The 72,089-nt window shown below is 45.3% G+C and overlaps 1 protein-coding gene and 2 long non-coding RNA genes across 3 annotated transcripts; 1 reads left to right on the top strand and 2 right to left on the bottom strand.

Moving 5' to 3' along the window:
* The first annotated feature begins 22,233 nt into the window (after positions 1-22,233).
* Positions 22,234-23,153, top strand: LOC143179977 (uncharacterized). Its single transcript, XR_013002052.1, has 2 exons — positions 22,234-22,256; positions 22,346-23,153. It is a non-coding gene; the product is annotated as an uncharacterized LOC143179977 (long non-coding RNA).
* Positions 23,154-30,784: 7,631 nt separating this feature from the next.
* On the bottom strand, positions 30,785-33,098 carry LOC143183359 (uncharacterized). The gene is made up of 2 exons (XR_013002589.1): positions 32,336-33,098; positions 30,785-32,169 (listed from the first exon to the last, which is right to left on the bottom strand). It is a non-coding gene; the product is annotated as an uncharacterized LOC143183359 (long non-coding RNA).
* A 5-nt stretch (positions 33,099-33,103) lies between these two features.
* Dfd (homeotic protein deformed) lies at positions 33,104-37,955 on the bottom strand. Its single transcript, XM_076384869.1, has 2 exons — positions 36,928-37,955; positions 33,104-33,832 (listed from the first exon to the last, which is right to left on the bottom strand). The coding sequence occupies exons 1-2, from the start codon at positions 37,832-37,834 to the stop codon at positions 33,150-33,152; spliced, it is 1,590 nt and encodes a 529-aa protein (XP_076240984.1). The 5' UTR covers positions 37,835-37,955; the 3' UTR covers positions 33,104-33,149.
* Positions 37,956-72,089: the final 34,134 nt, after the last annotated feature.

Below are 72,089 nucleotides of genomic sequence, written 5' to 3'. Positions count from 1 at the left end.
TCGCGTAAACGTTACAGTTAACGTGGACAGTTGAGAGAAAGCGAGAAAGGGTCGAGGACGCGTGTCCCCAAAAGCCGTGGAGCTCAACGTTGAGTGATGGCCGCTCAGTCGACCTCGTAACCGGCGCCATACATCATTCAAGATGGCTGGCTTCTCACGCTGCTCGGGGAGAGACAAGGGTGACAACCCTCCCGTCTCTGCTTGCTACTTTTGACTGGCTACGTCTACGCCTTTGCTGATAATCGTGTTAGGGAGATATCAATCTTGGAACGTTCACTCCTCTCGTTGTAAACTGTATTAAAGATCCGTATGGAGCGGCTTGGACGCTGGAAATTTCATTGGTGAGTTTGATTCTTCTTTCTCCTTTTTTCTTTAAATTTAAATAAGCGATCGAATTTGAGTTGAACATTTTTTTCTATTTCTTTTATTATTCTGTGGTGTGTTCGAAGCTTCAACTTTCGTTGTTTTTTGTGGCTTTGAATGGAGAGATTTTGATAATTTGTTATTGTCGTATAAAATATTTCAAGTTGAATAACCCCTTCGAGGTACCATAATACTATTGATCGAATAATGTACGAGCTGCAGAGGGGTATCGAGGACCAATTAATTTGCAATTGCGCATTAATCACACGCGTGACGAATTATTAAACTATTCCGCTATCTTTCGATATCATTTGCAGAACTAATAGCATTCGATTTAGAAATTATTTTTTCCCCTAGAAAGATCGGTTTTTTAATTCGTCAGACATCTGAGTCAAATTATACTCTGCGATAAAACGATTATCGATTTGTTTTTCGATGGAAGAAACGTCGTGAAGGAAACGTTTGCAGGATGCCATCTAGTGATTTTATTCTTGCACTAAGCTAACATGTTTGTCGACTGAAAAGTAAGCCACTCAAGGAATCTACCTTACCATTGTTGGATGCATAAGGAAACGATAAGTTTTCCCCTAGACTTCTCTATTCTCCCTAGACCAGACGGACGATATCGAGCTTTCGTTGCCAGACTTTTTATCGAGAGCCAGGAAGAGTGACAGGGTAGACGACAGACGATATAAAATGCAGAATTTAATTAAAGTGTCGCGGGGGTGTCGCGTCCGTTTAAAGTAGAAAGGCAAGGTATTATTAATATAATCCCAGTTTCAGCGTTTATATTTTCACTCTGTCGCGTGAACATTTTGCACCTTTCATTTCACTTTCCCCTTTTCGTCGAAAATCTCCATCAAATCGTAGGCATTTGTCCCTCGAAGGACAATTTCCTGTTGCATTCGTAATTCCCGCGATTTCTTGGAATTTTAGAGAAGAAAAATTCTCATTGAATTTAATTTTAATTTTCTGGGACTCACTAGAATTTTTTAGTGAAATGAAAGAAGCGAAATGCAACTCCTCCCCGCCAGCATTATTGTGGATCTCTAAAATAAATGGTTATGTTTTTCTAAAGACAATAACGCCCGCCTATCTATCATGCGTCCGAGCAATATTGGCGTACCCATCCGATGTAATATTGAAATTGTATTCGTTCGTAATATGAGAGTTATTTATGAAACGTAGCAGGCAATATAGCGCAGCGAGCGGGGATGACGACGGCGAGATCTGATGGTAGCGTCACGATATGATACGATATGATGTGAAGAGGATCGAGGATACTTGAAATGCAGACCTGCTTCCCTTTACATGCAATATATTTTCGGGAGGATCAAAATATTAGAAAACTTCAATCCTCCTTTTCATTCTAGGAAATCAATCATCCTTCTAAGTCTTCCTCATATTAGAATCTAATTTTCAACATTACTCTTCTCTGGTTTATAAAGTCGAATACTTAATCATTTTTGAGTCGAATTCCTCATTTACCTCAGATTCGTCTTTAACCATGTCAAGATCGATTTCGAACGCAGGTCGCGATTAACGCATTTCACGGTAGACGACGAAGAAAACCGCGCTGCAGGGCAGCAATTTTTTCTCGATCCAAGCAGAGTTTTCAGAAAACACGGTGGCAACGTGTAACGTGTACGGTTCGGGCTGAAACGAAGCGACAGCTGTTCGCCGGTTGGCTGCGCTATTCGATTGTCTCGCCCTTGATGATTGATGATCGTTCGGGGTAGCTACTGCTGCTGCCGCCGCCTTGACACCGCGTCCGCCTTTTCCCTCATTTCCCGCCAGCCTTTTTTTCGTTTCCTCGGCGATTTCCAGTGCAGCGCAGCCGATACACGAGCCAGGAATGCCTAGTCTCCTTCGGAATTCGCTCGACCACGATTTTACAGCGTGGATCGAAACAGAAAATGCCACAGGAAATTGTTGTCGACTGAGCGAACGTCTCCTTATTCAGACCGTAGCAATGTTTCTGTCCGATTCGAGGAAAATACAGCGTTTGAGACGTTGATTAATTAGAAACTGAAAGGTCAACGACTAAGAACTTGGAAGATGAAGAATAGGAAAATATATTTAATAGAAAAGTGGAATGAGAATTGCAATAATAGGAAAATTGTAAGTTCGACTTCACAGGGAATATGAAATGCAATAAAGAAAAAGACCAAAGCATAAAAATATGACAATAACTCAAGAGTATAAAATTCCAAAAGAAAGAAGAAAAAGCTACCTGCCAAGGGAGAATTAGCCTCCAGGAATCAGCTGCGTAGGATACTTAATGCAGGGGTAGGTGCATGAATTTATGTAACTTAATTTGTAACACGCGACGTCCGACTATCTGGACTGTCCGAGAATGGGTCGACGAGGGAGAGGAGGGCCCAGAGACCATCATAAAGGTTACTTGCTCGCGAAGCAGCGTGCACCGCGGTAATAATGGTCAACCCGATGGGCAACTTCTTCGCTTTGCATGTAATAACAGCGGCTCCAGGAACGAGATGCCTTCTGCACTGAGCTGTGTTTTAATAAAATTTCTCATACGGAAGAGCCAGAGGAAAGGAGAGAAAAACTGGAGAGCAAAAGCTGGGAGAGGATTAGACACAGCTCGAGGTGCCTATTGAGATGAAATATTTGTTAAACAATTTTTATCTGTATATAATATCTTCCCATTAAAGACACGGAACTTGTTGGAGGGTTTATAAAGGAGGATACGGTTTTAAAATCAATTTCTGGTAGTATATTTAGGTTTTACCCATGCTATTGTTATTTTCTGCTGTTGCGTTATTCTAGAAAATGCAACGATTGCTCATATAAAAATATTTTCTACAATGTCACAACGTACCCCAGAACCAGAAGCGACCGTCCTCAGGTATCCACCCTTAAGTGACTTCAAGCCAAGTCCCTCTAAGAAGCCAACCACATAACACCAACCTAAATCGATAATAACGCGTGTATCGACAGCGAATCGGCCGAGAGGCCCTCATATTTTGATCAGAGAAAACACGAGGCAGATCTTGCACGTATCGCGCAAATGGTCCAACTGAAAACGCATTGACAGGAGAGAAGTCAGCCGGTCGTAGAAGGGAGAATAGGAGAGAGAGGAAGAAGAGAGCGAGCCTGGTGGTGAATGCCGCCCTACCTGGTCCCCAGGCTCATAAATCATTTCCCCGTGATACTACCCCTAAAGGCGTTCTCCTGCAGCACAACCCCGGCGATCGGCGACTGGCCAACATCACCTGGACCGTAGCCTGAGTCTCGGTTCTCGAACGTAACCCGAAGAAAACTGCGCGATTCCTCTGTGAAGTGATCTCGATCTCGCTGAGGGTGCACGCGTGCGCGACTTGCTTCAATTTTGAACGAGGTCACGATGTATTCGGTGGTGATTTATTAAGTACTCGAGGACTTTGAAGACTCTGAAGATCTTGTGAATTTAAGGAAATTGTGGGTTGAGTACCTCGGGGAGTATATTTTACTAGTTTATGCAGCTTTGAAGAACGTGATACCTGAAGCCTGCATGATTTGTTCTCGACGCGGAGTTTCTTAGGCACGAATGGTTCACCAGGGCCACCGTAGAATTGATAGCCCTCCTTTACTGTGCGACTCCATAGTTGAGTCACGGTTAGTGGGGGACTATAAATTTCAGTACACGGATTCAAAATGATCCCCTTTATTGCACGAAACCCGGGTTAGTTGTGCTTTGACCTGGTCCTCGTACAGTTGAACCATCGACTTGCACCTTTTGGCCTGAATTTCTGGTTTAATCTGTAGTCTGTAAGTTTTTGTTTGAAATTTTGTGCGAGGTTGCGTGTGGCTAGCAAACACGAGAGTGCGTGGGTGAATGAGTTGAGAAACTCCATATCATTTCTCTAGTTGATGTGCTTTATGTGAAATCGACGTTAATGACTGTGTGTTTCCTAGTTCTCTGAATAGAAATTTTGTTGAACTTCAATGGAGGCTTCTGTGTTTGTAGTTGTGCGTTTATTGATTTGTGTTGAAGGTTTGTATAGTATTTTTTAAGTTTACAAAGTAGTTGATTAGTAAAATTAGTGTTACTCTTTCGTTTAAGGAACTTTCTATTCCACGCCTTAAGACTCTATGCATAGAGTGATATTTGATTAAAGTAGTCAAAAGTTCTTCGAAAAGAATAGGTTACAAACTATAGTAACAGAAAATATTACAGCCTTAAATGCGAATTTTCTTCAGTTTTCTTCAGAATAGTAGAATCAGTAGTGCAAAGTGAATTTCGTTTGAAGGAAATCATCGTGAATTTTTATTCCTCTAAAGTTGTGAAGTGGAAGAAGCGATGACATGGCAAACACCACCTACTGGCAACCGTCCGAACGATGTTAAGTCAGCGAAAACCTCCCAGGTGGAGCCACAGTGACAACTTGCGCGTGTATTTCCTTTTTCTTACATCCTTTCGTAACACAGAAGTGTGAAGATGTAAACCCTCCTTTTTCTGTCGTTTAGCGTTACGTTCGAATCGCTTTCACACCCATTTCTCATGACACTCAGGTACTTACTTCTTTCACTTTAAAATTCCCACTTTGTCTGGAAATTAGAATAATTCTACTATCTTTAATCTCCGCAAAGACGTAAATCCTGGAACTCATTAAAAATTAAATAACATTTACTTGCAATAGCTGAACATTTTTAACTTTTTAATATGTGAGTTTGAAGAATTCACTTTTCAACAGCGTATTAAATAAATTTTAAAATACACATACCAGTAATTAAATTCCTAAGACACTAAATGTCAACTCAAACCAAATTCAATATTCGAACCATGTACTAAAAATAATTGAGAAAAAGAATTCTTCGTTTTTAAGCTTCCAAATAGCTTATAAAATCAATTTAAACAAGTACCTAAAACTTCTTCCATCTTTAATACAACCATAGGGCGCTAAAAAAAATTGGAAACGTCAGCAGAAAAAAGCTGTCGACACGTTAGCCCGCGTGTTCTCCGTGGAAAAAGCTCAAGAGAGATCCGCACGAGCCGTCTGGCATCGGTTTTCGTTTCCAGGCCGGCGGAACGCGCGTTTTATTCACGACGCTCCAGATACTGCAGCCATTTTATATAGATTGCAATGTATTGATCGTCTCCGCCAACAGCCGACATTCTACGTAGTATCAGAATGACAGGCTGGCAGATGGAATCGCAACTTCCCCTGCCCCTTTTTCCACCAACTGCCACCACGTTCCAACCCCCTTCGATGCTTCGGACTGCCTGCCAACCCCTCGTCTCCGCCTATACCTATGTACACTTTCCTGCTTAGCTACTTACAGACCTACCTACGCTGCCTGCGCTTGTGTGGAACCACTGTGTGTGTGCAGAGGCGCGCGTTGCGCTACGTGGATCGCATATACTTGTATCCGGATATGTAAAGAATATGTAAATAACCGGGGAGTGGTTAGGTATGTACGAGATATATCGCGGTTTTTACTTATCTCTTTTTTCACCCGCCGCCAGGATAAATGAATTTGTTGGTGACAGAGAGCGGCGGTCGTGGGAGGGGGGTGGTTGAAAATCGAACACCCACGATACGATCGACGGAATTTTAGTGTTTTTCGGCGAGTGAGAAAATTATTCACGGTTTTGTTGCTCCTCCCACCCGATCGATTATTTTTCGCCAGCTTTTTGGAGCAATCCGAATATTCGTTTGATGAAGTTATTTTTGAAGAGCGGAGATGGGCGAAATTTTCGATTGAATAAATTTGCATTCTAAAGGACCTGTTTGTTCGTTTGTCGCGATCGGATCTCGATCCTCGAAAACTAAAATTTGACCCTATCTTTTCTGTCCCATATATATTCATAAAAAAGTTCCAGCAGCAGTATGAAAACGTTGGTCGAAATATTTCGAGGTTTTCATGCGGCAACGGCGTGGTAAAACGGACATTTCCGCTTTCGTCTGCTCCCCTCTTGTATCCGGATCCCAAGCATCCACTTTTTTAATTAAAATCGCGCCTCCCACGCTGCGAACTTTCCGCGTGAATAGGCATTATTAAATTAGTTTCGAACCGGGGATAAACAAGCCTTGAACGTTCACGTTGCATGTCAATTGTGTCGCAATCCTAAACAAATGCATTGAAAATTTGTCACCTGGAAATTAACCGATTTTCAATGGAGAAAGGAAGCAGTTGCCAAGGCTTTCAATCCATGACATGACGAATCGCGAAGGGAACTTGGACGGAGAGATGCCCGATCAAAAATTCATCGTACCTCGACAGCCTTTCTACGGTAGCACGAATTCGTATTGTGAGTCTCTCGTTTCTTCTCGGCAGAAATCTCTTTCTGTTAAAGGACACGCGATAGATTACCCCAGGAAAGCCGCGATAACGTGTTCGCGTTCGCGTCCACTTCACCCTGACAAATGATCGTCTTCTTCCGTCACACTCCCGCGCTTCCCGTTCCGTATTACATCGCCGCTCAATATTGTTGCTCTCCATCTGTGTCTCTGTGTTACAGAAAACTTCCCGCCGACGGAAGCGTTCGCGGAGAAGAGTACGATTCAATCCGCGCTTCTCTCGGCTCTATTATGTCTCTGTCACTGAACGATCAATTCTTCAGTTACTGGTAGTCTTTTAGTTGCCCCTGTATGATTAATTTCATAATAATAGAGCTAATTGGGACTGTATTAAACTTTCGGTGTCCTTTGAAATTAAATGAGAGATTATTTGTCACGTTTGAGATACTATGGCGCTATGAGTGGACTCTAGAATTGTACGTCTTGCTATGAACTGGTCAATGAGCCTACGCCGAAAAAGCATTATAATTTCTTTGCTTAATTATCGAACACTTTCTTCGTGTCTTGCTCGACCTGTTTCTAACAAACTTTAGTAGGAACCAAGACTCAAGTATCCTAATTATCACCGAAAGGAATACCTAGGGCTCTAGATTTTCTAAAATCCTCGCAAATTTTCCTCACTCTCGAGCTGAAGGAAACATCAAGATTCCCAACCGCCCCCACAACAGTCGCTATCTCAAGAACCTCGAATGCCTGTCGCTTGATATTAGTTTCTCGATTCGAGAGACCGGCCACGAAATAAGGGAGCGAAAAAACAGGGGAGGGTGATAATACGGTAGCAGGGGGGGACGGAGGAGATTGGGGCTAGAGGGTGGGGAGGAGGGAAATGAAAGGGGGCGGGCAGGGAGAGAAGGAAGGAAAGCGGAATCTCCTGTTACATCGAGTTTAAGATAGGGCGGACCTTTCATCCGCAAAAATGCCCCGCGGGACCCGCGTCAACGTCCTGCGAGAGAACTACCATCCAGTTCGTTCTTCAGCCCTCCTTTTCCCAGCCATCCCGAAGCTCGCTCACGAATACTCCCTGTTCGGACAGGGCCGCCGCGACAAGGAGCTCTCTGACTAGACGTCACTCAGATTCCAACTTCCCTCCATTCTTCTGCTCGACCATGATTTATGGTCGCTTTAATGCAACCCGACCCGCAAGAATTCGTCTCGCGAATGTAACGCGGTTCTGTTCGGATTAAACGCTCGATTACGGTATTATCAAATGTTCTTAATATTGGAAACTATTGTTTCCTGTGGCTGGCGTGGATATTTGAGAGTGTAGTACATAGCTTAAGCAGACAGACCTTTGGCTGGAAATTGCATTAACTTTAAGTTAGGCTAATCCTAACATTCTTCTTTGTAAGGAAATTGAAAGAAAAAAATATGATCTTTATAAATTCTTCTTCCATGAAGTGATGTCTTGCAGTAGGACATAATTTTTTAGGATTATAAGCAATAATTAATATCTTATTTCTGTAAGAATTAAAGATAATTTATTTAATATTTCATTTTTTGTCTTTGCTCAATTTCTCAATTTTCAATTGTATTCAGTTTTATGGTTATGTCAATTGCATCGACAGTTCCTCGGTTAAAGATTATTGAAGCAATCACTGAATATAAAGATATCTTCAGGAGCGTACTTTATCAGGGGCGTAGTTAGTATATCCCGAGGCATCGCGCGGCATAAATAGAATTGAATTTGCGGGAGGGCATTTTTCAAAGAGAAGAAACGAAAGGAAGGTAAATTTCGTCGAAGTGGGCGGCATTGCAATTCCTTGTCGGGCTTTCCTAGCCCGCCCATCCGGCTTTCGGCTTCATCTCAATAACATTAGCTCAGTCGTTTAAGCTTCTATTGCACCGTCTTGTATTTATTCCGAACGCAATTTGTTCGGTTACGGTGTAGCCACGCTAACTTATCGTCTTCTTTAACAAATCTTTCTCCCACGGGATTCCACGCTTCCCTCTTTATTTCGATTCCCCGACGATCCTGCAGTTGAAAATATGCTTTCAAGGAAAAGCTCTTCGCGAAAGGTATAGAAATTGAAATAGAAGATAGTTCTACGGTCTGCAAGGTAAAACGTAAAAAGTTCCCTCCATGTCACTAACTTTGGTCCATAGATTCGGAGACGGTCCACTAAATCTTCTCTCCTTCCAGGAAAAGGAAAAACAGAGAAGCAGAAAACTGATATAAATAGGGGCTACGGGTATATATCGAATTTTTCGTTCTTTCAGATCACATTTTTCAAACTTCAGTTCTTATACTTGCTCTTTTTTTATCTCTAGAAATTATTTCCCACGTTTATTACCTTATTTATATAATTTTCCTTTCCATTAATAACCACCATAATTTCAGGTTCCTCCAAAAGCGTCTCTTGCGTCATATACAGCGTGTCCAGAAATGTTCACAGTTGAAATGGGTACATTAAGGAAGAGGCCATGGAAAATTTGTGCACCGGAAGATAATAACTGCGCTCGAATTCGTCCGATGACATAATCCACTGACAAATTCGCCGATGGCGGATAACCGTTCGGGACGGGAAGCACGGCGACTCTTTTATGGCGTGCACGAGCCGAGATTCGAAAGCCCAGCGAGTTACGAATGCGAATCGGTGGCATCGGGGTATGGAAAAGGAAATCGACTGGCGATCGAATTATTATTCGAGACACGGGGCCCGGACGTTCCTTCCTTCTGAAGCATTCCACGATACGATAGGTGATGCCAGTCGAAGACGTCGCCTCTTCCCAGTCGCGCGTGTGACGAGAGCGAACGAAATAGCCGCGGTCGCCGGAAGTCGACTCCGATGTGCCGTCCACGCTTTCGCTTAGTCATCGATGAAATTCGAGAGGCAGAATTTTCTACGTGGAAACAAAAATTCGATGGCAGAGAGAGATGTCGAAGTTTGGAGTGCTTAAATATTTTGGAGTGGAGACGTTCAGAGGTAAACTTAAATCACAGTATTCACTCTTTATGCACTTCATTTCTTGAAATTATTCTGATGTTTTATTTCACGATTTTCTTTTAATAAGAGTTACTAGTGCACGAACTGTTCTTGAAGAGATCGTATTCTCTATAAACTCGTTGCTGAATCACGAAGTGTGAGATTATACCACGTAGGAATAATTTCTGTGTTTCTTGTTTTAGTATTTCTCTCTATATTTCTTCCATTTTTTATAGAACTTTTCTCTATTCACTTCATTTACAATTGTCTCTATATTAGTGACGTCTTATGTATCAACTAGGGACAAATTGCACCCACGCATCTGCGCGAATTAATCAATAAACACGTAACCTGTGTGTTAACTGTGGATACAGAACGCTTGTAAAGGACGTCTGCCAACGCAGTCGCGCTTTAGCGCATTTTCCCTACTCTGCGCACTAAATTCGTACCACGCGTGTCCATTGACCATAAACTAATCATAATTTCAGCAAAAGCTTGCTGATGTATAATGCATCCACCTCAGTGCGTCGTTAGCGTTCTTTCCTTTTGGCAGCGCGAGAGTAAAAGAAATTAGTGACTCCCGTGAGGAAATTTCGCCTATCAAAAATGTAGGGAGAAGCGGCGTGCTTTTATCATAGACAATAATTATCCTAGTCGATATTTAGCTACCTATTAGACAGTAAATCCTTTGAATTTCAAACTTGGATATAAATTCCAAGTAGAATTCTTCTTAGAAGGAATCATGGAGGTCGAAAATTTTTAAAATATTAATTCTCTCTTTTCAGTAAAAAGAACGTTCTTCACCTACCAAAAGAACAGCAAGTCGCAACTCTGAGTTCTATACATCATTGAGACAACCTACAGATCGCTCCACTGCAGGAAAATTCCCAAGAGAAAGAAAAGATCGCGCTGATACAGCGAGAGGTTAAAAAATGAGTCTTCGAAGTTTGCAAACGTTCCGAAGGTAGGACAACTCGAAGAAAACTTGAGGAACCTGTGGCCGCAGGTGAGTTGAGAGGAGAGACAAAATGTTTGTTGAGTGGCGTATGACACCAGGATACTGTTACCTCGTCCCAACGACGCACCGTCGATTTATCCAGTTAACCTGTCGTCCCACAGCTTATCAGTCCTCTGCTGGCCGCTCTTCGGCCCTCTTCACCCAGCTACCGTGTGACAGTCGAGATATTTGTAGCGATTAACGCGAGCTGTTCGAATCGAGATTAAATTTCTGTTCCAGCTTCGGAAATTGGCAACTTACTATACTCTGAGAGAAAATTAAGGACGTATATTTTTCCTTCTAATCATTTTCCCAGATATATTGAAAAATGGATTTCCCGCTATTAGAAGTCTCAATTAATTACTTCTGAAAGAATATAAATTTATGTGTACTGATTATCTAAATACTCATTTTTGAAGAATACTTTTTGAATAGTTTTGGTATGATAGAAATGGCTTTCTTCTTTCTTACTTTGTATATCGAATTAATCCCAATTATAATTCCAAGTTCCTACGAACCAGAAGCTACCCCAAACATCGCAGAGGCTAAAAAAACAGAAGCCAATCGGAGAAAGCATCCGATTCCATCGGTCCTTCAACTTTCCCTCCGCCTTGCTGCCCCAGTGTTCCTCGAATCCACTCTTTTTGCTCGCCATCGACTCCGTCTCGATTCCCCTCGTTCTCTATTTTCGCCGACGGCAGTTTCAGCGAAGACACCCTGATACAACCCCCAGCCTCCGTCACTCTCGGTAGACACGTTTTCTCTCCATTCTTCGTTTCCCTCCGCGGCGTCAGGCTCCTCCGCGGCTTCAGGAGAGCGGAGAGGCGATCAATACGTCGCTCCAGAACGGAGAAGGAACGGAAGCTACGTCATTGGGAGAGTCGGGTGGTCGTGGGCGCGGGGGTGGGATGGTGGACGAGGAGAGGTTGGCGAGGGAGGACGTAGGTGTTCCAGGCGACTCCTCGAGGAGAGGAGAGCGGAGGTCTGGCTCCGAGCAGATATGCCCCTGAGTATGAGCGCGAAAAGATGATGAGACGAAGGGTGACCCCTGGCTTTTGCCCACCCCTCTCGCCCCCTCCGCCTCCGCTAGCCGGTTGACAGTGATTCCAGGCCGAGGCCGCACGATTCTGGCCGAATGGAAACGATTCCAGGGCTGTATCCACCAGCGGCGGACGTCTCATCTGAGCGTCCGTCGAATTTAAACTCGCTCCTCAAGTCCGTGTTCGTCGTTTTCCTCTGCCACTTTGTTGCTCCCCCGACTCGTAACTTCGTATTCGACGCGGTCTACCCGGGCTTCCTGGCCGCCTCTGCCTCCGTAATCTTCGACTACGCGGTCTGTGCTTGAATCTCGTATTTGCATACGACGGGGATCCACGGGGTGAACGGGGATCCTTGGCTTGTGGACGGTCGGCGAATTTGTTTGTCTCGTCTGGCGAGTGTACGCCTTCGCATGGACCAAGTTCCACCTCGTGCCGCCGCGGGGACGTTAATAATGCATGAATTCGCGCGACAGGATTTCGTATTGGAGACTTCCTTGGTACGTAATCGCTAGTATTTAACCCCTCGTGTACTGTGTTCGTGGGAATGCGACGGTAGATTTCAGGGATGATGGAAGTTGAATTTGATTCGGTGTTTGGTGATGCTCGGAGGGTGAATTGAAGTGTGAGAGATGATCCTTAGGTGCATGATTTTTGTGAACGTAACGATAGTGGAGGAATGGTAATGTCTGAATAGTGTACATCTGTGAACTGACAGTTCTTCCCATGATACAATTTTTATTCTTAATAACTTTTACTATAAATTTATTTTAATTTGTTCTCCTGCGTATGCACTAATGATGAACATCCTTCCCTACTTGATATTTTCCTTGCAGATCATACAATCTCATGTTTCATAATGCAGCGTGCTTCCTCAATATAAGTGCATGGTTATCACTATCATTAGATCTCACTTATTCTTCATCTATCTCAAAATGCAATATTACTCAGGGTCTCTTACTCAGAAAGTCCCACTCCCTCAAAAGTATCTCACATCCACACTCAATTCTACTCAGCCATCTCTAATTATGAATCCTACAAACCCTCTTCCTCCTTCTCCTTAAAGCCACTCACCATGAAATCAGAGCTGAAAAACTGAAGCCAACAACCAGCATCGAAATCCATCACCTCCATACATCATCGCCCCATCCGCAATCCTCAGCCCTCAAACATCATCCAACCAAAGCGTCTTCGCGTGTCGCGAGGACGCGTGCGTCGCCGCGTCGAGAGTAATGCGTTATCAATACCGATTTAAAGAGGGGGAGCGTCTTGTCAGTGCCGCGTGGCCCAGGAGCACAGGGACACGGCCCTGAACCGTAGCATCCCCCGTCGTCGTGCGTGTAGTGGGGCGCGAGGGGGGTGCGCGCGGTCCAATCATCGCAGAATCCGGGGGATGCTCGTGGGTTCGGCCGGGCACTGTCGTGGGAGAGACGCCCCGCGTCGCGGCGCGCCACGACGCCGAGGATTCGCGGCTTGGCCCGCGCGGGGCCGAAAAGGACAGTCGGCCCGTGGGTTTCGTTTGGAAGGGCGTTGGCCCGCGCTTTCCGCGAGCTCCTCCGCGTGCCTCGTCCTGCTTCCGTCTCGGACGCGCGCGAATCGAGTGGCCGCCGACAGTGGAGACCAGTGAGCGGACCAGGGCCTCTGCGTGAAGCTGTAGCACGCGCATGCATGCACGCATAGGGTGAGAAGCATGTGCACGAGGACGCAACCCTCGAGTTGGATGCCACTGGGGATATGTGAGTTGACGCACGATTTCTTTTACATTTTTCACGCTGCGAGTCTCATCCTCTCTGAGTGCTGTGGATGAGGGGGGAGGAGTGTCGTGAGACGACTGTGGAGTAGCTTCGAACGTGGCTGACAGGTATGAGTACCATAGGGGTGAAGCCTGTTCAGGTGGAGGCAAGAATGTGACTCCTTGCGCTGTGAGAGGGATGCCAGTTGGACCGAGAATGGTAGGGCTGATCTTATGATTGGGGTGTACTACTATGTAACGCTGATATTTAGTAGTAGCGTGTGTATAAAAGTAGTATAATGTGTATGGTATTTTTTGCTATGCTGTATGATAGTAATTGTGACTGAAAAGAGGGTGAAAACTGTAGCAGCATGAAAATGATCTTAGAAGCATGAAATTAGAGCATGTGAAGAAACCACTCTCGAGAGATCTCTTCTCTGGTAAAAAAAATGTCACGTTTTAAGTATCTTATTTATTATAGCTTCCACACTAGTTGTTGTACTCTAATTTTTTTCTTATAATACTCTTTTCGATTCTCCTCAGATTCCTGTTCAAATATGATATTTCTATAGCAATGGCGGTAAACCAAAAGCGTGAGATTTTGCGACCTCTCGCGGGTCCAGCTCGTAGATATCAATGCTCTCTAGTTTCTCTTTCAATGTAGTCCCTAGACACTTTTGCACGTGCATGAATGCCAAAATCAAACTTCCAGACGTTCCGAATCGTATTCTCGTTACCTGGTTTGGTTTCACTTGTCTAATTGTATGCTCCGCGTGTCGATACCTCGACCCCGATTCTGTGAACGTAGAAGACGCGCGCGCGCACGCTCGCCCGCCATCGTCGTCTGTGGAATGTCGTGAAATCGAGTCGCTGGAGGCTCGTGCAGTTTCACGTTTGGATCGTGGGTTGCACGCGATTTGCCTGTTGCGCGATTGCCACGCTGTGTTTGCGCACGTTTCGTCACCTTTGGGCACTTTTAGACAGAATCAAGTTTATACGTACTTCAAAATTTGCTGGCGAACTGCAAATTCTTTTTTATCTTTTTTATTTCTACTTTCATTTTTATAATTTGACTACAATTTGACTGACTCTCTCGATTGAATCATTCCCGTGTTATTATCACGATCGATGCAAGAGGACACAAGACTACTAGCCCTCTGGTATGGCGCGAGAACTCCCTGAGAAATTAAATAATTAACGAGTATTATTATCGAGGCGTGATATAGCTGGTCGAATCAGCCATTAAAATCGCAGAAGCGCAATCGTATCGTGCGCAGGACGTCTCATTAATTCACGACTTCCTTCGACCGTATTCCGGATGTGCATGCAGGGTCACGTCCGGTTTTAGCGGAGCTTTTCCGCCGTCACGTACGGTTCACCGTCCACCGGAACGAAATTTCTAATCCGCCCTGGCTTTATATAGTCATGCTCGTTATTCATACGTGTCGCTGCCTGCTTCGTCACTTTGCAATCGGTGTCCACCGAGCAATTACTGCTCTCGTCGCTTCGCTCTTGAGAAACCTGGCCCATTAAATTCACACACATTGCGTGTACCTCGTCCCCCATTACCCACCAATACTTGAAATAATTTAAAAAGCTATTTACCATTAAAGAATTGAAACTCTCTAACCTGGTCGAGACTCTGGACAAGCTTGTATCTTCAGCTATAACGCAGTCTCTCAGGACACGTCATTTTCCAGGAATCGGTCGCATAAAGCCAGGAATGGCTCAGCTGTATCATCGATATCAACAAAATTGGTAATCCCAATATTCCCTGTATAGTGTACCAAGGACTTAAAGACTATCCAGATTAAAAGAGTGACTCGATCCTTTTTGCTGCAATTTCCATCATCCCACAGCTTCGCAGTCATGTCCCATTCTAAATTAAAAGTGACCCATGTGTGTTATCCCTCGCCTAGCTCCTGATTCAACTAAACCCTGAGCTTCTGTGTTGCAGATATCGCTACCGAAGAAGCGGGCCGAGAGAGCGCGAGCATAAGATAGGCACATTCGTGATCTACCCTGTAGATCCGGGCTTTTGTAGAATTGTAAATATCAGAAGCTCGTCTCTACAGGTATCTTACGGATGACATGCCACGCGACTCTAGATTGCAATGCATGGCGGGCGCATTCGTTTCGATCACCCTGTCGCCGGGCTTTTCGAACTGGCCCACGGGAAGCAGTTGTTTAGTTTAGAGCCGAGCCATCAGCCATTCCTGCCAAGCAATAAATAGAGCGTGCTGGAACGAAACGCCCAAAACCGTTCGTTCTCGTGGCTTATTGGACATTAGAGTTGACATAGTGTAGATTTGAGTGTATTGCGAACGCAGTAAGGTAAACGTGAGATTGTGATACATTTGATGTTAGAGTAGGCCGCGATGTTCGTGTTTTTTATCTTTAATACGCTCATAGTCCACAGAAAGAGGCATGGACTTGCGAAAAATGGTACAGAAAATGTCACTGTTAACAAAATTTATACAGGTTTTATCAGAAATTAGTTAAGAGTCTTTAGAATACATTGTTAAAATTGCTCTGACCCGTGTTTGGGTCATAAGACTGTAAGCGTGTTAATGGAACGAAGGTTTTTGTTAGTGGCGAGTTCACATTTTGGGGACTGGGGAAAAAATTGATAAATAAATGAATTTAGTGTGATATAGACTATGCTTTAATAGATGTACATGGAATATAAAAATTAATGTATGATATGATACTTTGTAATATAAAAGAAACTTTGAAAACAATTGTTATTAATAGTTCATTTTGTACCATAGTTTGTAAAAAAGTATTCTTATAATGAAATAAAAAATTAAAAGAACCACTATCTGTTTGTCAATCCTAGTCAACCGTAGGGAATTTCTCGATTCTAATATAGGGGAAACCACTGATGTTTTTCAAACCTTTCTTCCCCAGCTCCCTTCTCGAATATTTGTCGAACTACTTTGGTCATTTCTACTCTGTCGGTACGAAAGGAACCTGTATCTGATATCCAACAGCAGATCTCTGCATCATCGACGCAGTAAAATCTTAGAAAAGCTACATCTGTTCCTTTCTAATGACACTACAGAAATTCTTTTATATAAACACAGTTTTCCTACAAATATACAGTAGTCTGTTTTCTGCAAATTCACAGACCCTATACCATACCAAAGCGATTACTACATTATCGACATCTACTGCAACTGTACGATACCAGATGGCAGCACAGTTTAAAATCGAGTCCCCTCAAGAATACCACCCAAGCTTCACTGAAGCATTAAAACCCCCAAAGTCAATCGTACAGTGGCTATCAACATCGATCAAAACTAGCACATTCTAAATCTAATCGCTCTAACTGCTTCACTGGCAGCACTTTACAAATTCCCAGACCTACTTAAACTACAGCAACTCCCACCTCCACACCATTTTTCCTAATACCTGTACGCATTTGCATTCAACAAATGAGCTGACCTACTTTTACGCTATTGTCCACGTGCCAGCTTACCGCGACACAAGCCAGGAACTTCCTCGGCTCTGGACTGTCGTCAATCGACGGCAAAGCGTTCATGGTCATCCTGGAACGAAAAAAGCACGAAGCACGTTCACGAAAAGGCAAACGATAAGCTGATTGGTGTACATGAAAACCAGCCAGAGCGTTTGATGGCGCGATAGCATGGTGGTACCCGGGGCGACGAGGTATTATGTTATTGATCGTCCCTCGAGCTCTGTCCCCATCAGCTGTCGTGATCCCTGGCGTTCTCCTGGTACTACCGGGTTGCACGTTAACCTTTGTACTGGCGGCGGAAAAAAACGTTTACAAGCTGGATGCATATCTACCAGGGCCCAGCCCGCCTTCAGGGTTCGCGTTTTTCTTCACCTAACAGCGTGGTCAACGTTGCAGCACGGCCACCAGGACTGCGCCAATATGTGTCAACTACTATACACATTAAGAGACTACTCCCAATCGTCGTTATTTTGGAGCTTCATGTCATATAAATGTTAGTTTATATTTCTGAAAGAATTACAGGTTACGATTAAGTATATTTCATTTCTGATATGCAGGATATTATTCCCCGCGAAAATTTTGCAGCTTTTAGGCAGCTTTCTAGTCCATTCGTAAACTTATAGATTGATAGCTTTTTTCCTTACTTATCCACAGAGCTTTTCTTTTCGAAGGACCTCGCCTTCTCACCTCCCATCGAGTTCTCTGCTCCCGACGACCGCATTCAAGGATGCTCGAGAGTACGCGAAAGCTCGGTAACGTCTTCGGGTATTAATCGCGCGATAATGACCGACAGATGAAGAAATATCGTTCTCCGATGACGCGTCAGTGGGTTAAGGCGAATCCCCGCCATTATGACGTGTCAGCATCCGGGGTAATCCGCGATAACCATTTATTTCAGATCCACGGGACGGGGCGAAAGGGGTGGCTGGAGTGGAGGACAGCGCGCTGGAAGGCAGAAGGGGGCGGGCACAAGGGAAAGAGAAGAGCCGCACAAATCTTCCTTCCGTGGACAACTTGAAGAGTCTCTTCGAGCACCTCCAACCCCCCTTGTCCCGTTCCTTTGCTCTTCTTCCGCTCGGTCTGCCAGCCTGCGAACGTAATATCCTGCCCCGGGATAGCTCGAACCTTCTAACGCGAATCTCTTCGCGTCTCCTTCCCACGAGTCGGGCTCCTCCAGTTCCGTTCGTCGAGCTGCGCCGTTCCATCCTCTACCCTCGCTCCCCTCGGCCCTTCACGGTGTCACTAATACCGTGAGGATTAATGTTACGCGGCGGGGCTTACAGTCCACTATTAATTTCATCGGGAGAACAATATCTTACGTGCAGCACGGTGTTGGAGTATCGGGTGCACGGGCCCGTGTATGTACCTGCCGCGCCCCCTGACGATCTAATGCGCGGTTAGAACTGGGAAACGGATCGTATCTACTTGCTGGGAACTGTGAAGGTTGCGCTAGGGAGTGGGATGTTGTTGGTTTTTCTGTGTGATTCGAAATACTGATGGAACGCGGATGTTGGTTGTCCTGTCAGGCAGAGGGCGAGGTCAGGGAGTGATTGCTGAATGTATTAGTACTTGGGCTTCATCGGGAATGTTATTTTATATGGGATTAGAAGACGAGGCAGAGGTTCAAAAGATATTCATATAACTGTAACATCATGCACTAAGATATAAATGTTTGTTAACGCGTAAAAATGTACACCTACCAATTTACAGATTACATTACCTCCACTCAATTGCTTCCACAGTTTCAACAACCGCACCTATCCAAACCTCGTCGGTGGAACGAACTGACGATCCAGATCATATTTCTTTCGCCCTGATGTTTCGAGAGCATCATAGTTCGCGGTAAGTGTAATACAAAGGTTATTACAGCGCACGATAACATCCGGGGATAGCTGACGGGCTTGACTGACGAGCTCTCAGACGTCGCTGCAGGAGCACGCCATTTGCGAGGGTCTTCTGATACTTATCTCAAAGTAATTAGAAGTTGGGCTGGAATTTTGTATACGGTTTTCGCTATTCGTCCAGCGTTATTAGCACCCTCCAATTCTACTTAAAACAATTACGCCTTCCCCTTTCTTTATCTAAGAACAAAATTTACTGACACTGTCAATCTACGGAATACTTAAACCTCTATGCTCTTCCAAACGAACAGACACTTTACACTCTTTATACTCTCAAAGTTCTCGGTAGTCTTACCCATCGCAGCAGGTCCCATCGAGGCAGAAAGCGTGAGATGGCCGTGGAAATGCTACTGGACACCTTTTCCCGTTAATAGAGTACGAGACAACTTCTTCCATTAACTTTCCCGTCCCGTCACGGCAATTTGCAAAGTAGCTGCACATGCGAATAAATCCTCCCGCGGCGGGAGCACGACGCTGACTTATTTATGATCGTCCTTTCCTTCGGAGGCCACGGGTAAAGGGTTAAAAGCGAAACAATGCCCTGGTCGATGGTGTTTTCATGCGGTCAGGACTGAGGAGGATCGGTGAAAGGACTCCGAAACCCTTTGACGTGTGCCAGTTTCCCTACAGGCAAAATGTTAACGGGAAATCTGCGTAGTGGCACTTTCTCTTTCCCACTAAATTGCCTATCGAATGATTCGACAAATGAACTCGGGCTGAGATGAGGGTAGTGTCGAGCTGACTTTTAAGAACCTCAGTAGAGATCCTTAAAACTAGATTAAGATTGCCAAACCTGGAGCATTCACTTGATAGCTAATTTTATTCTCAGTAGACTACCATTAAATAATAATTTCAGGCTCATAGTTCCATTACCCTCTTCTATAAAATTCAATAATAAGATGAAGTAGCAAAGAAACTATGTAGTTCCCTTTCGAAAACACTAAATATACTAAATATACTACCTTTTCCTCCTCTAGTCAAAGCTAGAAGGAACGACGCAGCTCTCCATCACAGGCCGAAGGTCTGCGAGACAAAAGGTGGCGATGGGGGGAGTCGATAGGCATTCGATTAGCGGAGTATCATCACGCTGGCGCGGGTCCTCGGCGCTGCCCTGGCCAGAACGATAACGGTAACCGTTGGGTCGGCTGCTCACGGAGGCAGCCTGCACCTCGGTCGTCTTCATGATCAGAAGAGCGGCAGCATCCTGGTCCTCCCTTTAGTAGTCTCATACCACTGGCGTATACCCTTACTATGGTACCCCTGGCGGCGCGGTGCTAGCCGTGACACGAGAATGTGATTAATGATCGCGACGGAGAGCCGTGCACACCGTACACCACTCTCCTCTCTTTTCTCTTCCCCCACTGTCACGGTCTCCTTCTCCTTTCAGCCCTGGCCAGAGTCGATCGCACTCTTCCATGGACGACCACCGCGTTTTCTCGTCCCTCGAGCTATCGCGCTCTCTCTTCCAGCAACCCCTGCTGCTGCCGCTGACGTTGCTGCTGCCGCCACCGCCGCCGTCGCTGCAACTGGCCCCACGGTACGCTCTCTCTCTCTTTCTGCAATCTGACTGTCTGCCAGCTTTCTTCCCTCGGCCTTCCTCTTTCTCCCTTTGTGCTGAAACTCGGATGATTATCTTGCACCTATTTCCTAGGCCCTGATGGTGCTGGGATCGTGGGGCTTCTGGAGCTTCTTGGCCAGCGAGGGTGGCTGTGCCATGGATGAGGACGTAGGGTAGTTTATTGGAGGAATTGCAGATATTGGGGGATCTTTGGAGAAAGCTACGTGTTACCTCAATGGATGTTAAGATAGCTGTTTTGGAATAAGTTTTGCTTTCAGTGTATGATATATTCTACCATATGACAGCTTGTAATCAGTAGAATATGTCAATGCTAGTGTGATACTAGGTTAAGAAGTAAAGCTCTTTTTTCGAACCGTGGAAACTAGGCTTGTTTTCCACGGAGAAACGATTGCACTAGAATCTGTCTGCAACAGGACTCAGTGGAAATTAAGAAGCGAAGAGTCGAGGAAGAAATCAGTCAGTGCCCGTTCCAAGTACGATGACTTTGACTCTGTCGACTTGCTTTCAGCTTATCTAAATCGCTTATCGATACCTTGCCCCTGCTTTCCTTCAATACCCGAACACCAAGGATCTCAATCACGCTTGTCTGTTTCGATTCAAAAGAATTACACTCCCTGTCTTCGTAGATAACACAAAATTTCACTTGCGGAAGAATTCAGCTTACATACACAGTAACTTCTAATTCCCCCAATCCAATTCCAGAAGAATTCACCATTTCAATATACCTATTCCACTAATTCTGATTCCATCCACCCTAAAATCCGTCGAACTCTCTCTCCAGCGTCGCTAAAAAACTCCCAGACACAAACCCACCCCCAAACCCCCTCGAAACCCAGCCTGAACCCACCCCCGAATGGTCTCTTTCGCCAGGCAGCTTTCCAAAAATAATCCGCCGACAGTATCGAGTTTTCCCTTCGACAGGGTGGCCGTCGAAGCGATGGCCGACGAGGACGAGCCCCGAAAGAAGTGAACGCTTCAGAGAGGGACGGAGCGCGTGTACTCCCCGCGGAAATCAACGGGGGTGCGAGCGTTTCGCTGAAATTTCCGGCGTATTGTCGGCGTTCGGCGGCCGTGGATGATCCACGGAGCCACCATCAACCCCTTTTGTGAAGGAGGAGGGTGGAAAGCGGCGGGAGGAAGCGAGGGAGAGGAAGCGAGGACGAGGAACGAGGGCGAGCCCGATGGGATATAGGGACGGCGACGCGTCCCTGGCGACGCCGCGACGCTGACAGCGTCCCGGTCTTCGACCAACCTCATCCCCTCTGTTGGCGGACTCTATTTCCGCGTTTTCTTTGACACACCCTGGATTAAAAGCTTCGTCTGTTTCTGCGACCTAGCAATCTGGATTACCGAGCGTCGCGTGACCGCTCCTCGAGTGCGCTGATCGTTGGGGATGATCTGCTGACGTGGAGAGGCTCTGTCGGCTGGCGGCTTGTAATTAAATGGAGGATCGATGTTAAGAATAATTCAGGAATTGAGGTTGGTTTACCTTCGAGAAGAGAGAGAAGGGAAAAGGAGAGGGTGGCTATGGGAGAAGATATGTATTTGCAGGTATAAAATAATACATACTTCTCCTCACTTCACTGCTTTCTAGAGAATAGTATCATTGATTATTAATTATTATACGGCTACACACATGTGAATAAACGAATTTCCTCATAAAATATTGACCCAAGCTTTTCCGTTTGTTCATGCAAAGTTGTTGCCGTGCGTACGCCCATGTCGGCAATATTAGCACCGCGGGCAGCAATGGCTAGCTGCTTTTAGTCCAGGGGATGAAATACTTGATGATATTAAACATGAATAATGTAACGACTCGGGGGCAAGGAACAACGGTCGCGATAAGGCTTTCTAGAATACAGCATACGCAAAATCACAATGTAACAGCTGTCGAGCGTGTAAGAACCGAACGATGCCGAGCAAAAGGGAAAGAAATGGTACTGTTGGTAACTTGCATGCATAAAAGTAGCTTTGATAGTACGACTGTGACGTTGACAAGCTTGCATCACTCCACAGGCTATATTAGATACTAAAATATCAACTACAAAAAAGAAATAAAATGAAATAAATTAGGAACTTTACTTTTCTGAAGAAACAGTATGGCGATTCAAGAACTCAACTCATAAAAAGTGGATCTAGGAAAGGAGAGCGAATGAATATCGCGAAATTAGGTTCAATTAACCGTGGAACGCCGAAATAGTTTTTCCCCTCCCGTAATCGAAGGCTTATTGGCAGGAATAGCGACGGCAGGGTAAATTGGTCGAAACAAGAGGGCACGGGAAGCGGGAAAAAATCAGTGCCGGATGACTCGTCGGTTTCTGAACGAACTGGAATGACTAAGTGTGAATTCAATTAAGGGTTTGTTTTAAGCATCTATCAAACCTTGTTTACCAGCGGGCTCGTTATTTACGTAACACGATGAAATCGACAATTCTGCCTCGGTTAATTAACGATTTCGATGGTAGGCGAGCCGATGGGCTTCAATTTTCACAGTCTGCTTCGCCAGCTAATTGTCTCTTAGTTTTTAACTTCAAAAATATTCTTCGATCCTTCCTTTTTCCATGCAATCGTCGTTTTTATTATTTCTTCGTTGAAATATTCCTTGCAGTAGTTCCGAGCCAGCAGCCATCAGGAGCGGGAGCGACGGAAAAAACAGCAGGGTGTTAATAATGGTCCTGGAATTTGGACCAATGTCAAAAGACCCTTCTTCGTCCAATCCCAGTCGATGAGAGCGCGGCAGGATGTTTCTGTAGGCCGGACCAAATAGTTCAGGGCGGACCCTTCTTTTAATTGTGTCGAAGGGTCGATCCTCGGCCTGGCCAAGGGCTCGTGAGAAGCGGAACGCGTGCACGAAATACGATTCATCCGTCCGTGGCTTTTCCGTGAAAATGGTACCATTAATTTGGGCTACGTCGACTGTGGGAGATGGACGAATTGTCGGAACTGTGAGCAGTCCTTTGGGACACTCGACACTGTCTTAGTTTTACGATAAAGTGAAAGAAAGGAAAAGAGGGCATTTATGGACCTTGATACACCTTAAGCTCCGTTTTTTGATTATGGTCGAGGTCCCATTCTGCGACAGAGTCAGCCCAAGGATTGACATCTATATTTTCATCTATTCGCTTGATTAAGACATTTTTAAAACGTTCTGTCGAACTGTGGAGAATCGTAGCTCGTGTCTACGATATTGACACGCTTCGTCCTCGAAAGGGGCTGTCACAAAAGGAACGAGAGCAAGTCGATGGAAAAAAGAGAGCAGCTGTGAGGAGAACCTTGAAATGGCGATTCTATGCGCGTCACGAGTTGCTCGGCTATGATCCTTCCTGCTTTGTGTTATCGCCAGTAGATTACGTTTTTGTCCATCGTATTTGAAGAGAGAATTTAATCTCGCTGGTTAAAGAGGACTATGCCCTGTTAACTAACAAATCGTGTCAGCTGCCGTGACGTTCAATACAGACGAGAATTGAGTTTGCAGAGAACTGAAATCGCGCGGAAAGTGGTACAAAGAACGATAGATAAGGCTGAAAAAAGAGTGGAGGAAATTGAGGGAATAAATTAAGATTCGATTAAGATAAGAATGAAAATTGAATTTTAGTTCAGAGTATACACACGCAAATGTGAGGCAAAAAATTGTCTAAAAATGAATAATTGAGAATTCAATAAAATGTATTATTAGGTATCACCCTGTATACTTCATTTATACCAGTAGCTTATATCCTGCTCCATGAGAAGAACTTCCCCAAGATTCCCATGCTTGTCGGATAGCAAGATTAATATCGATCCCTCTTCGTTCGGGAGATGGTCAACAGAATTACAGGATTAATTACACGAAGGGTGTTAATGCCCAATTCGGTCAGCGTTGAAGGGGATGCTTGTCGCAAGACCGAGGGTGTCATGACGCTGGTCATTCGTCGGCTTTCTCCTAAACCGCTGATAAACTGTGTCATCAGATGCTCAAACATTTATTTACATCGTAAAAAACTGAAACGACGATAAAAAAAAGTATCAACTAGAGAAAGCATGGATACTTTTTAAAAAGAAAAAAATAGGATAATATTTCGTATCTCGATTACTGAGTAGTCCTCTCGAGAAGGCGCTAAGAGTTCTTCTAGGTATATAACTAGAGAAAAGATAAATATTTCTAACAAAAATTAGACGAAAACCTCCGTACCCTGATAACCGAGAATTCGCCTTTCGAAGACAAGCCTCCATGCAAGAATCCCGATAGCGACTCGTAACTGAACATCGAGGAGACTCATTGCTATTCCGCGAGTAACTCACGCGGGGCATTATGGTAGTCGCAGTCGGGGCTCTGCTAAATTGAAAACAAGATCCGTCACGTTTTCAGCCAAGCAAAAAGAATTTTAATGAATTATAAGGAGCAGGTATGAAGGAGGATTGACAGGCGATCCTGGTGAAATTAAAGGCACTGCCCACTGACGACCGCCATTGTGCCTGAACGTTTTTTGCTGGGCTATGCTTTCTAATGTTCAACACGAACTACCTTCCTCTTAATTATATACAAATTTGCATCTAAATCGTCAAATTTCCAAACATCTACACGAATTTCTAAACCTTTTTAATTTCTGAATTCCACTTGTTGACACAGTCTAGATAATAACACTACCACCACACCACTCGAACGTTAAACACCAAATTTCCCGCCACCTAGCCTTTATTGCTCCAAAAACCCCACTTTCCACGAAGACCAACCCTCCGAATCCATCCCTCATCTCTCACAAAACTCCTCCATTTTCGGAGCACCCAAATTCCCCTGCTCGACCGTCACCCCCAAGGAGTTCCATCCACAGGAAATCGTTCGCGGTCAGTTCGCGTCGAAAGGGCCACTCGGTGGGAGAAAAAAGAATTTAATGAATTATAAAGACTGTAGCCGTGGCTGGCGGCGGTCGTGGGGGCGAGCGAGGCCGAGGAAGGGGATTGGCAGGCGATCCAGCCGGAATTAAAACGGCTGGCCGTCGTCGGCGCGGTGCCGATCCGTCTTGGGGGTTTTCTTGCGCCCTGGCCTCGGGCCGAACCTTCGAGCGTGTATAGAGGAGGGTCCAGGAAAGAGTTCGGAAAGGCAGAAGAAAAAGGAGCTGCGAGACGGGACGTCGAGGCGAAGCGAGCGCAGGGGGGTTGAGGCGATGGTACTAGGGGACTTGATGAGAACGGCTGGTGGGGGAGGGTTTCCGAAACAGCTCGCCGCTATCTCGACTGATCCGATCAAGATTAATGAACGTGCGGCTTGCGAGTCCGAAGCCTTTGCGCCGCCCAGGCTGCTCCTCTTCTCTCTTTCTCTCCAGCTCGCCACCTTCCCGCCCCGCGACTCTCTTTTTCACTCTAATTCTTTCTCTTAGTTCGACGGTCTACGCAGGGAGCTGCGGACTAGCGACAGGTACCGTCGACGAGTCCTCGTAATAGCCCTGCTCCCTTCGGACCTTCGCCGCGAGTGCTCAGGTGGACCCTCGTTCTTGAGTACTCACTGGAAGTTTGCACCAGCGATGATACTCTGGCCAATCGGTAGCGAAGATTGACCGGGAGTCAACTAGCGACGGAGTTAAGAATAAGTCCTTGACTCTTACTGTACCAAGGTGAAACCACTTGTCAGAATTCAGATAGAGAGTTCTACGAATTAGGATTTCGAGAACTGAAATAAATATAGAAAGAAATTCTGAACACTTCTGGATTAAGGATTTGTACACACGTGAAAAGTGTGAAAAGCTAAAAATTTGAAAATTTAAATTTGAATTTAAAAATTCAAAGATTCAAAAATTTGAATTTTTCAATAGTTGGAATTTTTAAGGGTTGATACCTCTGCTCCCAGTAACCCTCTTCCACCGAGATCTACCTAAAAGGACCCTTGTTTTCAAATATTCGCTCAAGGTTCCCTGATCCAACAACCACGATTTCATCACATCTCCAGCGAAAGTAGTATGAACACTTGTCCCGTGTGAAACTGCTCTGAGGTTCGGTAACGAAACCAGTATCACGATAACGTCTCGCAGCGTTTTCTCTCGCGAGGTAGGCAGTCGATACGGGAAAAGTTATAAAGGGACGTATTGGGATTGGCAGGGAAGATAAAGCAACGGTAGCAGCAGCAGTAGCGGAACTCCTCTTTTTGTCGCGTCCGGCTACTTGGAGATAGATGTGTCGCCGAGGACGGGGGAGATAAAAATACACGTCCCCCTCGGCTCGATGGTTTTAATTAATTCTGAGGATCGACGCGACCGCCCGTGTTAACTTTCCGTGTCCCTCGCTGCGTCAACCGCGCGTGTCCCCGATCGCTACTGTGCAGCAGCGGCTGCCTGCTGGAAACATGCTCAGGGTACTCCTGGGGTTGTTGCTTAGTGAATGACGCCTTAGATATTGATATTCGAAAACGATGGAAGTGTCCTTTTTCATTTGCTTGATTGATTGAGTGTCGTGAGGGCCATTGGTGACCACTTTAGAGTTCTAATGCTTCTTTGAGACGGTTGCGATGTTTATTAGGTTTTCTGTAATAAGTAGCACGCTATCTTAAGAATTTTTAAGTCATTGGGGAGATGGAATTTCAGGGATTATCGCAATATAGGAATTGCAAATGAATACCACAGCATTGGAGGTACCAAAGAATAAGCAGAAAACTACTATCTACCTCATAAAAATAAAACATGATACCACCATGACCCATGATACAGACACAAGAGCTAATTTCCCAAAACTCGCCGACTTCCCCAGGTTTCCCTTCATCAAGCCTCGACGCACTTGCGCTCAGCATCGTCAGGATCGAACATGGTGATGAGGTGTCCGCGGTGTCTGCGGGCTAGAATCTAATTTCACCAGGCTCCCCCTCGACGACACGGAGCTCCTGTTATCTTTAGTTACAGCCTAATGTGTATTTGAGATGCGAAACTGCCTCTGGGGGATGTCAGTCAGTCGCTGGAGCGAGCGCAAAGTGACGCGACGAGCGCGAAGCGGCGAGAGAAGAGACTCGAAGCGAAGAAGAAAGAGGGACAGAGAGCGCGGGATGCTTTGTAATTACGCTGCCTGATAAATGGAGTCGTGACTCGTTAATCCCCTCCAATTACGCGTAATGGGGATCCCTTGAATCTACGTTCCCGTCATTTTTCCTAGCCCCGAATTCGACTGGCCCCGATCGCGACCACTTCGATTGGACAGGTGTCAGCCGTTCGACAGCTGCTGTTTATGGAAATCAGGAGAACTGCAACGCTTTGTCCTTATCTTGAATATATTGCTGCTGCTTATTGAGATAACAGGGAAGGATAGGTCTAACAAGGCAAGTAGCTTGACTATGATTGGTCAAAATGTGTTTAGAGTTAAAAACCAATCCACTATTGGTTCTAGTTCATACACGTAGTTGTTGGACACATAATTGGTCGACTTGCTATTGCATTATTACGTAGGATATTTTCCATAGGCTGTTTTCTTTCCACTAGGTAGGTCAAGGAAGTCGATTTTATGTAGAACAAACATGAAAAATTACAGAAACTATTCGAAGACGTCACTTAACGTGGGCCTGGAGTCAATGATTCATGACATAAAAGAATTTGTGATTCTGTTGAGCAATTACTCTACCCAGCTACGCAAAAAGCAGTATCTACTGAAAATATTTTACTGCTACTTTTGCATTAGAACAAAACACAAAACGTTCCCCATTATCCAAAAATGCAAGGAACTCAATCTCACATTACTGTGTCCCTCCCTTTCTCTATAGTTATGCTGTACTGTAATCCTAGCAGAAAAAACCCAACTATATTTCACCAGTCCACCCTTCCCGATCGAAGCAGAGCGGTCCAGACGCATCCTCCGGCGAACCTGGAACCGCAATCACCTTAAGTAGTGCAACGCCGGCAGTTTCCCGTGCAGTCATTTATCAGAGGGATCGCAGCGCGTTGCGCAACCGAAGTGTGTGGTCAGGAACCCGTTAAATCTTGACTACGACGCGGGAAGGCAGAGGAAGGCGCGAATTTCGCGTTGTTTGTCCACGAAGTTTGCCAAACGAGCGATTCACCGGCCACCCACTGCACGTTCCGCAACATACAGCTTGTAGATGATGCGATTGCCAGCCGGATGCGGACGAAATGACCGTGCCCGCGTACGGATCATTTGTCTCCTGCCGCAACGAATGTGGAACGCGCGGCGTGTAGGTGGAACAACGTCCTGAAAATAGGGTCACGGATCACGGAGGTGGATCTGATAATGCGAGACCGTGGTACTCCAGGTTCGCCTGGAAATTTCGCGCAACAGTCTTCAGAAGAAAGCTGATTCGAGGCTTCTTGCGAGGCTCTTTGACGTCTAATGGCGAACACTTGGGGAATCGTCCCTGTCACGCCTTATCGACCTCCATACGCGGGCATGTCAGCTCTGGTGGACAGCAGGGTAATATTTCAGCGCAGCGCGCTTTGTCTCGGACGTCAGGCGACAGGTTCCTTCGCCTCGTTATCGGTGAATAGATAGAGTTTTAAGAGTGCATCGAATCTACGCGTTCCAGGGAGGATTTTAGTTCTGAAGACTCTGAGATAGATTAGGTATCGGGGTCCCATTGTTTACATGGTTTGATTATACTTTACAATTGTCTGCAATGGAACAGGGGAAGAGATAAGCCGACTGCCTCCCGCCGAGGTCGTTACGCTCGGGAACAATCAATTGTCCAGCCTATTTGCCTTAATTTATGCCCAACACCGTCTATATCCGAGAGTGGCTTGTAAGGGTATTCAGCGCCGGAAGACAACGTAGGTCGGCGCCGCGGATAACAGGCCGGTGTATAGATCTTGCAATTAGCTGCTCTTGTGTGGTTCCTTCCTCCTTGCCCGTCGAGAAGCTCGCTGTTAATGCTGTCCCATGCTGGCTCGCTGAGATTTCTTACCCCGACCCATTAGGATCGATGAGAAATGTTTGATGGAGTCACGATACACTGTGCTCCAATTAGCCTGCGAATCAAATCGATTCTTTCTTTTGGCAGCCATGAGATGGGGTATCTGAGCTTCTGTTGCAGGGGTGCTCTAACATTAACAACTGGTCTGTCCATATCTTTACCTTTACCCCTTGAAATTTCCTATTACAGATTAAGTAGTACGAAATACATATTCTAGGACTAGATAGAAATAAATATCCCTCCCAAATGTGCCTCAGCCGAATTAAAAAACGTTCTTCCTCCAGCATCCCTCGATCCTCCCTTTCGAGACATTTTCATCAGCTCGTTTGAAAGTCTTTCACAAGTCACGTATCATAAGAAGGAAGGAGTCCAAGACTGTCCTGAGATGAATCGTGGCATTTTAAACATTCCTGGCATCATGAATATCGTTGTTCGCGAAACACGGTGGACGTGCCATCGTCGATCGGAACGTAGCATGTCTGACTTTCGATCCTGGGTGGTAGCAGGTTATCTCGGCTGTTGGCCGGGCTGCTGGTTGCATGGGCGGAGGCAGGGTCGTGCAGACGGCCCCTCATTCGCTTTCCGGGTGCCACCCTTCTTTTCGAGGCTGCTGCGGCATATCCCCAGGCCAGGGCTGCGGCAATCACGCACGTGCTCGCGCATGCGCCGACGCGGCAACGCCGCACGCATGGGCGCGTACACACGAACGAATGTGCGCGCGTGGGCGGCAAACTGGCCAACGACAGAGAACCCCTCTCGCTTCCAATTCTGTGTCTCCAAGATGCTTGTAAAGCGTCTTGCTGTATTACAATGGCTCGTGTAACGTGGCTCTTGGTAAAAAGATTGAATTAATTGGATGCAAATTCGAGGAGTTACCATCTTTTTTTATCATTTATCGCAAGTTGTTTATTTTGGAGACATTTATCAGTTCTTGACATTTTTTTTCATATTGGGCATTGTTAAGAGAATATATTGGGGGATTTATATGACGAGTATAATTGAAATCATGAAATTAAGTTTTGGGGAAGTTTAAGGATGAATAGGGATGGATAGTAGGGGTGGTTTCTATGGAATTATTTGTTTTTTAACTCGAAGGGGGTTGGAGTTTTTGGTTCCATCAAGTCCCTTGAGACTGTTCTCAAAGCTGGCGCCATGTTAGTCGGTTCTGTCAGTGTGACTCACAAGTAGCGTTATCTCCTTGTTTCTCTCATACATTTTCCAGCAATAGGTATTCCTTTTTGAGGGGATAAATGATTGATCACGCGTACCGTGGAACTGGTAAATTTATGCGCGCAATTTTACATACGTAATAAGGATGAGATACTGTCAACGCTGTCAAGTACACAACTTTACCTCGACTCGGCTGGCTATCGTTTGTTTTCTGCGTGAGTGATGCATCGCGTGAAAAACTGATAAAAAAGTACGAGATAACGAACCGATAGCGCCCGAAATGCTCCTCATCTTTAACCTTGGAATCCTAACTTTCCTCGGCTGCATGAATATTAAAATGTCAGAATTGCAAAAAAACGAAATACTAACAAAAAACGATGACGAACGAAAAAGGGGTGCTTTCGTTCAGAAAAGACGGCATTATCGTAAATTACGAAACATTTATTTATTGATTTATTTACTTCACGATTGTATTTGATCGGTCTCATACGATCAATATAAACGCCAAGCATCGGTGTCTGTGTATGTGTGTATGCGTGTGCCCAAACACGTTCTTATCGTACAGGCTATATACATTATCGATAGAATATCAAGGGATACAAGGGTCTCACATCGAATAGAACGTTCTCGAAACTCGTGCACTTGCTTACTTAAAACACGCTAGTTACACTAGATCGCCACGCGCTCGTTAGAATTAATGCTGCCGTTTAATGCTTCTTAGTACTGCTACGTTCCTATAATTAAATCTGATAAACATCGTTTTGGTATATCGTCACAGCGACTCCGTGCACTCCTATTCACCTCGTCTGCCCGCTGCAGCTTCTGGTTTCCGACGACGCGCCCTACCCTCTAAACTAACTTGGTCGGTCCTTATACTTTCTCGATAAAAATAGACATCATCTTCGGAGCAGTTATGTACAAACGTACGTGACGCGAGCGAACGCGATTCGCCAGATCTTGGAACGAGATCTCCGAGGGGAACAGGCACGATTGTCCGTCTACTGTCGCGTCTGACGACCACAGGGAGATTCTACTTCGCCAGGAGACAACGCGCTGTCCCCGTCGAAAAACGTTCGCGAGGCAGACGATTACTCGACGGAACTGTTCTCTCTTGGCAAATTTTGCGAATTAAAGACTCTTATACAGAAACGCGAAATATTTGCGACACCAGCGATTTGCAGCGAATATTTCACGACGATAGGTTCGTGACTGAATTATATACGTGTGGTATCACGCATTTACATACAGTGCTGCGAATATTTAATATTGGGAATATTGAATTTTTAGAACATATGGGAGTCTTCAATTCGAGAGATTTCGTGGAATAAATTCTCTATTTTTTGTTTAATTTCGTATTTGAATCCACGTCAAAGTTCGCGTCAAATTTCCGCCTTGGATGTTATTGTATATTTTGATTCTAATTTTATTTGTGCTTTTGATTGCTGCAACAAGCGTTCTCGCGTCAGAACGCAAGCGTCACTGTACATTTTGTGGAGTTGAATTCGTCTTACAGCGTCGATCCGCTCGTCTCCCTTAAATAAAGCGTATTCGAACGTCTCGCGACCCCTCGTCGACCACTCATCTCGTTAAGACCCCACACTTACGCGATAACATACGAAATACGATGCGACTTTAATCACAATAGCAATAGAACTTTCTTTACACGACTATGTACACGCGCACCTATTTAAGTATATGTACAGTTTTATCGTGGAACATCGATCACTTTGTTGCTGCTTCTTCTGTATCGATAAAGACTTTCTCAATTTCTCAGAGCCTCGAAGTGACTGAGCTGCTCGATCTATCTAAAAATCAGAAATAAAGACCCTATATTTCTACGCGCTTCGAAATTCGCGGCGACACCTCGATTTTGGCAGTCGGATTAGAATCATGAAAAGCAACTAGAATCTCTCGAAAATTACTAGACATTCGACAGATTATCGATAGAAGAAACTTTGAGCTACAACGTACCAAATGCCGCGACCAGCAGTCTCAACACAACTCTTGCATGCAGATTCACAAATATTTCTCAGACCTGAGTCCCCTCACTGTCTAGTCACAAAGTCCTGAGTAATTCTTCACTCCCTTTCACTCGAACCGTCCCATTCCAAAGCTCTCAGTCTCTAGAGCCACGTCTCCACACTCGACACTTGTCACTCAGTCCTCAAATTCTCGTGTACTCCTGCAAAAGTACTTTGACGCGGTCCGAAGAGCACGACGAATGTCGGTGAACTGTCAGCGACATCACTCAAACCTCGGCGACGATTAGCGTCACTCGAGGACACCCAAACGAGTCGACGTTCTGGACCGAGGAATACTGCGCAACTGAAGAAACAGCCTCACGCTAGGACTCGTTTGTTTCAATAAGCCAGCGGCTCGATCCTCCTGCATATCATCCAGATGATGATGACTCAGCTGTACTCGAAGCAGGACTACGTTCTTAGTCAGTCCTTTGCGCATTCAGGTCACCATTTAGTCTTCTCCCTAAGATCACCATGGTACTCAAAGTACTGCTTCACTAACTACCCCCAGAGTGAAAGACAAAATTGCTGCTTCCTGCTTCCACGTGTCCTAGCCTCCTTCCCATTATCCATCGAACCAATGATCACAGGGCAGTAACATCCACTCTTCCGTTTAAGTCTCCTCTCCAACACATCCTCAGCTCCAATCGCCCTCATCTCAGGAACTAAGCCTTCCGTCGACCCTACGAGCCCACAGCGACGAATCCCCCGTCGCCATGAAAACAGTGGAATCGCGTCCCATAGTCTGGCCCATCGAACGAACGTTACAGCGCCGTCAGCCCGTAATCAGACTTAATCGGTGGCGGCGGTATGGGCGCTGGGACCTGGGACAGGGCCGAGGGGCTGGCCGCGGGGGCGAGGGGACTGATACTTCCGGAGCCTATGTGTCCCAGCGGCCCTCCCGTCGGGCCCTCCATCATCCCGCTTACGTGATGATGACTCAGCTGCGCCTGCAGATGGGCCAGGGGGTGCGGGTGACCTTGGAAGCTCGGATGGACCACGTTCGTATGCGGAAGAGCAGCGTTCACGTGCACGTCGGCCATCTCGAGGCCCACGCTCGAGTCCAGGCTGCTCTCCATCCCGCTCGACGGCGAGTTATTGTTGTTCTTCCTTTGGCTATTGTTGTTCCCGCCCGCCGATGGCTTCGTTCTTCCGGTCGCTGTCTTCGCTGGCTTCGCGGCCGATGCTGCTTGACCATTCGCGTTCTTCCTGCGCACGTTCTTCGTGTTCGGCAGCTTGTTGTCCTTCTTCCACTTCATGCGACGGTTCTGGAACCAGATCTTTATTTGCCGCTCGGAGAGGACCAGCGTGTGCGCGATCTCGATCCGTCGCCGACGAGTTAGGTACCTGTTGTAATGGAACTCCTTCTCTAGTTCCAGGATCTGGTGCCTCGTGTAGGCGGTCCTCTGACGCTTTGGCTCCATTCCTGGCTGATACGAGCCGTTCGCTGGAAGAAACAGAAGAGAATTTGTTAGATGATCCAAGGAGCCTGGTATAGTAAAGTGAGGGCTCTAGGGGCTTACAATACTACTTTTACAAACTACGTCTATAGCTATAAAGATAAAGAAATGAACTGGATTTCTTCTAAAACTCGAAAGAATTTCTTCTTTGAAAAGTGAAGAATATAATAAAGTACATATCTATCAGGAAGCAGTAGGATTTAAAACTTCGATCATTAATATCTCAAAGTTAGAAGCACGTGGCATAATTTTCCTTCACAATCGCAGATATAACATCTAACTCCTCCCACAGACCTCTCACGATCGCTCGACCCATACGTTTCGTCAAACTAGAATGGCAAACTGTCACTTAATTGCTCCGACCTCGCAGTCTATTGCAAAATGCGACGGTAGAAGTGCCTCGTGTAGCAAACACATCAGTAATATCGCGCAATTTGCGGCTGAACATGAATCGTCCTTTCCACTGGCGTTTCCATTATTCTTATCTCAGCGCTTTCCTCGCGGCTCGAAAACAGTCAGCAAACGAACTGCAGGAGTAGGCGATCGGCGATTGGAAGAGATAAAGAGGTATGACGCGAGCACTAACACCGTGGCATCGCGTTCTCTTAAGAAGCGTAATAATAACCGGCTCTACATTTCACAATCGGCAGGCCAATGATCCAAGGCCGATTCGTTCGACAGCCAAGTAGCTGTCGGAGCTGACGCTTGTCGAACTTGAACGAGGATTATGGCTGTACGTCTTTTGTCCATTGGAAAGTTTCAGAAAACAATAACTAGAACCTACTGCATGGAAGCAAATGAGGCTTGATTTAAACGAGCTCCTACTCAGCGGTAGAAAATTCTATTCAACACTGTAGCTTGTTCTGGCTCTGCGTCATCCTGTATGGAATAATTTTGTAGCAGAGGGACATTTTTGACGTTCTCGACAGGCTAGAATGTTGCATGTGTCACTGACGCTCTATACGAATGTAATGCAGGCGAATTTATTAGAAAACTCGATGTTTTACTCCTGCAAATATATAATTTTAGAAATATTTAAATACTTGGGATTCAAAGGGTCAATAGTATTATCAGAAATTGTCATCGTATCCCATCACTGGCACTGCTTTTCTCGCGAGCAAGGTGACGCGCGAGAAAGGACTCGACGATCCAGGACCCTATCGAGCGACGTAGATTGTCTAGAAGCGTTCCTTGGTGGTCCGACTGATTCGATAGAGGAAACATAGGAGCAAGTTTAGTTTAGAATCTGTGCAGACACATTCCATTCCGAAGCTGACCGACTGTCTCGGGAAGCCCCTCCTAGCGGCAGCGTCAGGTCATCCAGCTCGACATTCAGAGGGGAGAGATTGCAGTCTCCGACAGGCCGACGGACACGCATACCAGAGGCACTGGACATCGAACTGGGGATCGTGCACCAGCCTGTGTCCTCCCGATAATCTGTTCCTTCTTTGTGAGGACGGTGGCTCCTTGTAAGAGTTTCGAGGAAAAATTGGCTGCTAGGGCTGAGTTGAAAGCTCGTTTACAATTTAGTAGTTTTACTCGAATTATTCAGATGCTTTTATTATATAGTATTTTTTGTGTTCATGTTTGAAAATGGCGTAGACATAAAGTGAAAATGCCTCCTTGAAATATTTATAATTTATACCCCATAGAACCATAATCTAGGGGTTTCAGAGGAACAAGAGAAACAATTACTATAGGAAGACGCTTTAAAAACTTGTTTCGCGGACAATGCAACATGTTTCTTTGACCGTCGCTATTTTTCGCTACCTGGAAATATGAATTATGACATTCGACTTTACGTCGATCGTATCCCCAGTAGAACGGACCCGAAAGGAATAGTTGCAAGCTGGAGTGAACAGCAGATTTCTCGGTCAAAACGGAATAGAAATTCGAGGCTGCAAAGGCAGCCCAATTCTGAAGGATATTACGTTGCAAAAATTCTCTTTGAACGTTCATAATCCTTCTGCGAAACGCCTACTGTTGCCTGGCACCCTCGCGCTAATCCACGCCATTCTTATCGTTACTCGCGTTTTCAATAAATAACACCCGAAGCCGACACGCCACGTGCTTAATTATTACTCCTTGATCAAGGCGTGTAACCGCCTTAATTGCAATCCCCCTGCTATCTCTTACTACCTTCCACAAAAACGATCATTAAGGACGTGATTAGGAGTCAGTATGGAAATCGTAAAAGGCAATTGAACCAGTTTCTTGCGTTCCTGCGAGACATATCGTTCTCATGTTGAAGATCACTTCTGTTACAAGACCATAACTACACATAATTCATTTACCTCGTGTTTGCTTTGAGGGTCTCCGAAATCTACTGTTTACTGACTCAACGCCTGTTGCGAGATGAAGAATGGCGAAACGTTAGGCGTAACTGAATGGCTCGTAAACCACTAAGCTTCTGAAATCTCGCGCAGGTGATCGGAAGGTGCAACGATAAATTGCAGCTCATCAGTCTTCCGACTCTTCGGTAACGCGTCACCTTACGACCCACAATGTATCAGTCCTACAGGTAAACTGCGCAACGCCCTTTCATCTTTTGTTGTGCACCTTGCGCTGGAGTCTAGGTCATCCCTATCCTGACTACAGTCCCAGATAGAGACAATGAGTTATGTGATATTTTGAAGATGGATGTGACCATAGAATATTCGACTCGAAAATGGGAGGAACTATTGTCGAACCTCGATTAATCGAGTCTCGACTATTCTTACAGCTTTTTGTACAGGATTAAAAGCTTCTCTGTCTTCAATTTGCAACACCTGGAAATCTATATTTAAATCCTGAGTGAACTTACTGTGGTACAATAGTCGATATAGTCGATAGACAGAACAAGCAATCAAGTTGGATCCTTCAGAGAAGGTTCCGTCGGCTGGAGACTCAATACCTAAACCTTTCTATTTCAAACCACTGGAATACCCAAACTCACTATTGTTTCAAAAATTCCTACAATAATCCAAATATCATCCCTCTTAAAACGACAGCACCCTCTAACCACCTATCCCTAAATCGAGCCTCAGACACCCAATTGACACCCTCATCACCTCCCTCCCAAGGTCCCAAGAATCTCACTCACCAACTCCAGCAACGTGAATCTTCTTCATCCACGGATAAATCACCCGATCCCCATTCTCCTCCTCATCCTCCTCCTCCTCCATCATCCCTGGTGACCCGTCCATCATCTGATCGTCTTCCATATCATCCTGATCAGACCCATCGTCCACATGATGCTGCTGTTGGGACTGTTGCTGACTTTGTTGCTGCTGTTGCGTGCTCTGTATATGCTGCGACTGCTGAGCATTGGAAGGTTGCAACTCCGGCGAATTATCGCGATGCAACTGGCTAGAACTAGCAGGACTACAAGCATTGCTCTCGTGCGGCGGCTGCTGACTCGGCTGCTGATGATGCTGTAGACTGTCCGGCGGCTGCACGTGATTCTGCATGATACTAGGCGACAGAGGAGTGGAGCCGAGGACAGTGGACGCGGGCGGCTGCTGCTGGGGCTGTTGCTGGCCCTGCATGGAGGATGGACACGTGAGGGGAGGTTGCTGGGCCTCTGGCGGCATCGCCAGCGCGCCCACCGCGTGATGGTGAGGATGCAGGCTCGGATGGTGAACGGCGTGGACTTGGTGGTGAGGATGATGAGGTCCATAGTAGCCACCGTAGCCAGCGTAGCCACCGTTCAGCTGGACCGCGGACGAGGCACCATAAGGGGTGGACGCTGCTTGGTGGTGATGCTGGTGGTAGCCATACTGCAGCTGATGGGACTGGGGGTGATTCAGGTGATGGCCACCGCTGCTGGCTGGGAAGAAGTCTGCACCAGTCGAGGGGATATAGTTACTCTGACTGTACTCCTCGCTGGGAGGGAACTTGGGGTCCACCATCACCGAAGTCGTCGCCAAGTGGTGATTGCCAGCCGCCTGCTGGTGCTGGTGATGGTGGTATCCGCCGCCGGCGGATGGGTTCATCAGGAAGGAACTCATCTTGGCGATGGCTCTTCCTGAACACTTGCAATCTCCTTCCCGACACCTCAACTAAAAGTCACTGTTTCTCTACGTTCCCAAGTCTCTGGTCCCGTGACACTGTGTTAGTTCACGGTCTCGCACCGGCCCATGTTGACAATCATTGGAGGCGAACACACTGCACAGTACTGTCCGTGGCCGACATCCTTCTCCCCCAGGATTCTGAACCGAGCGAGTTTTTCCCGAGGAGGAAAGAGCCAGCCGAGAAGACGGGAAAAAGGAAAAAGCCCGGGGCAGAGGAGAAAACGAGCGAAAAGAGCGAGAGCACGGAGAGCAGCAGACTCCCGGTGGATAGCTGCTTATCCTCTCCTCTCCTTCCGCCACTTTTGCGATCCTCCACGAAGCTCCGCGGTCTCGTTCGCTCCTTCCCGCCCACCAAAGCCCGATTACCATACCACGTGACCGCGGCGCCGACCAATCAGAGCCGCCCCCAGTCCGCGACCATGATGGATAGCGCGGCACGCATGCAACACGTGAGTGGCGCCGCGAGAACCACTGCGGCAGGTGCACCAACTTCTTCCTTCCTATCGCTCCGAAAGCGACGGTCACCGATTTCTCTGTCCACTCGCTTCGTGGATCACTGACTTTTTCAGTCTAGTTTATATCAGACACTATGCACTTCCCAGAGAATGACAGACTGATAAGTTTCTAAGTGAGGCCTTCGAGGCACCCTTTATCTTCTTGATCCAATTTCAGCGTCGGGCCGAAATAACGTTTCTTTCACTGGATAACAATTATCAATCGCTTCGATGTTGATCACCACACACTGGATCGTTAGGAATAGGTCGCACCGACGAAAGAAATCGCGTCGACCGGCCAAGCTGTCAGAGAGCCATGAAAGTGAGCTCGTCCTGCCTCGGCAGAAACTCGTCTGGCAACTCTGGTCTGTTCTCAACTCCCTCCAGGTCCGACGAGGCCGGCTGGCTTCGGAGTCGTTGCGAACAGTCGGGACAGCCCCTCTCCTCGTCGCTCCTCTGCCTCTCCCGCCAGCCAACCCCACTCCCTGCGACCACGAGACCAACCCCTGCCACGGAAACCGTGGATCCTGTGCCCTTATGGGGCCATACTCGAGGGTACCTATATAGAACCGTATAGTCACTCCTACGGATCTCCTTAACCCGCCTCCATCCTTCTGAAATCCATTCGAGTGGTGTGCTCGATCCACGTACAGACGATCGACGCGGATGTTGTTGCGATTGAACTTGTTGGGGTTAGATATTGTGGCCTGATTAGGAGTCGGTGCGCGTGAACTCAATTTTGGGGTGAATTTGACTTTTTTTATCGCTTGGTTTTGGGTAATTTTTCGAGGATAGCGTTTCTAGAGCGCAGAGACTCCTATTTTGCACATGTTATCATGAAATCGCGAGTGGTATGCAGCCTGTACTGTTTCGAGGGAATTTTGGCTGAGTTATGTTTTAGTAACTCTACTTGTTTTAGTGATTCTACTTTGATATGCTAAGGGTTGAGCATGACTTTCCATATTCTCTCATTCTACAGAAATGAAGAGACTTACAGTCGTTACTAGCTCTCTGTCTTAATTCTAAGGGACTAACAAGATAATAACACTATCTGCAAATCCTCCAAGCATTTCCAAGATCACCACAAATTTCAGAGCACTTACAATAAACCTTCTCTCATCCTCGAACTTGAAGAGATGATACCTATTTCAGTTAATATCAATCGTGCCTCTAGGAATCCCATGATCTCGAGTAATAAGGTCACGCAGAAGCAACCTTATCGATAATTGAGGCGTTCGCAATCGGTCGGCGCGACGACTTTCTATCGCTTGGCACCACGAGTATTATGACCATCGACTCTTCTATGCGCGCGTTACGTAAGCCGCCTCGACGCGGTCCAAATTGAAAGTAATGGCTCCGGCGCTCTTTCGCAGCGTGTTTATATCAGTGTTCTACAAGTGTCTCGCTGCACTCGGTCAAGTACGTCTACTTGCGATCAGCTGCGCGGCGCAAAGCATATAAAGCGCCGAGTCATTACACAAAGAGCATACTCACTCTGTTTTGCCGCGGCACGACAATGCGCCACGGCGAGCTCCGCTCGGCCAGACCGACGATCCATACTTTTACTCTTGCTAGGCTGTCGTCCCTACACCATCGAACTACATCCACTTCGTCTACTGATATAATCCTCAACCTACAATATTGTGTCTCTAGAAATTCAGAACTTGGAATCGATTTGAAGTGTAACCCATTCGTGCAGAATGAAGAACTAGATTCGCACACGAATTTATAATTTAATATTTGTATAATATGATAATATAACATTTCCATACTAAGTGTAACGAGGTCTAAGTGAAGTGAAAACATGTAACTCACCGAGCTTATGTCGAGAGAACACTGTGACCAACCCTATCAAGCCCCAGTTCTCCCAGAGATTTAACGAGATTTATTTTCAAGAGCTCCGGAAGAAATCGTCTCGAGTCCTCAAGAAGCGAGGCAATATTGTCAGTTAGGTGTAAGGGCGGCGATAAGGGTCAGCGCGGCAATATTTCTCAACAGGGCCCAGAAGAACGCGGAGGGACAGGAAGGGGTGGCAATTCAGCGAGCGCTGAGAACGCGTCACCTGGTTTTTCCGCGAGCTTCCTCGACTCGGTTTTTCGTTAGGCGAGATACGCCGTTCGCGGCTTATTTCTATTTTTCTTACGGCCACTTCATGCCGCCCCCGATGCAGGGAGGGAGACGCCGAGCGTCGAGTGGAATCTGCGAGGGGGTTGAAGGGGCTTGCGGATGACGTGGGCGACGCAGGAGGGTTCAGTTGTCTCCTCGTTTCGCGGCTCGACCTCTCCGTCTCTATCGGCGTCGACGCTCCGCGAGCTTCCATCTCCCTTCATCCCCCCCAACCCCCGAAGACGTCTTCCCTCGCGTCTTTTTCCATCTTTCGCCCGACTCTTTTCACCCCCATTTCTGCCCGAGTCTTCGGTGCTCCTCTTCTCTTCCGGCGCAACACAATCAATCACTTTTCCCGGCAAGCCGGCATGACACCCTCCTTTTGCACCCACCGCCACCCCTGCAACCGAGAGACCGTACCTCGTCAACGACGATTCCTCCCCACCCGCTTTTTTTCCAATCCCTCTTCTAGCTACCGAACCGATGCGATCTCCCGGACGACGATTATCGCGAGATCGCCCATGAGAGCTCACTGGAACGCGCCACGTGTTACTCTGACGCTGTTGTCCCTTCGGGGGACTACGGTACACGCCATGGACCAGCCTTAGGGGTGGAACTCGTACGCTGCATGGAATGATCGCGGAGGGTTGGGGAAAATGGAGTATCGGCGTTCCTTCTGCGATTTCGACCGAGTGGGTTTTTCGATTGTGAATTGCGAGAGAACTGGACACACGTGACAGCTATTCTTTAAAAATTCCCTTTGTACCTAATTCTCACAATTTATTAAATCATCCCTTAAGTAATGCTTTCAAAAGTTAGTTTATTCGTAAAGAAATTAATAGGTACTGCTAGCTTTAATCACAGCTCAGTAGAATATTACAATTCTACCACTTTGATACCTACTCACCACTAAAGTGAAACATCAAATTCCTTTCCAGATCGTCTCTGACACTTCTCCATTTATAGGTACATTAGAAACGACCGATACTATTTCTTATCATGCGTCACAACTTTCTGACTCCTTCATTCTCAAGGGAAGATGCAAAACGGACAGTGCATTGGTGAATGCTCGCCACAATCTCCTAAGTCGTATTGCGAAAGAAGCATCCTCGGCCGTCAGAGAACACTTTCCCGTGGAAACCCGTTTGGCTGGAATTCCCCGCGAGCTGCGAAACTCAAAACAGTCGCGCGTAATACCAGGGTTCCGTCGTGATAATGATAAATGGGAGCGCAGTACTTTACGATTTAATATCAATCTCGGTGGAGCGGCTGCTTATTATCGGCCATTAGTAAAGTTTTAATAACGCGATACGCCGCTTGGCCCGGGGGTGGAACCGTCGCGATTTATCACTTTCATCGCTTTATTACCGTTTCCCGCTACGCTTTACTTGTTGATCGTCGCTAAACCGTTTCGTATATCTGTTCTGCGGAGTCTGCGATATTTTCTCTGTGGCTTTTATCCCAAAACATCAAGCAAATCATGTTACCCTCCTGGAGGGTAAACGAGAGTCGAAGCGTTTCCTAAAAGCGCTGATCGATCCTGGGGGATCGATCGATCTGCAGTTTAAAGGCTGTCCCAAATATTTACAAACTCGCGGAGCGTCGGTGGACAGCGGAATTCGATACAGTTCACGATGGAATTCACGCGTGCCAGAGTTTTCGAATTTACAGGGAATTCCAGTCGCCTTCTCGTGTGTGTCGAGGTGTTGGCAGCCGATCCGTCCGAGACGAAAAGCACGAGCCTCTGGAGATTCTATTTCGCTGCTGAGTCACGATCTCGCGTTTGTCGACGTGGAAAAGGGACTCAGTCCTCATGGGGACATCCTAAGACGAATCTGAACCCTTGGGTATCGGAGTAGACATTGGAAGGCTCGCTGAGGCTCTTTCATCCCTCGTCTACTTTCTTTGCGAACGTTTGCAGTTTGGAAAATGCGAGTACGTGGATGAGGTGAATGTTGGGGAGTCTGTGTTGATTATTTTTCTGGAGGAGCTTCATTGATTGATATTCCGTGTGTTGTACAGGAATACAAAATGAAATTGAAAAATGAAGATTGATGAATACTCTATGAATTGTACTCCAAGCGTCCAAATATTGAAATACCTGTTCGAATTTGAGATTTTCTAATTTCTGTTCTATGTAGGACGTGGACGTTTAAGTCACTCCCTGAAGACCTCTTTACATCCACAACTAAGTGCCGCGCTGTCATATCTGGACAAGCGACCACCACGACTCTACCCTCGAAACGATGCAACCCGTTGAAAGGCGCAATCAGGCCCTCGACATAGAAACACGTGTTTTATCACAGCTGACAAGAAGCCCGACGTCCGACGACAGCGCGAGAACGAGCACAAACGTCGGCCAACGAGGACCGTGCGTCGAGTGAAAGTCTCAGCTGCTCGATCAACAGTAGTTCCACTTATGAGGCACAGAGGAAAGACGAAAGAAAACCGGGTGCGGAAGCGCGGTAATTACCAGCCTACGTGGATGGTAACGACGTTAACGTGACCCATGACCCGCGACCGCGAGCAATTACCACCTGACATCGCTGCTTGAAAGCAATTTGCGTGCGTCGAGTAGAGCGTTCAATGGAGCCTGGGCCAGTTGGGAAAAAACTGCGTTTATAGCAGCTTACGTCGACAGTCGAGCGCCTTGGACGACGAAGAATGGCCGAGTGAGTCGTAAAAGTGATTCATCACCTTTCGCGACCGGCTCGCGGAGTCGTTAGCGACGATCCTCCTCTCTTGAGCTCGTGACATCCTTCCTCGAGCAAGCCCAGAAGCTCCCTGAGTTTCCCAGTCGCTGGAGATGATGATGCTGGGTGTCTTGGTGAACAGAGACGTTCAAGGTTCAAGCAGAAAGCAAAGTAGAAGTAGCCAGTAGAGGTGTCAAAAAAGTAGAGTGTGGGAAACAGGGTTGGGAACGGAAGAGAAGGGATGAAAATGGACTAACGCTGTAATTGAATGTAAAGTTTAAATTTCCTAATATTTAAAGATTTGAATATTCAAATATTTAAATATTCAAATATTCAAATACTCAAATTTTCAAATTTTTCAAATTTTCAAATATTCAAATATTCAAATATTCAAATTTTCAAATATTCAAACATTCCTATTTCTATCAAAACATTCAAATCAACAATCTACTTTACCTAAGTCAGCTGAATCTACTAAATCTTCTACTGAACTGATCCACTTATTTTATGGTAATTGATTCTGTTACGTCTACTTACAATTCTTAATATATCGACAACCTTCATACTGAGCTACTGCTTCTGTTTCCTCGCAAATCAACTCACTCAGCCACCAATACACTTAATTCCCCATCGAAAAGCAGCCCCTAGAAACAGGAGCGCGGAACTGACAAAGACACGAGCCGGGTTGACACGTTTCTGAAGATTTAGCGCTGCGAACCGCCTCCAGGCGTCAGCAAGGAAATCGAGCGAAAGGGGAGAAGCGTGTAAACGTCCCTTGGACGCTGATTACCGCCTGAAGCAGAAGAAAGAAGGAGGTAACTGGGTTAAGGTCGTCCAGCATCCGTGACCCCGACAATTACCATTCGACGCCCTTCGCCCTCGTCTTCTGGAAGACGAGTTTGCATACACCGAAAACGCTGCCGCATTGTTCGAAAAGGGCCTCGAAACGTGGATGCCGACACAGATGAACGTTCTCGAGGCTAATTGCTTCCAAACGACCTACTGAGGTTTCCTTCTTTGCCTGGGGCAGCGCAAGGTCCTTCGGGATGTTAGAAACATCCTTTGTGGGTCAAATGGAACTGGCGTTTCGCTGGGAGAGAATCTTTGACGACAGAAAATCGATGTGTAGGGTCGTGGGAAGAAGAAAAGAGGGTGGAGGCCTGTGGAAGATTGAGACAAGTCATCTATTTAGCAACAGAATTGATAAAAAGATGGGAAGAAGGCTTGACATAGACTCACGTCTAACTGACGAGTTTCTAGGATCAGCTCATGATCCTGATACTCCACTTGGATCTCATCAAAGGTCTCAGTGACAGTGCACGCGAGTGAAGCTCCTAGGCTCTAAGTATTTTCAAGAAATGTAGAATTACTGCTGGTTTTATGACCCAAGCGGTTGCACCTCTGCTGGTACCTTGGACGATTCCATCCAGGAGTCGTCCATTTTCGCGTTTAATGCTTCTGTGATTGTCCCGTCGTTCAACAGCATCCCAGCGGCGGGGTTCCCCCCTCCTCCCCAAAGAATAAATAACTATCACGCGAAAGTAAATCGTCCCGGAGGCGCAGCCCTCTGGAAAAGCGTTGCTGTTGATGTTGTTCCAGGTGGTAAGTGCAAAGGGATGTCCTGGTGGCAGGCAGGTCCAGGGAGCAAGATAGAGAGAAAGGAAGAAAGAGCTGACGGCAGCGCGAGCCGTCAAGATTAATGGATTCACATTGTCGGCATTTTTTCAAGCGTTTTAGGACCACTTTTGAGAGCAGGAGAGCGTCTCATTTTTCAAAAAGTCCATGCTGGTTCGATAGAAAATCGCAATCGATTCGCCCCGCGCTAATGGTCTCGAATTAAAGCGTGATCCTCTTGCGCAGGTAACTCACACGTATCGTTCGACAGCCTTGTGTACAATGTTGCATAACCAGTGTCCTCGTGTACATCTTTGTAAATATTCCAGGGATTCCCTCTGTAACTTGTCTATCGTCAGAAAATCTTTCATCTCCTCCGACTACAAATTAGCATATCTCCCACGAGAGATGCTTTCCATTTTCCTTGGCAGAGTCAAAGCCCTCTTCGAGAAGATACTGAGAGACTCGAGTAAAAAGACGCTCTTTCGGCAGCTTTTACGAGCCACCAGGGACCAGGATACCTGTTTTCCAGCGGAGCACGAGCCAAGCCATTTGCGGTATTTATTGGTAATTTGAAGATTTACAGCAATCAGAGGACGCGGTTGAATAGAATAGTAGGCACCGACAGCGTGGAGGAAGGTGGGAAACATGACGAAGGCGGAACAGGACGAAGTTGGCGCCTTGGGACTTGCGATCCTCCTCCAGGCACCAAGATAGAAGTTGCAGCAGCTGATGAGCCGTAACCGATGGACGCACAATAACCCTCCGTAAGCAGTACCGCTATCTTTCATGCAGCCTTCTGTAACTCGTGGTAGGCGCGATCTTTATCTCGCGGAAGCCTTGTCACGACGATAGTCTCTTCGATACGCGGATGACCGCATGAGATATCCTGAGAATTTTTTATTTGCTTCCTGAAAGCCTATTCTAGGTCAGGTTTATAATTGATACCTTCCACTTTATACTGAATATATATTTTTTAAATAAAATACTACACTTTTAGAGTATCTATACCTTGTGATAAGTTTATCTTCCAGTTTATGGCTCAAGTAATTCTATTTTCCAAGACTGACAAATGAATCGGGAATCTTCGAAGTCAGAAGTAGGACCTCTGGTGGATAGCGAAATTTCTTTGACCCATTTTACCCTTTCGCACCCTGCCGAAGCTTACCACCCGCCGCAAGTCTTCTCTTGCGAATACTTTCTTCTGTTGGAAAAAATTCGATTCGCAGGGCAATAAATCACGCGGTTGCAACCCTTTGGCTGGCACGGGCTGGCTGCAGGCTACCGAGGCCCTGGCCATATTCCTGCGATCCGGCCACCGTCATTCTCCTGCGAGTACTGCAGGCTACCGATGATGCCACAATGAGGCCTCGTTCCGGTTGATTACAATCGGCGTTATTTACGAGCTGTAAATTATTCAAATGCGGAGACTGCGCGGAAAGAAAGTCCATTTGCCTATCTTTAACCCTTTCTTCCGCTTCACCCTTTCGCTGGCACAGGAGTTGCTTGTTTGTATATTTAGTATGCAAATTACTTTGGTGCGTTTTTAAAGAATATTTCTACTTTTCTTATTGGTAGTGTAGGAATGTTTTATATAAGTAGATTATGTAATATGAAACGTCAAATATCTAATAATTTACAAATTGATCACTCAGGTATATAATTAGCCAACTATAGAAAATTTTTCTTTTGCTGCAATTCTACTAGTAAAAAGCCATCGATAGTAATAAAATGTTAATTCGAATTTCATATTCAACTCAATACTATGTTTTCCAATACCTTGCACTCTTTGAAAACAGTAGATAAAGAAGCAAACGAGCTGTAAACTTTGTTTGATTACGAAAGTCCCACTTGCGAGTAGAAAAGGAGGAGCAGAGGAAAAATTTCCCAGTTTCTCAGAGGAGCGAGCGACAGCGATCGAGAACAGTCACGATGATCCATCCGCCTTTCACGAGAACCGGACGGGACTCTTTAAAGTTTCCTCGAGAAAGTTTGATGAGTCTATCGAACGCTATTATTCCGTGCCCCCTTCCTGTCACCCTTCTTCCGCGTTCTTTAATCATTCAAAGCGAATCAATCACCCGTCCAGAGGCCCGAGATCGCTCCAGCCACCCCTCCCACCCCCGTGGAGCCACGTCCTCCCTCGCCTCGACTCTTCTTGGTGTTCTTCCGCCTCTGAACGACGTTATCAAAGGAGACCATTTCCGACGGGCTTCCTCCGTGACGTTTATGGAAATGCGAGGCTAGGGAAAAAACGAGGAATACCAACGTGTCGCCGATTCCCTTTGTCCTCGTGAATACGTGTTCAATTAATTTCCGCAAATGGGAATTCCATCCCGACGAAGAATTAGCGAGAGGCGCACTTTGGGGATGGGATTTGCGTGCGTTGACTAATGGTCCCAGAGTCTGCTGACCGAGATTCGACTTCGAAGGAAATTTCAGATAAAGTTGTGGTCGTGAGTCAGTAAAGGAAGAAGAATATAGCTTTTAACCTACTTTCAAGAACTATTATAACTCTCTGCATCGAATAGTCTTCATAGTATTAGATAATAGAGGAATTTGCATAGATATTATTTCTTCTCGAACTCGGTAGAAAGGTGATTTGAATTTTGCAGTCTTCTCATGACGGCGAAATCCAGCTTGTATTTAATCAGCGGCAGGGTGCTTCGGTTGAGCCACTAAGCCTCGTTGCAAATTCTATCCGAGCCAATATCCAGGCAAGAGGCTCGTATAAATGCGCATTTTATTAAAGGGCCGCGCTGCGTGAATAAGGGTCCCCCCTTACATGGTGGCACGTATCCCTTTCGACCCCGTCGACTCGGCTTTCATACACCCCATGCTCGCGAGCTTTGTCTCACCCTCTCTTTCTCCGTTCCTTCCACTGTTTCTCTCTTCCAGTCGATTCCGTTCGAACCAATCAGCGGTCCCTTGGAGCCCTCTTGCACCCTGCATCCCGCAGCCACGCCTGCCAATATAGGGTACCTACCCTCGTCAGATCGACCCCTATCCTTTTTACCCGCCTTCCTTCTTCTCTCCTCCCGTTGTCGCTGGACCCGACTCATTTCGCAAAATGGATTCTCTTCTGCTTGTTCCTTGCGCTTCGGGAGATCTCTTGGATTCATTTTCTTGGGACAGTTAGTTTCAGTTGAAGTCAAAAAATAAGAATAGAGTCATTCTTCAGTTTTAATTTTATTATTTTTAGGGGACTAATATTAAATCGTTGTTCAAGTCTTACTGACTGTTCTGTATTCCGTAACAATTGTAATCTAATTGTTATTATTATGAATGATATTATTCCTGCAGAAAAGGAACGTCGAATAATTGTCGAAGCCCGCTTGAATCTACTCGTGAAGTTCTACTCTGCAAGTAGAATGAGCTCCACTGTGCCATGTTGAATCAGACGCGAATCGCGTGGCCGAGGGGCGAGGTGGCGATCGCTGAAAAGACGAATCCGTCCTCGCGTTTAGGTCGGTAGAATCGCTTGATTTTATCCTAGCGCGTGGACAAACGGACGTGACGATAGCTTGGGCCCGCGTCGCTGTCTACCGACCGGTCGATCGAAGTACCAGATGAAACGTACGAGTTATAATAATCCGCGATAGCAACGGTGGCGATGTCGTGGAGCGGAGGAGCGGCCGTGCTGTCACAAAGGCATGCGCCACCCACCTCGACCTGGACGCTCACATCGTTAATCAACTGCACTGGGACCCCTAACTTTCGAGGCACCGATCCACAGGTATGGCTTCCCTCGACCAGACACCGTTGCGCGAACGTGCATTTAAATAGACCAATCGGACTCGTTGCCAGTGTCTTGCAGTCCACTCATTTTTGTCAGCGATAGGGCAAGTATTGCAGCAGTCTATTATGACCAAGTAGGTACCTGAACCTGACACCAATGTTATTTCATTTTGTGCTTAAATTCTAATGCAATTAGAAACAAAAAACAGTAGGTATACTCAGCTACTGGGATGGCTGAATTCAAGTATAGGGACATGCATTTTTATGTTAACATTTGATATCTCAAACGCTCAGGTATTGGGACATGTACCTTACTGTGGCGTGGATGCTTCAAATTTTGACAAATCTACAGTAAAACCATACTTGGGCTTCAAATTGACTTCAAAAACGGGTTCCACAGTTTCATCTCATCAGAAAGCCTCGGGTCTACACACTACTCAGACTTCTATCATAATCCTCGCACACCCGTTTCAATAGAATACCATCGAGACGAACATTATTGCCCAGCTTCTCCATTGTTCAATCAGAAGAGCGATCTTAGCGTTCGTTTCTCTAAAGGTCACTATCTTACTATCCTACAAGATTCGCGAGCTGCATTATTCATCCGTATATCAAGAATGCTCGATCTGATACTATTTCAGCCTCGTTGCCCTGCAAGATACCACAATTTATCACACCGCGAATCTCTCACCCATTCTCGCTATGCGATTGGAGCTCGGCATGGCGGAAGCTTTCAACGGCAACCTCGTTACAACTGGCTTCCACGTCACGTGGAAACCCCTATCTCAATATCAGCCTGGTCCGAGGGAACAAAGGGCATCGAGGCGTTTCAAAAGCGCCCTCAGCGTGTTCGATCCCCCATACAAAAAAAAAAGAGAGACGGTACAAGGGAACAACGCGACGGCTCGTGTAAGGAGAAAGTTTCCGAATACATTACCATCGCGCAGAGGTTCGCCCAGTGGCACGCTATTGCGGCGAAAGAAATCGGCGAGAGTTTGCTTCGCTGGAGGGTGAACCCAAAGAGGGGGATGAAGGTTGAGGAGGAGGTGCAGGGTCTCCTTTTCTACAGTGGCACCCCTCTATGATATTTCCGAATAGTCGACGTCTTCGTACGTGGGGGGACACGGTGGGACCCGCGCACCGAACGGGAGGAGACTGGGGGATCAGCCAAAAGGGGCGACGGGGGGTGGAAACGAGGAACGACCCCACTTCTGTTACCCTCTTTCTTTCCCTCGAAAAGCTTGGCGTCGCTGAAGGAACCCGACGTAACAGGAACGAACCGCGAGCCGAGGGAGAGACAGCGAGAGAGAGAGAGAGACAGAGTGCAGGGGTGGTGGGAGGGGAAAGGGGAGGGCGAGCCATGCCGGCGGTGCTGCTAGTCAAACCAAAACTCGGCATGATTAATGATCGCGAGAGGCAGAGCGCTGCTTCAAACAACAAACTTTTCCCAAGGAACGCCGAAGAATATAAGAAAAAATATATAAGAAAGAGGGAACTCTCTTTCTTCGCATCCACCCTTCAGACCAACTAATACCCTCCTAGAGCTGCTCCTTCTCTTCCTCTCTTCCTCCTCGCCTCCTTCCATTCTCCACTGACAGCCTTTCATTTCTTTCCACCGTTCCTTATTTCTTTCTCCAGCTCACATCCCACCCACCCCTCCTGCACCCCTTGACCTCCTCTTGTTCTCCGCGGCGACTCGCGACCCACGCTCCCTGCGCCTTCCTCTCCACGCGAATGCACGAGAATTTCGAGGTAATGCTCGACAGTCCCGCCCGAGTCCTTCGAACTTCGTGGCCCTTGTTTCTCGCGGCCTTCGATGGAGATAGAGGCACGGGGGACAGAGGAAAGCGGTTGCAGAATAACGCAGACCAAGGCTTCTGATGGATGCTCGTGGTTCGGGAGACAGGTTCGACGAGGAATTAATTGGACGAGACGCGTGGACGAGGTAAACAGATAGACTTTAGAGAAGGAACTTCTGAGCACGCTGGCGCGCTTTCTGTTGACGGGGATATTAATTGTAAGAGATAAGTAGATGAAGGCGCTGTGGAGGATGAGAGGCCATCGAGATCTTGAGCTAGAGTCTGACTTAGTTACTTAGCTTCATTGGATCCAGTTTTGGTTTTAGTCTACCATTCTACTATGCTAATAAGATGTCAAAATTTTTAATTTAAAGGATCTTAAAATTTGGTGTCTATTTTTTGGAAATTTGAGAACTTATCTCTTTCAGGCTGAGGGGAACGATCTATCACTTAATGGATCGATAGTTTGAGAACTTCAAGACTTGGAAAATTGGAGATTTGAGAATATGAAGATTTGGGAAATTGGAGATTCGAGAATTTCAGAACAACTGTCCCCGTCACCGCCGCTGCTTCGAAATGCCCGAAGGTCTAATCCACGCGCGACGCGGCAGCTGGCGGCAAAATTGGATCCAGCAAGTCGGCGGCGTGTGAAGGCAAGCAACGGAGCGTTGCTCCAACTGTTGGTACCCCCGTGCACACGATCAGCGGTCCCCGACGCGGCTCTAGACTTCAGCAACGAATCTGCTCCGTCATCCTCGGTCGGCTCGCACGTTCAGCGTCTAACAGTAACTTTCTCTCTCCCTTTTGTGCTCTCCCATCCGTTCCCCGTTCTTCCGTATTTACGTACAGACGACCACGTGTACGAACAGCCGTCGAATAATAAACACTTATTAGCCGGCTACCATTTGCGGCCGATTCACCTGATGAGCAGCATTCTCCGACGATATCCAGCATTGTGCCGCGAATCAATTGGCGGCTTGGGCCCGAGCAGCCCTTTCGACTTCGGCTCGGCTTTAACGTTCGACGAGTCGACGAACTCGAGACGAGCAGGACCGAGAAGAGGCGGGACGAATAAATATAAATTACTCGCGAGGAGGGAAGAAACTTTATATAATTCGAAGCATCGTATGCACTTACGATTTGAGTCTCAGGAAACTGGTATCTAGTGCAAGGATTCTCTTCGATCCTTTTTTAGGGCTTCGTGAGTCCTTCATGGCCACGTCGGTACCATTTCCAGTCGATTCACCTGATGAGGCTCATTCTCGACCCATAATCGCCGCGAACAGGCTGCGCGTAAATCCTGGACCGTTCGGCCCTCCAGAACGGTGGATCGGCCGAGGAGAAGCTGGCTAGGCGCGCGCCTCGCGATGACTAATGACAGACATCGTAAGTCACTCGCAAATTGAATTAAAGGCGACTGTAAAACCGTGACGAGGCGCAAACAATCAGTGGCTATTCATTGTCAGCGAGCGACGGGGTCGTCTCGTTGTTCTCGCGGGGAAATCAGGTGCTGGTCGTTCCAGGGGTCAGATAAATGTGGACCAAAACGGAGGTGGATCGTTCGTCGACCTCGAGGTCTCGCGGTGAACATTTTGATTGAACAGGCGCCTCAAAATCGACTCCAGTAATTTTTTTCCCGACGGACAGAACTCGTTCCCCTCGTGCGTGAGATTCTGGTAACGCTGCGCGCACGATGTTCTGCTCGATCCTCTTGATCGATCATATGTTAGAAGGTACGAAGTGTTTCAGTACGCTCACAATGCTTCAGCGACGGGACGATGGATCGTCAATGAACGTCGGAATTACACGGCTAAATGAGATTCTAGCGGCGGTATCAAAGTGGCAGCAGGTGGTCAGGGCCACGGCCATTTTTCCCTGCAGGATACGATTTGCTGAACGGATCGCGGTGCTGAATCCTGCTCGCTGCTATAGGAAGCGATGGAGTCTTCCTTTTCTTCTGAAATTTTCTACAATGGTGTCTGGTTAGTGGTCGCATAGCTGGAGCTGTAAGATGATCGCTATCGAGGGAAATGGAGTAGCAGGAATTTTTGGAAAGATTGAGTGCGAAGGAGATGCGAAAGAATAACAGAAAGACGGTTGCTATTTAAATATTTAAATTTGAATATTTGAATATTTGAAAGTGAAAAGATTTGAATATTTGAAAATTGAGAAATTTGAATATTTGAATATTTGATTATGAGTAAGCTCTAAATCGACGAAGAGAATTTCGAATCGTCTGACATTCAGAGCACTCGGACGCCATTTTCCCAAAAATCCTGGCCCCTCTAAAGGACCACTAATTATCTCCCCACGTGACTTACCAGCGGTATAGTTCTAAGTCAGTGGGCTGGCCAGCGGACCGACTCAGCTGCCTAGAAATGGTCACGTAAGACCCTGGAACCATCTTGGCTATCCCATTTTTTCTCCTGGTTTCGTTTTACCTCCTTTTGCTAGAACCCATAATTAATTACGTTTCTAAGCACTTTTCTGGGCTTGACTTGATGGATTTCACAAACCAAGAGAAACAGACGCTCCGGAACGAGCTTCCTGCTGTTCTTTTTCCCACAATTTCAGAATAATATGCTACCGTTTCTTCGAGGACGAGTAATCAAACAGAAGTGAAACGATCCTAAGTGCTCTCGGTGTCCAGACAGCTCTCTCATTACCCCACGACTCGCCACGCGAAAATAAGCACCGGTTACAAGAAGATCGTAATTGAGATGGTGCTCGACGAGCTAAGGCAAATAATTGTTGATAAATCAGAGGAATTTCATTCGGACGCATCCTGCCGTGCTCGGCGCGCATTAAATATTCATGCACTCGTTAGAAACACGGTGGACTTCTCGAGTGGCTCTCCGTTTCTCATTAATCGTGCCGCGCGATCGCGGAACAGCCGATGACACTATTCCTACGGAGTTTCAGCAAATGTACAGAGCGCGAAACAAAAACAAGTCGAACGACCAGTGACTAATGCGCGAACGGAGTATGCGGAAAGATTTATTGGGAAGCTTACTGCTTGCGATTAAACAACATTCTGCTGCCTTGTTCGCTTTATTACGAACGCGAGGGAAACGTATTTCGCGCGGAGATCGATTTCTTCCTGGAAAACTTTTCAGGTGTCCGCTAACGCTGAAATTAAACTCCCTTTCGCGATTACTTATGGACAGTATGGAATTTTGGAACCATTTCAGCAGGACAGAGTCTGAAATATTCGAAAATCTGACGAATATAAATTTTGATGGCTCATAAAATTTTGGAGTAAAATACTCTTATTATTACTCATGACTCCTAGTCTAACTTTTTAAGCCTTTAATCATACAATACAGAAACACAACGCATAAAAAAAGGGGATCAAAATTTGAATTAATGCAGCTACTCAAAACTTCATACCTCTCACCATGAGCTTCATTTTAAAATAAGACAACGCCATTCACCTGAAAAGAAGTCTAAAGAAGGTCAAGTACATTTCGCCATTAGAAAACAGTCACAACTTGAATTTTTTATTGCTTGACTGTCGCTCACCAAGGGAGCGCGACCGCTGTTAGCCGCAGGGTATCCTCGCCACCGATACCCATCGCTATTAACACGGCGTATCAATATTAATATTAACCAGCTTATTAATATTAACGAGTGAGGAGCGAGCGAACCGGCGAATCTGCAGGAAGACGGCGAAACTATCGAGAAGTTGCATCCCTGGAGGAACAAGACAGTCCTGGACAGAACGAAATAGATAGGCTCCTCTAAGGGGGCTCGCCAGTCATCATTAATATTATAGCGCAGCGGCGCTGCTCGCGTCAGATCTATGCCGACCTCTTTCTGTCCGCGTCCGATCCACGAGATCCACGTGATCCACGCGGAGTCCCGAAGGCCAGACGCGCGCATCAAAGCCAACCATCCTCCTCGTTTCTCTACCAATCTGCTCGACGCACGCCACCGCCGGCCCCGGACGTCCCACCAGTCTCCACACACTCATTATATCTCCTTGATCCGAACCTTAAATTGATGACTATCTGTCCACCTGAAAATACGAGATATCCCTGCATCCGGCCCGAACACGCCGCACGACCAGTCCGCGAGGATCGCTGCCCCTCGGACCGTGTACACGTATCGGTATTCGTGCATAATAATTATGAATTACGGGATATAATTAAGAGGGAGCCGAGAGGGACCAGTTGCCTGACGGATAAGTACGAGCTAGCTGGACCTCCTCCGGAGAGGCTGTTCGACAGCTGCTTTATCTGGTCAGCAGTGTCCTGAGAGGAGATATTGGGAGACGGTCGATGGCTCGCGGTTCCGCTTCGAGAGGAGACTACTTGGCCTGTGTAAAGTGGGTGTGTATAATTTGTTAGTGTTTTGGAATTTCTTATCTATAAGGAATTCGTCAAAGAGATAATTAGAATTTTAGAATTGATGAGTAGTAGTAGTATAGGGTCTTTGTAGAGAAGGAATTTTACTGAGAAGTGGTTCAATAAAAAATTGTAGGATGCTGGTGCTTAGGTAAGAAATGTTTTTGAAGCCCCAGTTTTCTTGCTTTATTTTCTGAGTAATTATTTGGCTTAAATTAGTACTTTTAGACCAGAGGAGAAATTTGACAATTTGCTTGACTAGATTTTTAAACACATACAGCATTCTGTACCTTACATGGCAGAATTCTACACACCTACTCCACTTTTAATATTGAAGGATCAAGGAGATAGGGAGATACGAAGAGGGTGGCAGCTCTGAATTTAGAGCTAGGGTGTACAAGGAAGCAAAAAAGAATCCCTATCACCTCGAAGTGACAGTTGATCCGAAATTAACATGATTCGTATCGAACGTGCGTTTGCATAGTTATTCCCTTGTTCGTGGCGTGTGGCGGCGTTTTGGGGATCTTTGATCGAGGAGGTGCCATCAGTCACCACCGAAGGGAATCTAAGGGTTGCACTGTTTGAACCAGCCTGTTTAACCCCGTTCACTGGCTCTGCCAACCACTCGACGTGACGACGCTTAAATGGTGGTTGCTGCAACGATTCCTTGGACGTCTGCCTCGCCCTACATCCGTTTCCTTCCATTGTGACGGCTTCGTTACTGGAACACCATGAGACTGCGTGTTTCTTTGGTAACCGATTGGATTGCTTCCAGATATTGCTAATCATTTTCTATTTCTATTCTCGTTGAGTTCAGAAAATTTACCAATCCGATTTGTACAATATTTCATTGTTATGTTTATTTATCTCACAGGTCTAAATATAAGAAATATCATATTTCATACGCTACAATTAAGAAAGAAAGAAGACCAAAGGTAAAAATATAGATAGCACAGTAGCTTTCACAATTATCTGTAAGTAGTATTCTGAGTACGCGAGTGTAACTGTATTTCTCGTTATAAACTCGTCAATGAACCGTCTATAGTGAGGAGATACTGTATTTTGCGTGCAGCGAGTGTAAACAACTGAATATCGTTCGAAGAATTACTTAATAGCGGGTGAACACATGAATGGACTAAACGCGAACGATTTGCTACTAATGAAACGACTGGGCCGCGGTATTTTTAATAGAACGCGGTACAATCTCAGCCACTAATGAGTAGCCGGTGTCAAGACGGAATGTTAATCGGCTGGAATTCATCAATCATCCCCGCCGAGAAAATGTGGAACGACGTAATTTACGAAAACTAATCAGACACCTATGCGTTCTAACAAGAAAACGAATAGATATAAATCATAATTATCCGGTTGCGAGGAGTCTAGGCACGGTATCTCCTTCTGTTACTTTTTCTGAGCTGCGTCCTTCCCGTTTCCCTTACTCCCCTCTCATGGCGGAGGCCGTAATTTTCGCAAGCAATTAAGATGATCGTTGCATCGAAATGGATATAATCTATGTATCATACAATCTAAGCAGAATATGTTCCACATAACAGGCGTTTCAATTATGGACCTACGAAATCACTTACAGAGGATTTGCTGTTTTTTGATTCCATGTAATTTCAGGATTAACGTGTTTGCAGATCTGTGCGAGCTACACGTGATTAGGGACGATTTGTACGATGATCCGTAATGATGCATCTCCCAGGAAGAGAAAATATATAAACTTAAATATTTAAATTTTCAAACATTCAAATTTTCAAATATTTAAATTTTCAAATATTTGAATTTTCAAATATTTCAATTTTCAAACATTTCAATTTTCAAATATTCAAATTCTGAAATAACTTCTCAATTTCCACCTATCAAATTTTTAAGCTATTCCCACACAAGACATCACTATTAAATAATTCACAGGTGATACTCAATACCTCACAATGCTCATACTAGTGCACAGCGACAGTAATAACTTCTCGAATCAATAACAGCACCTCAAAACTGATCTGCTTGGAACCACGCAGCCCCTATTTACTTGTCGACGAATTCCACCAAATAAAAGTTCGAACGAAGTCCAGAGCCAACTGCCAAGCGTCTACCAAGAAGGCAGCCCGCAAGAAGCGTCGACCACGAGTCGAACAGGAGTGGGTACCGGTGCAAGGTGTCGCGGGTTCGCTGTGCATGTCGGCGAATGATTGACAAGTATGCAACTCGGGCGAGGTGCAGGACGCGGCGCGGCGCGGCGCAGCGAAAAGTAGCAAAGCTATTCCTGCGGTTGGTGTTTCCTCACCGTGCCCGAGACGCCAGCCTCGCCAATCAGCCAGCCAGCCAGCACCCTCTCCCTCGTGTCAGCCGTATCATTAATCTTGCTGTGTTTTCTCGCGCCACTCCGATGTGAATTTAGACCCGAGACTACGCGAGGATCTCTGGAAACCGTTGGCGAATGCGTCCGCGAAGCATATCCGTTTGTCTCCATTCGGCCTAACCGATATATCGAAACTGGCTGCCTGTTGGACCCTTCTGACGCGAACATCCGCCGGATGGCAGTGGCGAATCGGGAAAATGCTGAGAAACGTGCCGATGGGAGCATCCTCTGCAGGGTGACGCAAGGAGCAGTTCTTTGCTACTGAATTTTGAGTCATCAAGACGTTGGAACAGTAGTTTCAGTGTGATTTCGTAGTTTAGTTGGTTGGTAGCGATTTTTGAGTGTTTTAGTTGTATAATTGTTCCAAAGTGTCTGGGTCAGGTCCGTGGTAGATTTGAGTTTAGTTTGTTAATTAATATTTACTAAGCTTCATTTAATTATTAAAGCTCTATGTATCAGTAATTGTAATTTCTATTTATTGCGACCTTACCCTATCAGAATACTAAAAAAATTGCAACCCTGTAATGAAGTACCTTAGAATACTTATTAAACTCACCCCTTTCTGAAGGTTTGGTACAACTACATTTACTAAACCCTCTAATCTTGATTAACTTTAACTTCTAGCTACCTCACCCTTGCAGAATACTCCACAATTATCACCTAATAAAACCTTCAACAATTTCATCACCTGTCAAAACTCTGCTCCGTCCTTCTATATGGGTTAGGTCAGGGGTTACGCTATTCTACACTTCCCCGTGAAATAAGCGAACGCAGGTGCGCTGGTCAATTTAAATCGCATCGAGTGGTGCTCGACCGAAACTGGGATCGACACGGACTCACTCGAGTATAGGTAGCCTTAATGGGGAAACATGCGTAGACGATGCACACTGTTCAGTTAGCTGTCGCGTGTTTTTAGTTTACCCGGCAACGCTCGAGCATTTTTTTGCAATTCCGTATAACTGATGACGTTTTGATGGGAACGATGTTTACAGGCGAGTTAACGACCCCTCGACCACCGATCGCAATGAAGAAATTTCTGTCCGAGCGTTACAAAAAGATCCTTGCTCGGGCTACCGTTCCCTAAGGACACATTGATGATGCTTGCGTATTAACCGACGATCCACTCCACCTGTGACTTCCTTAATGGAGGAAATCGTGCCTGAAATTGATGCGCTGCCTGTCGTGTGCCGTTGTTAATGACGCGTGCCCGTTCCTCGCGTAATGTTACGTTATCTGGCGTTTTTGCTGTCCGTCACTCGCTTTACAGGTGTCTATTCATGTCATTTAGGTTCGGTTAGAGAACAGAGATATCACTTGAACAAGAATTAATAAGAGTGTAGTACTACTATACTGGTATAATTACCTAGATACATTCAATTGAGTTATATCCTTTACAAGGACAACTACTGTCAAATTTTGGACTTGTCAAAGTTTAATCCTTTTTTACAAGAACTCGTTCTGGTGACTAGAAGCTAGCTCTGTACTGAGCTTTTCAATTTTTCCTAGAGGTGTGAAGTCGCTAACAAATGAACCGCAGAAAGTAGCAATTTTCTCCCCAAGTAACAATTAATTGCTCGTCGACAAGTACGAGGCCGAGTACACGACGCGGCTCGATTTTTTCCCCGACAGATCTTCGTCAGGCAATTTGTTCTGAATTGCAGATTTTCCCTGTTCTTAATAGCCGCGCGCTCCTTTTTTCCTCGGCCGTCTCTGCCAGTGTTTCATATGTCACGATTACAAGCTGCGATTAGATACTTACTTGTCACCAATGAGTTAATGAGCTTTATTGATTGCCCGCCGCGATAGGACTGTTCCGTGATAAGCGAGCAAATTAAGCGCGATTCAATTAAGCGATAATTGTTATTCAGTAGCGTACCTGGCGCCTACGTTCTTCGCCGATGAATTGTAAGCTTCTTTGATGATAAACGAATCGATGGGATCTTGCTCGATCTCCTTTCTATTTTATTTCGTTCTGAATCATTCTATCATTAATATTATTTTAGGAATATGTGTGTCGTTTTTGTTAGTTGCTTCAAGAAACTTGTGGAATTATTTTACAGTTAATATGGTGTACTGAAACGTGAGAAGGGATCCATCGATACTCACACGCCGAACCATTACGCTATTTTTCCAATCGAATCGTTACGAAAGACTCTCGTTTTTTCCTTTTCCACCTCTCGATTAGCGCGCGCGTGAAAAGTGGGCAGGCCGCTCGAATGGTAATTACGAACATGTATGCACTTCATTAGCACTTAGTCAGTCGGTTGCGTAACGGCCGCCGTGTCATTTTAATGTAAGCACGATCAAAGATTAATGGACGCGTCGTGGCTGCTACAGAAGGATTCAAGAAAACCCGCGTGAAAGAGATGCCAGGCCTCGTGATCGACCGTGAATAAAAGGATAGAAGCAAATTAAAAAAGATGAAACGCCTGGCCCGACCGCGACCCCGCGTATCCTTCCATCGACGTCTCTTCTCGTCTGAGCATTGTCATCGGCGTCACTTCAACTGTTTCTTCGAAGGAATCTCGCGAATTCCTGAAAACGTTTAAACGATAGGTTGCTTAATGAAAAACTACGTTGCGAAACAGAACGCGCAGAATAATTGTTTAATATCAAATGTAATCAATTCGATCATCGAAGACCTACGTATAGAAATTGACTATCGTTGCGAAAAGATCTACTATGTCTAAAGAATACCTTCTCAAGCATAAATACAAAGTATATGCGTCACAAAGTGAAACACACTAACTGGGGGGACATGAATATGCACAAGGAAGTAAGAAAAAAAATGGCGCACGCGTCAGAACGAGCATTTGAAATGGAACAAGAGTACAATTTTGCAAGAGTTAATTCACGATAGGCATCGTTTGAAGGTAGCTTTCAATTTCCCTTGAGGAATGCTATTATCGCGTCGATCTTCGAGTCCAGAGATCTCGAATGGGGTTGAAGATGTACGCGTTTGACAAATTACGTGCCTCCGTCGATACGGGTGCCTGACGATCGTTCCGACTTCCGCTGGTACTCGCTAACAAACAAGTGGAGTCCGCAAAAGTAATCAATTTACGATGCGCAATTAAAGTTTGAGGCCGCCTGCAGAGGCTGGGACAGGAATGTGCAAGCTAACGTGCAAGGTGTTCGCTGCGGCTGCTGCCTCGCCGTCGCTACTAAAGGTGTGTTTATATTTACTGATCGATTGCGAGCTAGTGGAACGAAGGGCGATTTTTCTACGGTTCGTGGCTTCTTGTGAGCTGTCATATGGTCACGGAGCATATTTATATGCGGTGTTAATGGCACATATTCGCTTCTACTATATGTATACTATACATTTACACTGTTTCTTTGTCAAAATTTCAACGATGACACGTTCACAGTCTCATGACCCGTATATGGGTCAGGGAAATTGTATGAACGATTTTTGAATGTGTAGATTTTGTTAAAAGTCGAATATTTTTGTCTGGACTGTAAACGTGTTAAAGTAGAGGGTGGCTTGTGATAAAGTTACAGCTACTACTTGTTATAGTCTCGATTTGACTTTTTCTGTCCCTTCGAGTCTCCTTCAAAAATATATTAACTACACTTTAGAATCTCTATAATCTTTAGTACTTCGTCGCGAGATTATAACGAGTAATTAGCCTTCACCATCTTCAAGAATCTCAATAAATCACTAGTCCCATTTTCCTTCAACTTCAGTTTCAAACTATGAAAATTACAAGTAGTGTTTTCTAACTGTTCGATACTTAAAGTCGCATCCAATAATCATATCGTTTGACGTAGCGATCTGTTCTGAGTCGTTCCATGAATATAACCTGGCCTTAACGCAATTCATCCTCGAGTGCATGCATAGGTGTCCGCAAGCGAGAAGTATTAATGACGATCATTAATTCTTTAACAGCTATAACATACTTTTTTACGACGTCCGTCGTAAAGTGTATCCTGAAAAACGACCGCAAAGAACGAACAAGACGAGCTCTTTACACGCGTCATTCTCGAAGAATAATTGCGAGCTAGGAGAGACTATATAATTGCGACATTCTTGCGAACTTTTTGCGCGCGATCTTGTAGAGGAATTTCTGACTGGAAATAGTGGCTTCTGTGGAGAAGATAAAAGGATTCGGAGAAATCAATCCATGATCAGTCAGTCGTTTTGCCTGTGCAAGAGTGATTGCAAGTCCGAGACCACCGTAGCTCTGTATGCACCACACAAACCTCTCTAGAACCGAATTTGTCGCCTCTTATCAAACAAATTCGGATCTACAGGGTAGATGTAGAGCATTAACTGGGCCTTCTCGTATCGGCACATAGATCTTACGACTTTTATATCTCTTGATTAGGATTTTTAGTAACATACGTGCCACTTTTTTTAACTTCTTTCTTGGCCCAGTATGAGACAGACCACCGCGTCAATTTTAGCCATCGACGAGAACCTGAAAAAATTCTGTCATTAGTATATCGATGGTTAATTGACGCTTGGAAAAATACTAGGCTGGTAATTTGATTATCGACACGGCTGTTGTGACGTTTAATCGACGATCGTGATTTAATCGAGAGGCATTTCGAATAAATTTCACGCTGTCGCGGGCCGAAGTGTTCTCGCTCCAAGGAGCCCGGTTCTCAAAGGATCCGATAAACAGTTAAAATTGGCGCTCTCGCTAGCCCAGATCAAGAGTGCTCGAAGCGCAGAGTCATTCGAAAATAGACCGGTTGCGCCGAGTCATTCTTCCAGCAGACAGGGAAGTATCTATTTCTGCTGGCTGCGAAACGAATCTTGAGTATCCGACAACACGATGAATCTTGCTAACATCTTTACGCTATTACACCCTTAGCAAGTAAACTCAAATTTGAGTAGACCCTGAATCCCAATTCTCAGCTTTATGAATTCTAGAATAGAACCTAAAAAGAACTCTAGGCACTGAAAATTCCTATTTCGTAACTATTTTACCCCAAAATATTTTTCATCCCTTGGAATTGTCAGCGATCCATCCCCGAATGATATTCCAAGATTCTAATTTTTGTAGATATACCAAGAATGCATCTCTTCGCTTCCTGAGATCCTCGAGTGTAGATGCAAAGAGGGATCATGGAACTCTAGGATTCGTTTGTTTGGTTTGTCTGGTTCAGTGGCTCCGATACGTCGTTAAAGATAAATCCTGTTATGTCACTCGGCACACTTCCTGGGCGTATATCATGTCTGGCTATCTTAGCGACAATAATCATATTACACCTGCGCCACCGATAGTGATTGATGCTCGTCCCTGGGATCGAAAGCACCTGAGCGTTAACGGCTCGCGGATGACACAGCTGAATGTAGCAAGGTCGTGTTCTCCTTCATCCTCCTTCTCCTCTTATTCCTTAGCGGTACAGCTCCTTTTATTTGAGCAAGCGTGTCGATGTACCTTGCGTTTCCAGGTTACTTGGTCATCCAGCCTGTGTTTACCTGAAATCAATGCCGGGACACGGTTAGAGGTATCCTGGATCCGTGAGTCTGGGTCATGGGGAGGTGATCCTTGGTAGGTGATTCTAAAAGTAGTAATTTTGTAGTGGAAAAATTACAAAATCAGGACACTAAAACTGGGAAACTATAATGGTAATTTGTTCTTGAGATTTAAAACATTTGAGAGAATCTCTGAGGTAGGAAGATTCTATTGAGAATATTGATTTGTCAAATCAAGCTTTCGGTAATTGGATTAGGGGCTGACTTACTCACAAATATCTGAACCCCAAAGCAGAGGATCTTAATGATCTGTCAAAATATTTTGCAAAATCACTTTTGTTCAGAGAATCGAAAGCGATAGGACACCGATAGGCTCTGCACTGCAGGCATTAATCCTCTCCTCCAACTTGCTAATCGGGATTAACTCGAACTAAGGCGGGTCGTTTTCCTTCCAGCGTCAAAACACCTTAAGCTTCCAGATTGAGGTCTTACTCGGTCGAACCCAAGGCCTCTGACTCCTTAAACCTTCTTTGACACTAAGTATCGCATTCTCTCATAAGCACAGCGACTAATTTGAAATAAAATTCCTTTCAATTCCTTTTCCATAACTTTTTAAAACCTCTCACCCACATATATGAAACATAATACGGAAATAATTAAAGTGTTCTAAAATAAATTAAATCAAGTAATACGAGTAGGTCTCACTTTAATCAGACACCAGAAGTTGTCAAGAAATTTTAACGATGACATTCGAAACGAATCCTCTCAAATGATTATTTATAGTCAGACGTTAATCTTCTCTCCCAAGTAATCGAAGATACTCCCAGTGGGACAGGTAAGACGACACGAATCGAAAATGAATCAATGAATCGCGAGAATATTTTAACGAGTGATGCTTTAGTAAAAAGCTCCAAAAAGTCTCTTAGAAAATTCACGGAATATGTACGTCTTGAATTTTCCTACAATTTTCCCTGCCAGGGCATCCCTTCGCAGAGGGCGTATTCATCCTGGAAGCCCATGGAATCCGATAGGTGGAGCGTAGTCGGCGGTCGTTCAAGTTTCCCAGAGTTTCCTCCTATCGACCCGATATTCACCCCCTCGCCATTACTGGCGTCCATGCGAACCCAGACGACGGCTATTATCGTCCTCCCCCTTTTCGCATAATTTTCGGTATTAGAACTGTTGCTCCAAGCCTGTCCAAACTTTTCTCACCCCCCTTGGCCGACCTCTTGCCAGAAATTATGGCCGACCTACGAAACTTGCGCGATGATATATCCACAGTGCGCTCCACCAGCTTTAACGACTTGGAAAATACTGCTTTCGAATTAGCGTGCAGTCGATAAGAGAACATGTTTATTCGCAACGAGGAGAGGATTGCAAGACTATTTCATTTGCCTGAAGTTGGAGTTTCTGGGTGCTTGAAAGGGAGGGTGGGTAAAATGTAGAAGGGGTAGAAGTAGAAAATTTTGAAATTTTCGTACCTAGAGGCTAGGAGTGACGTTGCTCCAATTGATTTTTAGGTTTACTATAATTTAGGTACTTGTGATTTCAGTAGCCTGATAGTGTGTACCTAAAACGAAAAAATGTTAGAGAGTTTTCACATTTTTTTTTAGATACTGAACACGTACCTTATGATGTTCATAGTCAGTTTTCTTTCCACTACTCCGAAACCTAAAATCAGAGAATATTCGGTAAAAGAAGGTACTTAGATATAGATTCATGCAAATGAAATATAGGGTACCGTGTAAGCGGCGATAAAAGCAGTCAAGTCACTATTAATCACCCCTCTCTCTCTCTCTCTCTCTCTCTCTCTCTCTCTCTGCGGGACCCCTCTTCATAGGTATAGTCAACATCCGCACCCTGCTCGACCTGAAACAGAGGCAATCGTAAATAAACTCAGGGTAACAGTTTCCATCAAATGGAACAAAATTTGCAACTCGACGACTAAAAAATAAAAAAAATGAAGAAAAAATTCCCATTACAGCAGAGTCCCCAGTAGACATAATATGAACCTCAGAAGATCTGCCACCTAATCGAAGCTCCCCCCCAGAATCCTTCTATATTCAAATAAATCGACTCTGATCAAGATCGGTAGCATACGCTGTCGAACTCGATCTCGTGACGCTCGGTTATATCATGCAAGGCAGACGTGGTCGGTGTTGGCCGATCGTAACAACACAAAGAGGAACACCGGCTGGTCTGATGGTTGGGACGTCATGGCTGAACCGACGAATAAACCAATAAACGACGCAACAACCATCTGCTTGCCAGCCGGCCCATCTCTCTCTCCAACCGTCTCTCTCTCCCCTGTGTCACGGCCTTCCGTCCTCTCCTTTCGACTCCCCTCGGCCCCTTCTGTTTCTCTTCCCCTTCGTTCGGCTCCCCTCGACCTCCCCTCGGTCGCCATCACTACCACCGCCAGCCAACACCGTTTTATGCGATCCTGAAATGAAATCCATGCGAGGGCTCAGCATCCGTAGGGAACTCTGCCTTTATTCCACGACAATGAGCAGAACCAAGCGGGATTCTTTCGGTGAAATGCGATTTTCGGAATTTCCAGCGATAACGTCGACCTCTGCACCCCTCTTGACTCGCTCGACAAGCTTTGGAGCATGGAAACTCGGAGGGGGTGGAGGAAGAAGAATTTTTAGAGCACGGGGGTGAGAGATTGTAACTCTGTGTTGCTTGAAAGGGTATAGTGTTGAGGAGATGTACACTAACACATATTTGAGAGATTCTCTTCAGAGAAATGTTATTGTAAACTAGTTTTAAATAGTAATAAAAAGACGCCATTAATAGGATTTGCCCCTATGCCAATAATTACTACACGTTGCTCCGCCTACTCATTTTTTTGCAATACTATCAGTGTGTTCAGAACCAAAGTCTACAGAACCCTGTTAATTGGAGCTACCAGTATGTTTGTCAAATGAACCTTAATTAAATTTAATCTATAGGCTCGTGTATACTTCATTGTGGAACACTTGTATATCTATTTACTTTTTTACTTCTTCCCCTTCGTTTAGTGTCTTTTTGTTTTGCTTCCTTTATCTCTCAGGGCTTGTATAACATTGTATTATATTTTGCTCCATTTAGTTTTACCATTAACTTAAATTATACATATCCACCGATTAAGTAACTAAATATTGCTGCACAAGAGCACACTAATGTGTAAATTTTCAAGCTCCACCTAACATCCCATCCTCATCATATAATTCCTCCGTAGATCTTCAAAATCAAGTTGAACCCCTTCGAGTAGCGAAAGCATGTTCCCAGTGGTAGTCTATAATTTATATAAAAGCTACAGGGAAGGATCCAAGGCAATGGAGGTCAGCTTCTAGAATTTGGAAATACGTGGCGGGCTGTATCGAAGGTCGATCGGCCGCCATTATCCCGTCCCTATTAGCCGAGGTCCACGATACCTGCTCCGAGGCCGAGGAACGAAAAAGTTGAACAATAGTACAGCGAGCATCCCCGCTATATTGCCGCAATAAAACTAAGTTGACGGTCGCGTCCGTAAAACCGGACGCGGAATTCCGAGAAGATTCTCTGCGGTCCGTTAACTTTGCATTTCAACCGTCTTTCCACTTTATGGCTTCCCTTTTCTTTCGTTTCTAACTGTTAAACGTTAGGAAGACCCTGGTAGTGAAATTTGAAATTCCAGGGGAAAATCTTTTCGCTCCTTTTTATTTAAAAAAATATAAGACACTAGTAGAGTTACGTCTTAAGTAACCCCTTGACGGTGGATTTTATTTTTATTTTCTGTAGATTACTGGAGAAGATATTCACAATTTGACAAGACCAAAGTTACTAATCGAAGTTTACATTGAGTTTCTATTGCAGTAGTCTTCTTATTACGCCGAATATCATTCACTTTGAATATAAAGGACTGAACAATTGAGACTCAGTTAATCAAAAGTTTATAGTGCTATAAAGCTTGACCAGCTAGCTGCTGGCTAGCCTTGTTTCAAAAACAACAGTAAAACGGAGCAAGGTTGAATCAGCACGTTTTGCGACGGGACGTATCAGTGTCAGCGGTGGGAAACGGCTCATGCCCATATGGTGGACTGTAAAAGCCTAACGAGACCTCGTTGCGTCTCCCATAGTCGAATTGCGCCGCGTGACGTCACTTCTCGCGGAAACGCGTTAATTCGTGACAGCGACGCTTTAATTTCTTGGTGCCAGACGACGCGCAATTGCGTGGAAAAGAACGACGAGGAAATCTCGTTTGCTTGAAAAACTTTTAGGAGCACTTTCATTTAATGGTGCTTCTGAGAATGATAACTGAGCCTCGACTAAGTGGGTCTCAATTATTCACCATCTATTTTAGTCAAGACTGCTGTTATTCGATGGCTTAACGATAAGAGTACCTATAATGAAGTATCAATTGCGACTTAGAGTATGACCTACTAATCTATTAGTAATCTACCGCAAAAAATGAAATTATTCACTGCATTCTGAGCTTATCACAAATATATACACTGCTATTAGAACTGATATCTACTATATAAATACAGTTTGAGAATTCTGTAGTAAATGAAGAAATCGACTAAGTCCCGCAAGGAATGCCTGCCAAACATTGACTCTCGCAGGTGGTTAATAGTAAAGCAACGATTATAGCGTGTCGATACTACGAGCGTGCAAGAATAAACGTGTTGAAAGATCGTGAATGATGCGTCCCACCAGCCAAAAATCACGGGCCGTGTACTCTTTGACGTCGCGGAGGACAACAACATCGATCACCTGACGCTTTGTCGCGTCATCCCGCTTGCTATTCATTCAGGTGTCGATTCACTGTGCCTGTCGATGTGTTTTCCCTAATAACACACTTGAGGAATGGTATGTGTTTCACTCTTCGTATCCATATACGAATATTGAGAATTCAACGTAAACTTCTTCTGCAGAAACTCTCTATCTTTAGCAGTTATTAATTGCACGAAGTAGTAAATATTGCATCTGCTAAATTAATAGATGAAAGTGAATTTATCGCAGTTATCGGAAATGGCACTGTCCAGAGAAGATAGAAACGGTGGAAAAAATAGAAAGAAGCTCAACTGAACACTGATGCATTGAGCTAAAGTAAAAATGAATGGAGACATTAAGGTTCGAGAGGCTAGAAGTGGAATGTGGACCGAGTGAGTCCTTGATTGGAGTCATAGCCGGTTTGTCCTCGAGCGTGCGTCTACTGGATAATGTTGTCGCCTTCCTAGACAGTCTGGATGACTCGGTGAATGGACCGACGTGGAAAGCACGCGTTCCTAGGGAAACAGTAGAATATTTTCTAAACCTTGCTGCGACCTACACTACAGCTCACTCATTCGGAGTAGTCCTCGGTATTATTGATGTCCTTATATTATTAACTAAGAGCTTGGAAATCAACTGCTAATTCTCATTGAAATTATAGATTCTATGATAAGGTATTTTTGACTCACAGAGAACTTTAGTGCTCCAAAAATTCTATTTTTCTTTAAACTTTTTGAATGTACAAGGAACTTCTAAAGAAGTATAGGACAATTTTCTTTTCTTGCTACTTTTTAGTTCTTCGATACGAGAATACTTCTTTTAGAATTCAACCCTACAAGGGAGCACCATCGCGAAAATTGCTCGATCGATGGGATAATAATTTCACATGTACACTGTTTCAGCACGAATAGCAAAGCGTGCCGCGCGCGGCCGAGGAGAACCGTGGAAATCGATCGGCGTCCCGCCAGATTCGGAGATGCTAGCCGAACCTGGCGAAATTCGCCAACGTCGGCGCCACTGCGCCACTTCTTTGCCGGTTCGAAACAGAAATGTGTAACGACCAGCCGGCCCTCCCGATCCTCTGACTCTTCCCTTTCACGGGCCTCTACTTACAGGGCTATTCGTCGTACGAGAGAACTTGAAAAGGTCGTGCCAATTCTGTGCACGGAGAATGCAGCTTTGACCCTGGTCTCAACACGCTGCAAGCTCTAAATTTAAGATTTAGAAGACTGGATAAGCTTTAGATGATCTGATTCCTCTCTTTTTAATCGGAGGCGTTTGAGTCTTTGAGGTGAGAAATGGTTTAATCTACGAACTGGATAATGTCAGAGGGCACGATTGAAATCATTGGGTTCTGATAGTAGAGTTTATTCTGAAAAGGTCTGTTTTTGTGTAGCAAGAAGGAGTAGTAATGGATCTTAATTTACAGACCAAGTTTGACTCAACTATGAGGTGACTTATGTGTCCTGAATTAGGATCATTGTGTACATTATGGGTTGTGTAGTTTGGGTGTAGTAGTCTCATTAATAGGATTTGTAAACTGGTATAAATGACCTCTGTTATCTAGACCCTTCTCTTCAGTACAAGGGGCTGATTCAAGCAGACGTCAATGAAATTATTGTTTACTACTGGCTACCTAATTGGAACTACCAGATGCGAGATTATTTTACTATACACATTTCTGATACTAGAAAGTTGATTATGTTTACATGGAGTGATACTAAATAAAAGTCGAAGAGACAGAAAAGTGAATATTACTGCATAATTATGATCCTAAATAATTCTAAAAATTGGAAAGCCCTCTTAATTCTTTTATCAAGCCTGTTTGTAATAGTAGCTCCATATTACTCATTACCATAACACAAAATCATACACATAGACAGTAAGTTGATTTAAGAATCTCATTAGAAAATAGAAAATACTTCAATACGCTATTTCATAAATCTAGAACTAACAAAACACAAAATATGTATCTCAAGAATCCCTGACATATTTTCATCGGCAATTAAAAATAGTGATGACCTCAACACCAGTCATCAAGAACAAAATAAATAAAAAAAACAGGTTAACCACTCACCAAAGTAAAAAGCAATCCGCTGTCTCCAAACGTCGCTAGGCACAGCAACAACGTTTTCACCATCCCTTTGCTTCTTCGAATGGAGCTTCCAGCAATGGATTCTCGAGTCTGCGCTCTAGGGGATGAAAGCATGCATTAACATCGACGTAGAGACCGTAAAATGGAGCCATTCAATTCTACGTCATAACGAACTCAACATACTTGTCCAAGATCCTCTGCAATTCCTAACAATCACCTCAATCTAACTCTCCTACGATCGAATCAAGATCTCACTTCCACTCTAAACAGAGTAAACCACAGAAGAATCCCTCTTCTCGAAACCTCAGCATCTTCTACATTCAACACACAAGCGTCTCCACCAGGCACAAGATGCCACTCACCCCCCATCTCAGTGTTTCAATCACTGTGTTTTAATTGTCCAAAGAAAACCAACTCACAGATCACTGATCATCGATGACCCAAGGTTCAATTAATTGGAGAAATACTTGGATCAAACACGACAGACGCGCGTTTTTCAACGATCACAGGGCCAGGCTGACACGCCATGGGCCAAGGAATCTCGGAGTTTGCGCGGCAGACGAGAGCACAGGCGGATCGACGCTGGGCGTCGCCATCGCGGGGTTGAAACGGCCAGAACGGAGCAGGGTGGCGATGTCCCGAGGCTGGAGAGGGGGAAAGTCGGGTCGGAAAGAGGAGCAGGCAGCAGCGTGTCCGATCGGCTCCACGGAGACCTGCCGACTGTTCCGAGGCTCGTCCGGTCGCGTCCCTCCTCGGCCCAGGAACAGTCATTAACATAAATTGTCTTCGGTGACAGTTATTTCCACCACTCTTCGACCAGCTCCGCCGAAATGATATTAGGCTGCCGCGAAAGTCCTGGCTACTTGGTGATACATCGTTGCGAGGGAGGAATTCGATTTTTTTGTTTAATATCTATTGTACTAAATAATCACATCGCAATTTTGCCTCGATAGTAACTTGTGACTTAGAATTATTTAGTCATTTAAAGAATCTAATTGATCTGTGTTTTAGGAATATCAATTTGTCTTCATAATGCTGGAGAAAGTTTAGAAGACACAATTCCAAAAAATATGAGTGCACTATCGAGCTTACATCGAGATAATACTATTTAGTGTGAGATTACGTTCTGAAAATATTGTAATAACTAGCAAGAATCCAGTTTCTATAAACAGTAGGAGTTATTTCGATACTAGAGACAGATTAAAATTTTTTTTTTTTTAATTTTGAGTCAACTCTTTATCTTTAAATACTAATATAATTACATTAATCGTCGCGGCGATTAATTCGTGGATATCTATTCCATGTACAGATTGGAGCTTCTAGATCTAGATCAAGGAAGATGCAGCATTTCCGTTTCGCACGCGCCGAGATCATCAACGGACAAAATTTATGCAGCGATCTAGCGCGTTGACCGACCATACGAGATTTCAAGTGACCGGTTTCAATGGATCCCTTATCGGTGATTGTACAGAAGCGTCGATGACGTTGCACAACTGAGCCTTCCTTTTGCCCCATTTAAGAAGCATGGATCAAAGTTTCAGATCGTTCAATATTGCATATTTATAGCAGCAGGAAGCATGAATGCAATGATTAACTTAATCCCACGAGTTTGAAAAGTCGCACTATGAATCGCAATTATGATTAAATTGAGAGTCCTGGTTGTTGAAGGTTTCAGCTTGATACCATCCGCATGCTGATCAATTGCAATGTAAGGATTGCGGCATCCTGCATAGTCCTATATATACACACGTTCTGCATTCCACCTAGCAGTAACTTGTTCGCGATATTGACCGTGACCTTGAGCTTGTCTGGGTATTCGGGATAGACAGCATCTGAAGATTGCATAGTCACGAATCATAAGCTTCGATCGTGATTGCAAGATATTCCGTTCCGATAACTGACGTGCCTACATAGTTGTGTCCTGAACATACAAGGGCATGAGATATGCATAGAGTTAATGTCTGATTGTTCAGCTTATCAGTAACTGTTAAGCTGATAGTTTTTGCGATATGTTTTTGTTAACGGTGCTGTAATTGCTTACATGGTTTTATGATACGCTCGTTATCTGCAGCGTCGATAGGTAATTGATACTATTTACATAGTGAACCTGTATTACTTGTAAACCTACATTTCCGAAGAAAGGTTTGTGTCTGAGATTTGCGACAGAGATCGTGTGTTCTACTTCTACCTGCAGTGGATAAAGGAATGACTGACTTACCATCTACTGGCTTAAGAAGAAATCTACATCATCCACTGGTGATTAATTAGAGATCTACTGAAATGATAAAACTCTAAGAAAGTTCTTTGATTCGTAGGAATATAGTCGATAAGTAATCTAAAGAACCTAAAAGAACCACATTACCATATTAGTATCACGCTCAACGTTAGCGGCTGTGTATAAAATAAGAGTGCAACGCTACGAGTATTGTGAAATTCAAATTATAATACCGACGGAAAATCATATACAGGGTGTCCTGATAAGTTAACAACAAATTGATATAGTATATGCACAAAGTTAAATGATGAGAAATAGCAAAGAGGGGCAGGGCACGAAAGAAATAGGGGCAACAGACGAAGTAAATATAAAATTTGAGCAAAACTTACCACGATGACCACTGGTCAAGCTGACCGCTGACCATTGGTCAAGTTGACCACTGACCACTGGTCAAGCTGACCACTGACCACTGACCACTGACCACTGACCACTGACCAGGATAGTCCAAGCGTCCAGTGGTCCAAGGTTGTCCAGGGCCCAGGAGTCCATCCACGATCCCGAG

This window comes from Calliopsis andreniformis, chromosome 1 (assembly GCF_051401765.1).
Source record: "Calliopsis andreniformis isolate RMS-2024a chromosome 1, iyCalAndr_principal, whole genome shotgun sequence".
Lineage (NCBI taxonomy): Eukaryota > Metazoa > Arthropoda > Insecta > Hymenoptera > Andrenidae > Calliopsis > Calliopsis andreniformis.
This window is presented reverse-complemented; position numbering and strand designations above follow the sequence as displayed.

What these genes read in the sequence shown, in the direction of transcription:
- Dfd (XM_076384869.1), bottom strand. Translation starts at nt 37,834, where the DNA reads ATGAGTTCCTTCCTGATGAACCCATCCGCCGGCGGCGGATACCACCAT. An exon ending in GATTCACGTTGCTGGAGTTG is followed by an intron (nt 33,833 to 36,927) that starts GTGAGTGAGATT and finishes TGTTTCTTCCAG; the next exon opens with CGAACGGCTCGTATCAGCCA.